This window comes from Clupea harengus, chromosome 12 (assembly GCF_900700415.2).
Source record: "Clupea harengus chromosome 12, Ch_v2.0.2, whole genome shotgun sequence".
Taxonomy (NCBI): domain Eukaryota; kingdom Metazoa; phylum Chordata; class Actinopteri; order Clupeiformes; family Clupeidae; genus Clupea; species Clupea harengus.
Window position 1 is genome coordinate 3,413,071 of NC_045163.1, and position 63,036 is coordinate 3,476,106.

At 41.1% G+C, this 63,036-nt stretch overlaps 8 protein-coding genes across 13 annotated transcripts in view; 5 read left to right on the plus strand and 3 right to left on the minus strand.

The window, feature by feature from the left end:
* LOC105912358 (alpha-(1,3)-fucosyltransferase 7-like) overlaps positions 1–383 on the plus strand; it is a 1,376-nt gene extending 993 nt beyond the window's left edge. The window contains exon 1 of the mRNA XM_012841350.3: positions 1–383. This exon is cut by the window's left edge and continues 993 nt beyond it. Coding sequence (XP_012696804.2) covers positions 1–57 — 57 coding nt within the window. The 3' untranslated portion in view covers positions 58–383.
* A 6,568-nt stretch (positions 384–6,951) lies between these two features.
* On the minus strand, positions 6,952–16,113 carry LOC105913112 (complement component C7). Of its 2 annotated transcripts, XM_012842139.3 has the most exons (18): positions 15,962–16,111; positions 15,079–15,140; positions 14,780–14,855; positions 14,431–14,572; positions 14,157–14,304; positions 12,297–12,435; positions 11,893–12,027; positions 11,139–11,382; positions 10,743–10,856; positions 10,436–10,602; positions 9,895–10,123; positions 9,516–9,687; positions 8,897–8,984; positions 8,665–8,797; positions 8,214–8,402; positions 7,949–8,042; positions 7,423–7,604; positions 6,952–7,316 (listed from the first exon to the last, which is right to left on the minus strand). In XM_012842139.3, the coding sequence occupies exons 1-18, from the start codon at positions 15,965–15,967 to the stop codon at positions 7,144–7,146; spliced, it is 2,493 nt and encodes an 830-aa protein (XP_012697593.2). In that variant the 5' UTR covers positions 15,968–16,111; the 3' UTR covers positions 6,952–7,143. The 2 variants fall into 2 exon arrangements, with proteins under 2 accessions (XP_012697593.2, XP_042565407.1); XM_042709473.1 differs by having other exon boundaries at positions 14,157–14,572; positions 15,962–16,113.
* A 758-nt stretch (positions 16,114–16,871) lies between these two features.
* On the minus strand, positions 16,872–24,134 carry LOC105913035 (succinyl-CoA:3-ketoacid coenzyme A transferase 1, mitochondrial). Its single transcript, XM_012842051.3, has 17 exons — positions 23,952–24,134; positions 22,974–23,082; positions 22,486–22,576; positions 21,243–21,378; positions 20,995–21,144; positions 20,714–20,820; positions 20,469–20,529; positions 20,113–20,220; positions 19,903–20,020; positions 19,408–19,502; positions 19,055–19,103; positions 18,863–18,935; positions 18,613–18,688; positions 18,228–18,317; positions 18,052–18,132; positions 17,748–17,849; positions 16,872–17,358 (listed from the first exon to the last, which is right to left on the minus strand). Exons 1-17 carry the CDS (start codon positions 24,057–24,059, stop codon positions 17,323–17,325), a joined length of 1,590 nt encoding a protein of 529 aa, XP_012697505.2. The 5' UTR covers positions 24,060–24,134; the 3' UTR covers positions 16,872–17,322.
* A 5,248-nt stretch (positions 24,135–29,382) lies between these two features.
* Positions 29,383–41,217, plus strand: ghrb (growth hormone receptor b). 2 transcript variants are annotated; one of them, XM_012815656.3, is made up of 9 exons: positions 29,383–29,586; positions 32,983–33,074; positions 35,411–35,546; positions 35,752–35,921; positions 36,110–36,294; positions 38,692–38,836; positions 38,951–39,041; positions 39,338–39,407; positions 39,595–41,217. In XM_012815656.3, the coding sequence occupies exons 2-9, from the start codon at positions 32,993–32,995 to the stop codon at positions 40,474–40,476; spliced, it is 1,761 nt and encodes a 586-aa protein (XP_012671110.1). In that variant the 5' UTR covers positions 29,383–29,586; positions 32,983–32,992; the 3' UTR covers positions 40,477–41,217. The 2 variants fall into 2 exon arrangements, with proteins under 2 accessions (XP_012671110.1, XP_031433453.1); XM_031577593.2 differs by lacking the exon at positions 29,383–29,586 and adding an exon at positions 32,265–32,455.
* Positions 41,218–41,350: 133 nt separating this feature from the next.
* Positions 41,351–47,170, plus strand: LOC105913253 (coiled-coil domain-containing protein 152). Of its 2 annotated transcripts, XM_042709474.1 has the most exons (8): positions 41,351–41,792; positions 42,779–42,884; positions 44,673–44,741; positions 44,832–44,896; positions 44,985–45,087; positions 45,612–45,739; positions 46,208–46,300; positions 46,611–47,170. In XM_042709474.1, the coding sequence occupies exons 1-8, from the start codon at positions 41,730–41,732 to the stop codon at positions 46,734–46,736; spliced, it is 753 nt and encodes a 250-aa protein (XP_042565408.1). In that variant the 5' UTR covers positions 41,351–41,729; the 3' UTR covers positions 46,737–47,170. The 2 variants fall into 2 exon arrangements, with proteins under 2 accessions (XP_042565408.1, XP_012697752.2); XM_012842298.3 differs by lacking the exons at positions 41,351–41,792; positions 42,779–42,884 and adding an exon at positions 42,932–44,431.
* Positions 47,171–48,428: 1,258 nt separating this feature from the next.
* On the plus strand, positions 48,429–54,286 carry nim1kb (NIM1 serine/threonine protein kinase). Of its 2 annotated transcripts, none has more exons than XM_012841132.2 (4): positions 48,429–48,894; positions 50,866–51,308; positions 52,669–52,934; positions 53,125–54,286. In XM_012841132.2, exons 2-4 carry the CDS (start codon positions 51,029–51,031, stop codon positions 53,875–53,877), a joined length of 1,299 nt encoding a protein of 432 aa, XP_012696586.2. In that variant the 5' UTR covers positions 48,429–48,894; positions 50,866–51,028; the 3' UTR covers positions 53,878–54,286. The 2 variants fall into 2 exon arrangements, with proteins under 2 accessions (XP_012696586.2, XP_031434097.1); XM_031578237.1 differs by lacking the exon at positions 48,429–48,894 and adding an exon at positions 49,523–49,562.
* Positions 54,287–54,785: 499 nt separating this feature from the next.
* gadd45gb.1 (growth arrest and DNA-damage-inducible, gamma b, tandem duplicate 1) lies at positions 54,786–56,159 on the minus strand. Of its 2 annotated transcripts, XM_012842308.3 has the most exons (3): positions 55,907–56,136; positions 55,586–55,790; positions 54,786–55,475 (listed from the first exon to the last, which is right to left on the minus strand). In XM_012842308.3, the coding sequence occupies exons 1-3, from the start codon at positions 56,047–56,049 to the stop codon at positions 55,365–55,367; spliced, it is 459 nt and encodes a 152-aa protein (XP_012697762.1). In that variant the 5' UTR covers positions 56,050–56,136; the 3' UTR covers positions 54,786–55,364. The 2 variants fall into 2 exon arrangements, with proteins under 2 accessions (XP_012697762.1, XP_031434098.1); XM_031578238.2 differs by having other exon boundaries at positions 54,786–55,790; positions 55,907–56,159.
* A 1,979-nt stretch (positions 56,160–58,138) lies between these two features.
* LOC105888854 (growth arrest and DNA damage-inducible protein GADD45 alpha-like) lies at positions 58,139–60,457 on the plus strand. The gene is made up of 2 exons (XM_031577772.2): positions 58,139–59,071; positions 59,193–60,457. The coding sequence occupies exons 1-2, from the start codon at positions 58,701–58,703 to the stop codon at positions 59,428–59,430; spliced, it is 609 nt and encodes a 202-aa protein (XP_031433632.2). The 5' UTR covers positions 58,139–58,700; the 3' UTR covers positions 59,431–60,457.
* Positions 60,458–63,036: the final 2,579 nt, after the last annotated feature.

Below are 63,036 nucleotides of genomic sequence, written 5' to 3' on the forward strand. Positions count from 1 at the left end.
AAAATTAGTAGCATGCCGCCACATAAGGTGTATGAGGACTTGGATGCTTGGCCGTAGAAATATATTTATGAAATTTAAGCTCATTGTTACAGAAAAAGGCAGTCCTTCTGTGTACAAGAGGTCTATGTGGTATAGATACATGTAAGTGGGGCCCAGCATGTGTAGATGCAGTGTGTGTGTGTGTGTGTCAGAGAGGCGTCAACTCACCTGCTGGCTTGCTGGCACATGTTGTCCACTGGATTCTCTAGTTAGTTGGAGCTTTCTTTTCTTTGTTTTGTTTGATGGTGGTAGTTTAAACACAAAACATTAATGATAATCCAAATATTCATAGACTCAAGAGTGGCCAGACAAATAAGGGTATCAGCAGGTGTCAACTAATGCTAATTGGAAGTTTGAGTGATTAAGTGTTACAACAGGTATATTTTCTTGCAAATCAGCCACTTTCATACTATGTTTTGAGGTTGTTTACTATGTCTGTCAGGTTGTTTACTGAACACCACCCTGTCAGTTTCTGGACCTCATCTCTGTAGGCTGACCCATCTCCTCCTGAGACAAGCTTGACCACAGTGGTACCATCCGCAAAATTTGATGATGGTGTTGGTGAGAGGGATTGGTGTACGGTCATATGTGTATATTGTTGATTTGTAATGGGAACACCTCAATTATGTAAAATAGATATGGCTGCAGTACACTTGGGCCGACAGATACTGTAAGGTAGCACATGTCTTCACTACTGACAAACACCAGCTTTTTTCTGTTTGAATCTGCACTGTTTTGGAACAGAACTCCGTATTGCCACAACTGAATAAAACTACACTGGCTCTTTCCTTGCTTTAAGCCTAACAAACATATATACATATAACAAACAAATATACAACTCAGTCAAACATATACCCACAGCACATACCCGCCGTAATTTTACTTAAGTTACTAAGTCCATCCTTGGTTTTAATACCAGGGCTTACACATGCTGACTGTACACATAGAACAGGTGCATGCTGACTCAAAGAGAGGAATGGGTTTAGATTGCCAGGAGAAGAACCAAAGATCTTGAGAAGATGGTAAACCTGACGGTTCACTTGCCACAAGAATTCTTTCCTGAGGCAAAGCAAGCCTCCAGGCCTAGAAACCTAGCCTGTCCAATGAGATGCTTGCACAGCCTCACCCTGCATTTGTACTCTCAAGAACTAGCAATTCTGGAGGAGAGCCTGAGCAGCTGGTTTGGTCAGTCATGAGTGAGTACATCTTTACCCAGCAATATGTGTCTGTCAGGGGAACCAAAGTGAACAGTGTGATGACTGACAGTGACAATTCTGTAAAAATAGTTAAATACCAGACCTTTACCTTTACGTGTTTTACCTGCACTGCCAGTTTGTGTGTTTGTATCACATTTTCTAAATTAATATAATGCAGACAATGCACTGCGGCTATATATCTAATGGAAAGGAATCCACATAGTTCTTTGTTTTCAAGTAAATTACCTACTGTTAAACATATATATTTTATCAATATTTTTCAGTTATAGTGTGAATGTGGGGCCATTTTAGGTGTTTGGTTTACATGTGATAATGTTTCAGCACCTCGTTTATAGTCATCGGCATTTCTCAGGCATGATCTTGGCAAAATTGTGTTTTCCCCGTCAGAGTAGCAGTGTTTTCTCTCTCTTTAATACCACGTATGGAGCTGTGTCTTGTCATTTTTGTTGTTGTTTGTTAACCAGTCGGCACTGTTGTAAATAAATATTGCAACCTTGTATTTCTGTATGTGTGTGTGTTAATATTTTTTTCCATAATCCATATATATTTGAAATAGGTCACATAATAGGCCAAGTTCAACTCGCAATTATGTTCTGACTATTCATATTAATCAGTCTACAGGCTCAATTTATTCAGTAATGTATAAGGTGATCTATCAACAATCAGTATAAATAAATAGTTTTGTATTAACTATGTGGACCTTGATATGAAATGCAGCCTCCTGGATGGATCTATAATAGATTTAATGGAGAAATGAATGATAATAAACAACAAAACACGATGTAGCCTGCCTAATAGGCTACCCTCTCATTCCATGGTTATTTGCAAGACGAGTGCTAAAATTACTCAATTTGCAATATGCAGTGCAACTTATGCAGAGTTAGCAGCACAACAGGCATGTGTCTGGTAAAACGTTGATACATTCGTCAAACCGAATATTCAAACAAAGTTTTGAAGCGGAATTTTGACGCAAGAATGTGTAGTAACCTGTGTGTGTATTATTAAACATCAGTATACATTTACATTTACATTTAGTCATTTAGCAGACGCTTTTGTCCAAAGCGACGTACACGGGAGAGAATATTCAAGCTACGAGCAATAGAACCTGGTGTAACAATAAATAAATACTACTTTACATAAGAAATATAACAAAATGAAATAAAAAAAGAAAGAAAGTGCAGAAATGTAACTGCTGTAATTGCAAGTTACGCACTAGTCGAAGTGCCAGTATAATTACCAGTGTGGGTAGAACATTAACAATCAGTATAACCACAAGGATATTCATGATAATAAGCTATTAAAACTACTGTACTATTACAACATAAGTTACACTATTGATAGAATGCACATAATGTAAGTCCTATGTTAAAATACAAGTCTAAGAACAGTGGATGGGGAGTAACTACACAAGATTGTGGGGATCCTCTATGTGCAGGCCTGTAGGCCTGAGAACCTCCCCCCTCCCTCGTGTCACTATGCCAAATTGAGCAGGGCCCCAACCCAGGGGTGATTTATCAATCAATAATATAGCTTATTGAACTTCAGTGGTACATGTTTACCCTCTACACTGCCGTAGTCATCTACAGGCTCCTATATCTCACGGTTCCTTCAAGCGTGCTACAACAATGATCCAACATCGCCCCTTCATGGATAGATTAAAGAACTACGCAATTACAACACAGAAAACATGCATTATAAGCCATTAACGCAGTTTAAACTTGCAGTTTTATAACGTGACTCAGCTACCCCCTGTGTAATCTATATATTGATTGTGCTACTGTTGTGATCAAATTGACTCATTTGATATTTATTTTTTTCTTTGTTCAAAACATGTTCTTAAATGGTGCCACTGCCTTCTCAGCTGTCTGTGGAATCCCTTTTATATCATTACGTGAAATATTTGGCTATGGCATTCCCAAAATCAGTTTGTTTTGTAAATCACTTATATAGTCATGTTTGCGTCAGATTTTAATGCATTAACAGAAGTGGTGATTTAAAAAAAATATGAAAGTCATGAATTTCAGACCCCTTCAGACGCTTTTGAGGTTTATTGAGGAGAAAATGGCATGTGGCCAAACTAGCTATCACCTATGATGTGTTGTGGAGCATGAAGGTTTGTTTTTATAAATCTGACACTGTGTTTACTGACACCGAAATGTGTGAAAAAAAATATAATTTTTTTTCTGTTTAGAAGTAGAGGAATAAAGTAATTTGGACTGTTAAGTGGCCAAACTAACATTCTACTGTGGGTACTAAAATACACACACCTTTCCAAATCAAAGTATGAAGGAATACAAAATGCAAGAGTTGGCTGCCTCTGCATTGCCAGTGGATGGGGTAATAAATGGACAGGACCCAAGGCAATTAGAGTGATGGAACCAGAGTACCGTGTTCCAGTGATGTCTGCTGTACTGAGACAACTGTGCTGGAGGAGGTGAGGGACAGGATGAAGGTAGCAGCGTGGCGTGTCCATCAAAGTGGAGCAAGAGGTCTTAAATCTATGGTCTACGGAACAGGCACTGACACTGTATTATACTCTGATACAGGCAAAAAGGAGGTTTTTTTGTATGTGCATGTTTTGAAGGTGCTTTTTTTTTCTAAATGTGTTCTGGTACAGTGGGTCTGTAGACTACTGAATGTTCACATCACAGAGCTTGCACATGCTAGCTTGCAGGCTTCGGCAAAGTGTCTGATATGCTACATCATCCCGAATGTCATTTCATTCTCAAGTAGTGACCCAGTCTTGCACCATCAGTTTTACTCATCACAAATATTTCTGATTGCTTGCCATTTTGCCACCACTTTTTTGTATTAAAGTGTACTTCTGAAACTTTAATGACCCTATCAAAACTACTAGCACCTTCAACTGTCAATCTCTGAGTCTCTAACCCCTTTGTTCCCAGGCAGTGAGGAAGCAGGGCCCATTTGTCTGGTCAGGCATTTCTAGGCATCTTCAACTGTATGTCGGAGGGCATAGCAGTCCTGAAGGCAGACTTCACAGCTCTCCTCACCACCCTGATGGACACAGGAAAACGGATCGTCATCTCTGGACCTCTCCCTACCTAACGGAGGGGTGCTGAGAGATGGTCCAGACCGCTCGACCTCCACACCTTCGTCCTCAACTTTGACCTGTTCTGGGAGAGGCCCAGCCTGCTGAAGCATGATGGTCTCCACCCAAACCTGAAGCGGAGCCAGGCTGCTCTCGGTCAGCGTGACAACCACCCTGAGGCATTGACATTCTGTAGAAAACGTCACAGATTCTTGCCCCCCAGGTATTGATTCTAATAATATTGATCATGTAAATGGATCTGGAAATGTTTTCTACAGGGTAACATATGGCATCACTACCTCAGATCAAGCTGCTTCATGTAATAGTATGGCATGCGTTGTTGTCTCTGGCCGTGCTCCTACTGGGGAGACCGGTGGCCGGTTCAAATGTGCATAACTTGATACCCATTCCACTGAATATGCTCTGAGTCAGTCCCTCTATCCAGAAAATATTTCAATGGCAATTCTGAATATCAGGTCCCTATCAGGCAAAATGTTTCTCATGAACGATCTTATATGTGAACATAAATGCGACTGTATGTTTTTAACTGAAACCTAGCTAAACATTAATGGGTTAGCAGCTCTTGTTGAAATTTCCCCTCCCAAGACTTGAGAATTGGGTTTGCCTCTCTGGTCCAGTCCTCAACTGGTTTAGGGCCTATAAAACTGGCTGGGTATATTTTGTCGCCCTTGGTGACCACAACTCAAAATATCTGCAGAGGTTGACCAGGCCTCAGAAGGGCAGGAAGGCATCAATCACTGCAAGCAGTTGATCCAGGAACCCACCCTGCACCCTCTGTGGGAAGAAGAGTAGAGTCAGTCAGATAGGCATGAAAACTCAATGAAACAGGTAACACAACAGGCACACAATGTGTAGAATGTCTTACAGGGACCAGCTGGGGTTGAGCTTGCTCAAACACACAGAAGAGCACCAACTCGATGACTAAGTCGATGAGGTTGATCCGAAACACAAACATGAAATGAATTACACTGGCCATCTCTTCTGGCGGTGTGTCTGTGATATGAGTATATTCTGCTTACATACCCTTGCCTCCAGAAGCTCAGCCAGAATGCTAAGAGCATTGTCAGGATTCTGGACATTCCGGACAACGCGTTCCAACCTCTGTTGTCTGGCACACAGCCTCTACCGTTTCCCACGTGGCCTGGGTTGAAGTAACAGCCTTCTCCCACACCGCCTGGACGCCAGCCTCAGTGTCAGTCGTTTCCCCACAGGCTTGGGTTGCAGCCAGTCCGTCTGGGTCCCGATCTCAGCAGTGTCCTTCCGCCACCTGGAAAACAGAAAAAACTGCGCCCACTGCTGTCAGTCAGGGCTGCTGCGCAGACAACTGGGCGAAATCCCAAACTGGCAAAGAGGTTATCATGGGTCTCCATTAAAACAATTTAAAAAGCATCAACACTTTTAAAAATAAACAAACCTAATAATCTTGTATTAAATTATCTGATGATAGATAACTTAGCTGGCTAAGTTGCTAGATAGCTAGCTAGTGAAATAAGGTTTGCCTAGTCTAATATTAATTTGCCTGATACTTGACAGTTACAGTTATCAAACCTTAAGTGAATAAATACCAAATTCAAATGTAAGTTCTGAATGTAGAAGTAAAATAGGTCAAAGTTGTCGAAGCAAAGTCGCAATCGCAGTTAGTCAAGGGGGTTGTCCAAGAACAACTGAGCGACCAGTGCTTTTTTTTTTAATGTTCTACTTCTTGAAGTTCTGGAGTTTCTGGAGTTTCTACTTCCACAATTCGTGACGTTATCTGTTATTAATCTTTATAATTGATGAACAGTTTAATCATCATTATTTGCCCTTTAAATAATAATAATAATAAATAATAAATTACATACGCTACTGTTCATTTCATAACAATTAGGTTTTTCAAATTTTTTTGGTCAGTTTATTTAATTAACTCCTAATGAATTTGTGCTTGAAAAGGGCTTGATTTCTTTTGTTTTGTTTTGTTTTGAACTTAAAATAGCAGTTCACTACTTCACTCATCAGGATGGTTGATTTAGACAGCAAATGACAAGCATGTTTGGTTTGGTAGCTGGCCGTGGTCCTGGGATGCCAATAGCAGAGATTCGGTGAGCTCCCTCTATGGATAAGGGGTAGCTCAGAACCACTAGTGAAATGGAGGAGAAGATGGGATGATTAGCTTTGCCGAAGCGCGTGATACAGGAAGAGGTGAGGCAAGTTTAAATATCCTGGAATCCAAAAGTGGGCTGAGTGACAGCACAGTCATCCTCATGGTCTCTCACAAACTCTGTTTAGAAAACATCATGCTGGAGTTTAAAAGGCACGCAAAAACCTTGCAAACACCACCAACCTCCCAGTCGGCAGTGGTAAATGCTTGCTAACATGCAAAATGGTCTCATGTGGTGATATAGTTGCCAATGTTGTGCTGTGAAAGTTTTTCCTACATTTTCTTACACATCCCCGGCCTGCAAATGTAGGATGTCCTTGAGCAAGAGAGAGAGAGAGAGCTGTATGTCACTTCTGTCACCAATTCAATATATGTAGATGGTGTGACCCTAGATTAGACCATAAAATAATACAGACAGGAATTTGTTGCCAATTGTGTCTACATTTAGTACACAAGTTCATATTCAAGTAACCAGACACTTCAAACCATTATTGTGCAACAATATAATTTTATTGTTGATGAATATATACAACAATAGTGATTATGAATTCTGTAAAGGAGCATCATAAACATACGATTGACTGCAACCTTTAACCTAATTACGTTATTTTAGTAATAATGTTATGTTTCAAATGAGGACTGAATGATGGGCCTGAGTGGAGTAACCTTGAGCATATCTTTCAGGAGGGACAGGCTCCGATGTCACTCACTATGAAGGGCTCACTGTGGCACCTCAATACACCCACCTCACACTCTGACATGGAGACGCGCACGCCGGTCCCCCCAAGAGCCACACACAGAAGCCCAACAGCCTCTGGACACTCCTGGGGTTCTCGGCACACGCAGCCCAGACCTGAAACCCCACCAAAACAACACAGTTAAGACAGAGCAAAAAAAAGAAAGAAAGAAAGACAGAAAATGAAAACACTAAAAATGGCAGCATGAAGTTCTCAACTTACCCACGCACTTCTCCCATGGTCGACAATCTTGACAGGAGGTGAAGTTCTGTTTGGGCCAGTCACAGGAGCTGTCATTGAGGAGAGTGTAACTCCTGCCCAGACACTGCAGGGCACCCAGCTGGCACACGCCCACCTGGCTCACTCTGCCCCTCAGCAGGGAGGCACACACTGGGAAAGAAGCCCTGAACAGCCAGGAGGAATACTTGTCACTTGGGAAATCATGTTTCTAATATTGCACTACTACAAATGGGTGTTTTTCACAGCTTGCAATATAGAAAAACAACACAATTAATGGTGGGCCACAACAAATCTGTCAGTACTGTAAGAGATTTGTAAGTACCAATGATTAACAAATGAAATTACTCAATGAGTTACTCAATAAGTTTTGCTCTCATTTTTTCCTATTATACATCTCTCACACCTTCAATACATTTGCACAGATGCTTCATGGGTGTACTTAATCTGACATACTTAACATGAATGTATTTCACGCTGCTGTACCCGCTATGCTGGATGAGAGACTCACTCGCATTGTGATGGCAGTTTGCATACACACTGCTCCTTTCCTCGGGTCTCCCAAGGTTTACACCGCAGGGCCGGAGGGACTGTGGCGGCTGAGACTATCATACCAAAACACAGCATCATTTATACAAAATGCCATACCCAGAACAATATGAGTGAAATTCACCTCTATCATTGAATCATAAACCATAATCACTAACTGTCATAATTGCATGCACATCAGTATACTCATTCTGAGCGGGGGTGGGGGGTTGTGTGGGTGTTTCTACCTGACTGGCACTCCACACCCTCTACTGGAGGAGACCACAAGAGACTGGAGCTGCAGGCCACCTCAGGCACCCCCACCCTCTGCATCCCGGCAGGACAGCTCAGGGACACTCGATCCCCAATCTGATAGGTGGACTTCACAAGGGAGCCAATCACAGCTTGCTGAAGAGGAGGGGCATCACATGCTGACTCTGATTGACAAAAAAGGATAGAGATGTGGGAATATTTTACAGGAAGCCATTTAAAGATAGCCAAACAATTCATGTATAAGAGGCTAACATTTTCCAATTAAGAACATTTATTTTGTTATCACCAGGTGGTGTTACTGAAACCCAGCTGCTATGAAAACCAGCGCAACCAACACTATTCTACCAATGCTAAAAACAGTTCAGCCAAAATATTGAAACCAAGTAGGCTGCTTCCCTTAGTGAATGCTGCACTTTCATGTCTTACTTTTGCACTCCATCTGTCCTCTCCTCCAGGTGAGGCTGTCTGTGCACTCAACAATCTTCTGCCCTTGGAGGTAGTATCCATCAACGCAGGAGTACTCCACCTTACTGCCCACTGCATACACATCTTTAGGGTTCTGAAACAATGAGTATGAAACACTGAGTTACATTTATTTGTCAAATGTATTGGGAAGATATCTACGACATCAGTGAGATCATAAGACTGTGAAACTCACCAGTACAAAGCCATTTCTCAGAGCAGGTGGAGCTTTGCATGACTTCACGGGTGCTAGAGAGGAGTCAAAGCAGTGTGGCTCCATCGTCCTGGCCCAGACACACAGGGGTAAGAAAAGAAACACACTACTGCAGAGAAGGCAGGTGAACCTGTTATTCACAGATGAGTGAAAAGCCTCAAGTGGTTTACAGACTTAAAGTGTGCAGTTGGTGGTTTTCCAGGATTAAGAATGGCCAAAGGTTATCTAAAAAGCCCCACTCGGAATATGCTTCATCGGTAGATAATGCATAATGCAAACTGTGTTTTGTCAGACTGTTAGGTTATGTAAACCCTCAATCCTAAAGATATGGTATCCTGTAAAACAGGATTTGAAGAAATGTTTAATCGAAGTACTGATAAAAAAAGAATGCTTATCATAAAATAAATATTCCATTTAATAATGAATATCTGACTTTGAAATGTGATAGAATCATTCAAAATGATCTCACAACCTCAACGATCCACCTCCACACTTGACACTGGGGATGAGCTATTTCTTGTATTTTGCTGAGCACCACATTTTTGAGTTTATTTCATTGCATTTATGTGATTGATGGATCGCTCGTGTGTAGATATCTCACAGAAGATAGTCCATATCAGGATCTTCACAGGGCTGTTCTTCGGAAGGTTGCCCTATGCAGTGTTTTCCTCCCAGTCTTGGTGAGGGATTATTACATGTACGTCTCCTTGACCTTTGACCTCCAGAACAAGATGTCCAGCTGGACCAACAAGACCAGCTTCCATCAATGACACCTGTGAGAAAACGCAAAAAGTTGGTCAACTTCCTGGAACTTGTGTTCCCTCAGGTTCAGTGTCCATTAGACCTTGTTGAAGTGCTGTCAACAGTTACTTCTTAAGACTGCAATGTATACTATTCTGTCTAAATTGTGTATTTTCCAACGAGTAGCATTTCTACCAGTGCATCACTTAGCAGACAGAGGGCACCAAGTGCCAGAGTACCTGGCTGCTCTCCTATGACGGAGCCTGTCTCACAGGCCATGCCGGACGTGCCCGCCTTGCAGAAGCAGGAGCACTGTGAGCCCGTGACCACCGGCTGCCCGTTGTTGTTGCAGGGGCGGCAGTGGCAGGCGTGCTGCTCCTCCAGGTACTCCTCTAGCGCCCTCTTCAGGTAGAGTTTCTTCACTCCTGCACACGGCACCTCCTTCACCAGCTCATACAGAGGCCTCAGCTGCAATCAGCAGAGATTGTCAATCAATATATGTGTATAACTGAAACAATATGTTTCACATCCACACGATATATAAAATAAGGTATTTTGTTTACAATAGGGTGCATAGAGTTGATATCACACAAGCTAATCTACTGCCCTAAATTAAATATTCCCATAATTGCTATTAATGATAAATTGACTGCTTATGTATTGGAATGCAAAAATATTGTACACCTCATCCATGTACGGCACCTTTGTCATCTTACACATGTACATTTCTGAGGCGTGGTGTTTACTGCATTTGTAATCCTACTGACAATGTTGCAGCACCTTTTGTTTAATAACCACAGGGAAGGATGACACGGAGCCAGCCCATTTCTTGAACTTGTCCTGGTTGTCACCAGGGTCTTTTACATTCAGCTGTTTCAGACCTTCAGCATACGCTAAATGACCTCCAACGGTGTTGGCTTGAAATGGACTCTTTGAAGTTGTATGACCTGTGTTGAGTTTAAATAAGAACTTATCAAACACATACAGCCTGAAGCTAAAATTAGTGTTATGCTTTGCTTTTGTATCTTTCACTTTTCTGTCACTATAATACAATGCATACATTGTTGACATGCAAGATGTAACTTACCTCGATTCCAGGACTGATGATTATAAATCGTGTCACATTTAGTTTTGCTGAATTTAAAGAAAAGAATCCGAATCACAAACTTGGTGCAATGATGGTAATCTGTTAGTGTCATACCTATAAGAAAAAGAAAAGCAGACATTGTTGTCTAACACATTTCTCTGCAGTTAGTGTTATTTTTATGGTTATTAATATCCAAAATATTTTATAGTAAACATTTGGGAAAAATATAAATAAGCATAACACTTTTGAAATGATAATTTTTTTTATCATCTTCAAATGTGCATTTTCTACTTCTCTATTCTTGACAGGTGCACTGTCAGGTCTGTTATCACCATTGCCAACATCAGCCAAAATTCAACCACAAGGTATTCAGGCGACATATCCACAAAAACTCACCCTCCTCTTTCACAGACTCAAAGTCAAACTCCAGCAGGAACTCAAACTGGCCTCCCAGCGATCCCTCGGACATGTAGTGAGTTCCAAACCTCTGGAGCAGACTGCGGTAGGCCGAGGCCTCGTACGAGACGGGCAGACTGGAGAGAGCCTTCCAGAACTCCTCAGATAGAGGGAGGTACTTGGGAGCGTTGTTCTGGAACTGAGCTACCTCCACCTCGTTCTTAATGATCAGCAGATGGTAGGACTGTGGGGTGGACCAAGAGACACGGGTTACATTTTGTCACGATATAACCATCCCATATAAACTTTACGGTCCTGTATCAGCAGGAGCAACATATGGAGGATGCCATAGCTCGCCATCACTACTCATGGCAGGTAAATTCAACTACATTAAAATATTGTGGTACCCCTTGGAATTAATAATTGTCAAGATGGCTCTCACAACATGCTATGAAAACAGTATTATTACATGACAAATACTGGCGATGGTACCAAGTCATTGTTAGTTTTATAAGAAATAACCTTTAACCAAAACTTAAACTTAAAAAGATATTGTATGGCATTGGTACTACGAGATAAGAGATGCAAGAGGGGGCTATCTGTTTATTCAGTCATTTCAAGTTTCAATTTATTGTTTTAGGCGAACACACAATCACAGCCCTAATGGAATATGACCAAAAACTGATTCTGATTCAAGAAAGGATCATTTGAAGTTCTCCAGCTCACAAATGTCATGAGGATCTTCATGCCTCACCTTGTCTCGCTTCATTTCGTAATGAGAAGTGAAGTGATCATGCCCTCCATTAGTCTTCATCCTCTTCTCGACGTGCTTTACATAAGACCAGGCACTGTTGTACAACTCATCTTTGAAATCATTCTCACTCGCCACCTACATAAAAACAGGATTATAGCCTACTCCAAGACACACAAGTGAAGCTGCAGTCGAAACTAAATGTTGTCTAAATACCTCAGATACACGCATACTACATGGTAAACACTGGACAGAAATGCACTATTTGGGTGGCATTTGATTTCTAAACATCCCTCAGCAAAAGTATCAATCCCTCAAATCCATCGACTACATATCGACTTCTTCTTTGAATGCACGTCAAGTGATGGGGAATAGTATGTTATTGCAGACTGCGGTGGTATGTTTACCTGAAAGGTGTACCTGAGGATACTTTGAGGGAGTCTGTAAAAGGACTTGTGGTCGCCACTGAAGACTTTCCTGCACTGACCACCAAAACTCTTAGTGTTAATGACTGGAGCCCTCAGCCTCTGCGACAATACATCAAACCTGTAGGTGCACAAATTGCATTTGTTGTTGTTTTTGCATAAAACCAGCAGGCTTTGTACACTGCAATAACAACGCAGCAGGCACTGATAAAAGAAAGTTACCTTGATGAACTGGTCTCATATATTGGAAACATGTTTGACACACAAAACTGTATGATTGGGTATGGGTATGAGATTGGGTATGACAAGTATGTTTCTTTCTCCTTGCTATGGCCATAAATCATTAAAAATGGGAGGAGAAGGAGACAGACAGGGCCAGTCAATATGTCTACTACAACACCCTTGAATCCACTGAAAAGAGACAAACCAAAGAAGATGCCCAAAGGAAAGGTTGAAAAAAAACAAGATTCATGATAGCTACATTTGAACAGTTTAAGGTGGCCATTGACACAGATATGGGAGTAATTATAGAATGCAAAAAGAAGGGACTCAGTGGCTATAACATCATTTTGAAGAGCTTTATACATTCAAAGAAAATTCATTAAACCAAATCCAAAAAGAAATTATTATGAAGCTAAAGGAGCTAGAGTTACCAAATTCATACAAAATGATCTAGACGGCCCAAATTAAATGACCAGGGTTAAATGAAAAACAGGGAAGGCCTGAGAAGCCATTCTCAAACTGTTCAATGTAATTATGAGAACAGGGGAGGCTTTTGACCATCTGGCACAAAGGTTTGCTACTAAAACTCCTAGAGAGTGATATAAGAGACTAGATCTACACCCTAAAAAAATAATCATACAAGGCAAATAAATGCTGTATTGTAAAAATAATAGAACAGGGTACAGGACTTAGGCAGTCCTAAGTGCTTTTCAACATATTCATTAATGAGATTTAATTAATCAATCAATCTGCATGTGCTAGACTTGTACTTGACAGCACTGATATTAAATGCCTTCTCTTTGCAGATGACATGATGCTAGATTCAAAAGAGGGGCTGCAGGAGAGTCTTAATGCATTACATACAAATAGAACTGGGCACTACCAACTCCTACTGACGAAACAAAAATAAAGATCTTTCAAAAGAGCATTAGAAAAAGGAACCCATTTCCAAACTGGAGATGCTGTCACATGCAAATATCACATTAGAACTACACTGGACTTGTTTCTTGATAAAACACAACTTTACAAAATCAACCCACCAACTACATTTTAGCCTAAGATATTTGATTCCATATGCAAACCATGTATGGTGTGAGCTTGGGGGGAACATGTGATGGTGTTGACTATAGACAGTGGGACACTAGCCCAACAGAACTACTTCGTCTAAATTCTGTGAAGACATCTTGGGTGTACAAGAACACTGACAAGATAAAGAGCAAGTGAACATAGAGCTCAGCAGATAAAAGAACATGCGTACCTAGTAATATTCAAACTTAAGGATACTGTATACAAGAGACAGAAAATGAGGAACTTTTTCTTCTCAAATGCATAAGATTTGGGTAGATCTACAGTGTGTATTATGTAACTTCACATATATTAACTTAGAAAGATGGTTTATCTATTGTTTGTTTGTTCTTGTGCTGAGGTTGTCATTAATCTTATCTGTTTTAAAATTGTTCATTAATACTACAAAATGTTAATATTTACACTCTACACAGTTTTAAACTTGAAGCTTTGGCAATAATTAGTTAATTAATTCATGCCAATTAAGCACAATTTTATTTCATTTCATTTCAAAGAGAGAGAGAGAGAGAGAGAGAGAGAGAATAGCGCGCTCACCCCAGGCCAGTTTGTTCCAAGTGAGGAGGGGTCTTCTGTTCGTCACACACAGTGTTACTGGTGGCTTCATCACAACGACGTTCATCCAGGCCATCTTCCTCACAGTCCTGGTCGCCATTACACACCAGGGAAGGATTTATACACTTACCTAAAACACACGTATACAGAGAGAGAGAGAGAGAGAGAGAGAGAGAGAGAGAGAGAGAGAGATACTTACACCAAAAGCTGAAAACTAAATCCAAAATACACATGCATGAAGCTAGGAGTCTTGTACCTGAGTTGCAGCGGAACCTGTCTCCACAGCCTGATTCCAGGAGACACTTTTGAGTGGGAACACAGTCTTGGGTCTTACTGGCCTCTCCTGAACACGGGACCCCCCCAAACTGAGCAAAGGCCTCAATGGAACGAGTCTGCTCCTGAAAAACAATGAGACATCCTCCGTTAACCCTTTAAACATGCCCTACGGTTTACAATAGCTTTTCAGCACTTTTCAGTGTCTGTGACTCTGGCAGCCATACAGCGATTCATACTGTCATTTCAAAAACTGCAACTGCCACCCTGCATATACTGCACCACCATGCTTAGCTGAAGAGGAACTAAGGGGAAATGATCTGATGAGGAACCTGTGTTTTGGTGCACCCATTACACTCCGACCAGTCTCCATAAGGCCCCCATCTGCAATTCACCTGTGGCACACAACTGAAAACAAACAGAGGATTGGTGTTCTGCCCTGATGTGAGCAGGTTAATGACACAGAGTTTGAGTATCAGATGCCGGGAAAGAGCACTAGTGTGTTTGTAGTGTGATAATGTTATGTATCTATTGCTTCATTGTAATTTCAATGATTTTAGTGTCTAAAAGTACAAAATGTATGTGAATTTATGAGTAGGTTACAGTAATGAAGACTCAGAAGAATACTTACTGCATGCGTGACAACACAGAGACAAGAATCACCAGCAAAATATAAGTCTTGGACAGGTATACCTTGAATATAAGAAATACAGTTCAACTACAAAGTGATATTGCAGTCATTATGTGGTTCAACATAATATTGCAGAAACCTTATACTCTTTTTATGATACTGCAAAATAATACAGCATGAAACCTTTTCATGATATGAATGTTTTTCTGTTGTTGTTGACCAACTGGCATGAACAAAAACAGGCATTTAATGGGTCATTCCTGTTTCTGAACTTTCTCAGACCTTCTCTTAAAACTCATTTGCTCACAACAATAATGTTTGTTTCTATACATCAACGTTTCTATACTGACTAATAAATAGTGTTTGTTTCTATACATCAACGTTTCTATACTGACTAATAAATAGTGTTTGTTTCTATACATCAACGTTTCTATACTGACTAATAAATAGTGTTTGTTTCTATACATCAACGTTTCTATACTCACTGATGAATAGTGTTTGTTTTTTATACATCAACGTTTCTATACTCACAGATGAAAAGTGTTTGTTTTTTATACATCAACATTTCAATACTCACTAATGAATAGTGTTTGTTTCTATACATCAACGTTTCTATACTGACTAATAAATAGTGTTTGTTTCTATACATCAACGTTTCTATACTGACTAATAAATAGTGTTTGTTTCTATACATCAACGTTTCTATACTCACTAATGAATAGTGTTTGTTTCTATACAACAACGTTTCTATACTGACTAATAAATAGTGTTTGTTTCTATACATCAACGTTTCTATACTGACTAATAAATAGTGTTTGTTTCTATACATCAACGTTTCTATACTCACTAATAAAGAGCAAAGAGAGAGAGACAGAATTCTTACCTCCATGGTGATGGCCAGGAATGCCAACTGTGTATAAATCACAATACAGTGTAAAAATGGCTCAGCAGTCCAAAGTCCAAAATTGACCCCAATATTTTCTATCTCTTAGCCATTGTGGCTCCGGGCTTAAGGCTTTAGTTGTCTGACTATTTTGCCTTTTCACAGTTTCATGCAGTTCCCTACAGGCAGTTGTGAACGGCAATATACTTCTGGTAAGGCAGTCCCACTAGTGATTGTGAAATTATTTGTTTAAATCCTAACACAAAGGTCACATTTCTGCAATTCCTATTTTTTTCAGTGGAATATATTAAGCTTTAAATGACTGGCCTATCACAAAATGTTTTTGATTATTGTATTATATTGTATTTTACAACTGTGTACAGGTATTGCAGTTAGCCTTAATGTTTATCACAAGTAGAAATTGACATTTTAAGAGTGAAAATTGCTATATGTTACACCAAGAGTTGCATCTTAATGAGTACTCCTGTCATTCCAGTTGCTAATGTCATGGAAAAGCCTGTATGGAAAATCCACTCCATATATTGCTAGCTGATTTCACTCTGCGTATTAACAAGTTAGCAAACATGCCACATGTGTCTGCAGACTACCTTCAAAGCATAGCAAGAATCAATTCATCAACTGATGTTCAACAATGTATCAAAGAATTTCAACAAAAGTCTTGACTTGATCACATAGTAGGCATAACAGTCAAAATGATCATCATGTTCTGTATTTTACAAACCTCTAAGTTAACATGGGTTGTTATGGTGACCTTTTGTATTTAAATGTCAGGGCTTTCAAACCTTTCATCATGCCATCGTAATACCTATGATCATCATTTCTATTGATAGCTGTCTTTCCCATACAGTGATTTGGGTTCTAACAAAGTTGTAAAAAACAAAACACTGAGGCTGATACAGTTGTCTTTTAATCTGTTTTTCACTCTCAACCCAGTCACGTTCTTCCGAGTTACCATAGAGTTTGTCGATAAACAAGGCTACATGTATACAATCATTTAAACAAAGGCCCTTCATCAAAACCATTGGTGCTATGTATGCTACAAATGGCATGATTATAGAAAGGTTCTGTAACAGAATTCCGAAGTAAGTTCTCGTCAGTTCCAGACTGTGATATATGTAAAGTCAGTATAACCACGTTGCACTGTTCACATGCATTGAATAACATACAAACCACAGAGGTGCAACATATTTAGTCCATTGAAATATTAGGTGTTCTGTTCCTGAATGTGAGGTGAAATGTCCCATATGTTCTGGTTGTAACTTCTTTGAGTTGAATAATTGAAAAGTGCCTAGAAATGGATGTGCAGCATTTTCCAAGGATCTCTGAGGGAACATTCCTGGTCAGATCTGCTGAATTGGTCTTAGGTTCGTAGCCACCTGTTTTTAGTTTTTTTTAACAAAGCCAAAGAGCAAATGTAAAAGTCTTATTATCCTATTAATGAACAATAACTGGGACAAACAAAAGAACATTATTTACTTTTTCACATGTGCACTTATTTAGAAAACTACACATATCCCAGAAATAGACCTGCACTACAAGCATCAAGAACATATCCCAATTTTGATCAAAAACAACCATGATAAAACATTTGGAAAATATTGAAAAGGTGGTATTTCTGAAATCAATATATTGTTGTCAACAGAATGTCTTTGCAGAACTGTAAAGAACTGCAAAAACGTGTCCAATGTTAACAAAGTAAAATGAAAAAAAAGCAATTAAATAATTCCAAATGACTCATTGCTTTTATTTAATTAACACGACTTACTTTAAAGTCTGTGCCTGTGCAAGCCCGAATGTCATCAGGGGACAGCCCTTCCCATATCTCTATGAGGGTGAGACCAGATGTCTTATCCACATCAAATACAGCCTGTAAGGAAGAGATGAGATGACATGTGAGAGAGAGAGTGTGAGTGTGAGAGAGAGAGAGCGAGAGAGGCAGAGAGGCAGAGTAAGAAAGAGACCGTCAGAGAGAGAGAGATAGAGAGAGAGAGAATATAGAGACAAGAAACATGGAGAAGTTGGATACAGTGTAGAAGTGAAGAAGTCAAATAATGCTGATCAGCCCAGACCTTTTCTGTGATGATGCGATCCACACAGTGTTTGCCAGTCAGGGGCAGACTGCATCTCTCCAGTATTTTGTGTTTCCCGCCCTGAGAGTGGGGAAAGAGGTCACCATGAAACCGGTCCACCACAGCTTCTCATCAGAGACACAGGGCACAAGGTTGATAGTGATGAAATGAGGTACCTTGGCAGAGTGCTCCATGGTGACCACCACTTTGGTCCCAGCGCTGGACACCAGGTCCATCGCCCCTCCCATGCCCTTCACCATCTTTCCCTGACACATGGAATAAGATACTAGGACATGATAATGCCTCACCATCACACACCACCATCACACATCACAACACAACATGTTCAGTTAGAGGAATACAATCATACATATATACACACACACACACACACACACACACACACACACACACACACACACACACACACACACACACACACACACACACACACACACACACACACACACACACACACACACACACACACACACACACACACACACACACACACACACACACACACACAGTCACCCACAACCACATGTTTAAAGAACATACAGGAATCATCCAGTTGGCGAGATCTCCATACTTGGACACCTGCATGGCCCCCAACATCGTCAAGTCTATATGACCTCTGTGAGAGAGGAGAAAGAGTTCAAGAAAAAATCGAGAGAGACACAGAAAACACAGAAAAAAGAAGAAAGGTAGGCAAAGAGGGAGGTGAGAGAGATGCAGACACCCAAAGAGACAAGAAGAGAGAGAGAAAAGGAGAGAGAGAGAAAGAGACAGAGTGAGAGAGAGGACTAACCCCCTGATCATAGCAAAGGACTCATCACTGGAGAAGTAGGCAGCCCCAGGCATCACTGTAACGGTCTCCTTTCCTATGAGCACAAATAAGAAGGGTACAACTTTTCAAACACAATCCTTTGGAGGTCTCTGGTTGTATCCAAAATGACTCCCATATTTGACTTTTCAGAGTCTATTGCTCACTTCACCTTACCAGCATTGATGAGCTCTGGATCCACTTCACTCTCAGTGGGATAAGGTCCCTAAGAAGAGAACCAGTGCACAGTGCAGTCATGGTCTTCACTTAACCTTCTGTCTATGTATTTGTATGATGTAGACTACTACCCTGTGGTGCAGATAAAAATTGTAAACTTATTATTACACTTAGGATGAACTCAATTTATAGAGCAAAACCAGGGTTGTGGGTTGGATCCCCAGCACTGTTGTGTTTTGAGTACACACATTCCCTTTGCTATAGGAGGCACTGAATGGAAGGGCCGGCTAAGTAACAAAGCTATGGTGCAGGATATATTTCCCCGATGTGCTGTGTTATGTTGTCTGTCTCACCAATCCCAGAATGCCATTCTCACTCTGCAGGTGTACAATGATGTCAGGGCTGATGTAGTTGCTTGCCAACATGGGGATTCCGATGCCAAGGTTTGCTTATAGCTGTTAAGGCAATGTGTTTCTTATGTAGTTATCATTCCAAGGTCAAGTCCTAGGTGGTCCTGGGGTTTACTATAGCACATGACAATCTAAACAACAATCTAAACAACTTTATGCATCAAATACTTTATGTGTTTTTTGAATGATGGATTGGATACAAGGCAGCTTCAGTATTAAGACCAGAAGGTGCCTTCTAATCAAACATGACAAAACAAACAAATAAATAGATATTATTGCTATATTACTTAACTATCACGTTCCACTGATATAAAATACATTACGTTACAATAAATACAGTTATATGAAACAAATAATATCATATTTTCAAAAGTTGCCAGAATAATGGCGAACTCTTGAGTGGTGGCACATTGTGCTTGTGTCCTGCCTGAAGGATACCATACATGCCATCCTCAAACTCAAGGGCAGCGCGCCGAATGATCCTCTCCCTTGTGATGTCAGACTCCTTTTGCGGTTTGGACTTGTGCTGTTGTTTTTCCGACCGCACCGTCCTTTTCTGTGGAGTTGGACACGTTCTCATAATTAGATGTGGGACACAGACTCAAGTTATATGACATAACAGGTTTTTTTTTATATATATATGCTGACCTCTATTCTCTTCTCATAGCTGGCTCCCTTCACAATGCGATCCACATAAATGCTGGGGACATGGATGTCCTCTGCAGCAAATGTCCCGATGTCTACCACTTCTTCAACCTGAGAAGGACATGTAGGACTTCAGTTGGCTGCAGGAATGCGCCTGGTGCTCAAGTGAAAGTGTGGTAGTAATACTGCATGTTTTGAGTTTTCATACGTAATCAACAAGTTAATGTTGGACACTACATACACTCAAAATGAATGTAGTCCATGTTTGTAATGGTGGCAATGACAATGCTCATGAAATAAAATAATGAACATAAAATATTTTGACGCTTGTGATACATTTTGGAAACAATCAAGCCAACCTCTGCTACTGTGACTTTAGCTGCCTTGCACATAGGTTGATTGAAGTTTCGAGCTGTTTTCCTGGCAAAAGAGAGGCAAAAGGTTGTGGACAAATACTGACAACTACTGGATTTTACATGTAGTGACAGAAGATTTCATTCATCTTTACAATCTCTTTTATTTGTATCTAATTACTTGATAGATTGGTCACTAGTCTCTATGGTCACCATAAGCCGCACCATGCTTAAAACCAGACACCTCCTACCTGAAGACTAGGTTTCCGGCCTTGTCACATTTCCAGGCCTTGATCAGAGCAAAGTCACCAGTGATGGCTTTTTCCATGACATAATGCCTGCCATTGAACTCCTGCACCTGTGATCAGAGATGAAAGTGAGTCTCTCAGGAAACCGAGGCTGTTTTCCCCTCACTCTATTCCTTATAGAAGCTTAAATATTATATATTTGTTGTATATAATACTTTCAAATAAAAATGGCACTGTGATTAAAATGACTATATCTGATCATTTGAATGGACTCCCAGCCCCACCTCTCTCCTCTCGCTGGCAATAGCCACACTGCCATCCTTATTGTACTTGATAGGAGCTCCTCCCTCCTGGACCAGTGTGCCGTAACCGGTGGCCGTGAAGAATGCAGGGATGCCTGCCCCTCCAGCTCGTACCCTCTCTGCCAACGTGCCCTACAGGAGAACAACATACTGGCGGTGAGTGTGTATGTGTGTGTGTGGTGTGTGTGTGGGTGAGTGAGTGTGTAAGTGATTGTGGGTGTGTATATTACCTGAGGAGTCAGCTCCACCTCCAGCTCTCCACACAAATACTGTCTCTCAAATTCGGCATTTTCCCCGACATACGACGAGATCATCCTCTTGATTTGCTTTGTTCTTAGCAAAAGGCCGAGGCCAAAGTTATCCACTCTGAAACACGCGTGGATGTGTGAAGCACAAATATACACACAAGAGCTGACCTCACCCTCACAGATTCATACTTTTTATCATCTATACTTCAGACAGACAGAGGAGAATGGAAAATGGGCACTTCTGATAAATGCGCCTGTTTTGCATTTAAAGCGACATTATCAATGTAACATCATTTCTACATTTAATATATTCAGTAGATTAAATGTTTTTAAGGGGTTTGCATAATCATTGGGATATGGGTTGCTTTAAGTAATTCATAATTTCTTGTATTCGCTGCTCAGATAATTTTTCTTTAATTCATTGCATTTATCATTAGTGTTGTTGTATATAATGTGGTATTAAATTGTTTGTAAAATATTGAAAACAATGACTTTATGTCAGTGGTTATGACACATTGGTCCCTTGCACAAAACAAGGGCTGGGGAAGAGAATGTGGCTGTGCACTGCTGGCTCTGCACCACTGAGGTCCAAAAACAACAAAATGTTCCCCCAAATGTGCTTTTCCATGAAAAGGCATCATGCTCTGGCAGTGGGGTGGTAGAGTTCTAACAAGTTCTGTCTCTACTTAGCAGAGAGCCTGCTGTCAGATTTCCAAGACTGTCATTTCTCGAATAGCTTGAACTACATGCCCTGCGGAATTCGCAGAAAGCTTCTGAAAATGTGAGAAATGATTGGACATTTCTAGGCTTTGTTTGGGCATGTTTTGTCCCGTTTTACTGTGGACAAGCTAGTCATATGGTTTGAGAACTTCAAAACATATATTCATGTGGATCAACGTGGAAATTACAAATGTGGAGAAAATCATGAATGGATTTGAGGAGTTATATTCAGCGTAAAAATGTCTAATCAGGTTTCACACTGGGCTTTGTTTAGATTTTGGCACTGTAGTCAGATTATATGATTTGGCCACTTTTGGATTAGCTCACATTACTGAGACAAAGTCAAGATTATGGCAAGAGATTTGATTGAGATTTAAAAAGAGCACGTCATGCCAAGAGTTTAGAAGTTTTGATGAATGTGTAAAGAACCTGATTACTGGGGTTTGAAGCTGGGTTATATTTAATGACCATTAGATTCAGACTTCCAATAAACTTTAACTCTTACCCTGCATTGTTGCTTACAGCTGTGATACCTTTCACCCCTGTTCTAAGTAGGCCATTAATCAGATTCTCTGGTATCCCACACAAGCCAAATCCTAAAACAAAAGGACATGGCGAAAAATACATGATTACTCCAGGGAGCACCTCGTTCAAGGAAAAGAGTCTTCAGAGGAGGAAGTGCAAATCACAGGCAGGAAATACCTTATCATGGGGGGGAAGACTCATACATCCTGATTCCGTGGATATTTGTGTCGCTCTATTCATTTACCAGATGTTTGTTTAGTGTACTGAGGAGATGTAATCTTTGACACACATCAGCACAGCCAGACAAATGTTCTGTGTGTGTTTTGAAAATACAGATTTTGATGACGCAAGTCTACATTTGCCATACTGATCTATCATACTTGCACATTCACTCAAGGAACAGAGGTGCCATTTGCACACCGGTTAAAGACGTTCTTCATCCACATGCGTGCTCTCTTCATAGCCTACCTCCTACTAGAAGTGTGGAGCCATCTGGGATATCTCCAACGGCCTCTGTAGGGTCGCTGAAAAAACGTGCATTCTTGGCACAAGTGGTGGAAAAACAACAGCCAACAGTCTGTTGGGAAAAGAGTCAGTGCACAATAAACATATCTAAGTGTTGGGCTACTCCTGTTCATGACAGTAATGAAATCAACACACCATTATCCTTTGTAAGAAATGCTGTGTGAATCAAACATATTGTGTGACCTCTCAGTGAAAGTCCCATTTGAAAGGATGCTATTTGCTATCACGCTACTTGGATATAAAAAGAGGCAAACAGGTGATTTTCGCAGAATAGGCCAATTGTATACTCCACAGCACAGTAATCAGTAAATGCTGCTGATTGTGCCTCTAGATTATTTCTTTGGTTTAGTGAATCTGTGGTTTGGCAAGATGGCCAGCGAGCTCCCGCAGAGAGTCAAAGGGGGTTGTTTAAACAGTAAGTCAGCACACTGACACAAGTCCAAACTCCTCTCCTCTCCCTACCGGCACTGTCCTAGAAAGGGGAAATTGCTTACTTACGCACACAGATCACATAATGCAATAAGTGCAGGGCGAATGGAAGAAATCGGTGAAAGGTGGCCTCTTCTATCTTGTCTATGTGTCTTAACACTAGAATATCTGCATGTTTTTGCCATGTTTTCTGTGCGTTTTCCATGACTGAATGCATCATTCTACATCGACACACAAATGTGACTTATGGTAGGACAGAGCAACAGAATTCATTGGTTAGTTGCCAATGGTGGGCAGGGGACCCTATAAGGTGACCGTGTGGTTCTCATAAACTAATTATGTTATCAGGATTTTGAAAAAACTTTCAAGCAATAAATAATATTTCCATTTCGAATGGTAGCAGAGCTCAAGAATGTGTTGGTACAATGGATATTTATACACAATATTATTCACTATATTTTAAATCATATAAGATTATGAGATAAGTCTTACCTTTGCTTGCATATGGGTTCCTATGTCTTTTGCAATGAATCTGTACCTACTTCTAAGAAACATAACACATCTTGATAATGCTGTAGGTGACAGCATTGTCAGAACCATGGAAATGGCCTCCTCTGGATGTCAAATTGATTTTCACTCAAGTCTGTGCTAACGGTGTTTTTCAGAAAAGTAGGCAAATGAAAAGGGGTGGGCAGACTGCTGTCAATGTAGGCCAGGCCAAAATGGACGTTTCCTTTCTGACATTTGGTCACTATCCAATCACTGTTCAAATCTGAGTGCATAGGTGATGTTAAAACAGCTGACAGTTCAACTGGGTTAGCAGGCAACCCTTTAGCTCACATACAGTCCTGTTCAACAGAAATTATTTAGTTGTTTTGCAATATCACCCTGCTATACGTAACTGCTACTTTTGAACACAGATTTTCATGTGAATCCTGAGAGCAAATGTTGGTCGACGGTCTTAAAGTTACCAGCTAAACATAAAGGACCAAATGCTCAATAGTGTTGTAACTTCTACAGTCAAATAAGAAATGTATTTTGAGATAAATGCATGTAGATGTATTAAACCAGAAACAGAAGGGAATCATCACACTGAAATATGCCTGAGTGAAGGAGAGGACATTGCATGAGCCCTCTTTCCATCAAAATCAAATCAAATCAAATCAAACTTTATTTGTACGGCGCATTTCATACAAGGAAGTAACACAATGCGCCTCACAGTAGGAAAGAAAAGGGGGGGGGGGGGGGGGTTACAAACACTTGTAAAAAAAACACACAGATTTTCAAGAGATAAATGAATAAAATAAAATAAACGTACTAGCCGCACTGGCACCGTAAAGGACTACTCAGCACGGTCATCGTCAAACTAAGCTGCTGGGGGGGGTTACAAACACTTGTAAAGAGACACAGATAAGTAAATAAATAAATAAATGTTACATTAATGTTAAATAAATACATTTTACAAGTTACAAAACACTTATAAAAAGACACAGATTTTGCCAGAGATAAATGAACAGGAAATTACGTACTAACCGCACTGGCACCATAAAGGACTGCTCAGCACAGTTATCGTCAAACTAAGAGACAGCTGCTGGGGGGGGGGGGGGGGGGTACAAATACTTGAAAAGAGACAGAAATAAGTAAATAAATAAATGTTCCATAAATGTTAAATACATTTTACAGTGAGTGATAAGCGAGATCAAAGAGGTATGTCTTAAGTGCATGTTTAAAGGTTTCAACCGTTTCGGCCATTCTTAGGTATTCTGGCAGAGTGTTCCAAAGGTTGGGGGCATAGAAACTAAAAGCTGCTTCCCCATGTCTCTTTGTCCTGGCTTTTGGAACTGTTAGAAGTTCAGTGCCGGAGGACCTCAGGGATCTACTGGGTGTGTACCTTGAGAGCATGTCTGTTATAAATTCAGGTGCATGACTATGGAGTGATTTATAGACTAGTAGGAGAACCTTGAAATCTATTCTAAAACTAACAGGTAGCCAGTGCAGTGATTTTAATACTGGTGTGATGTGCGCTCTCCGTCTTGTTTTAGTGAGGACTCGCGCTGCTGCATTCTGTATTGTTTGTAGTTGACTAATGGCTTTTTTTGGTAGACCAGACAAAAGCGAGTTACAGTAGTCTAGCCTGCTCGTGATAAAAGCGTGCATCAGTCTTTCGGTGTCAGCCTGAGCGAGAAACGGTTGCACCTTAGCAATGTTTCTTAAGTGATAAAAAGATGTTTTAATTATATTTTTGATATGGGTTTCAAAATTGAGATCTGAGTCAAGTATGACGCCTAGGTTTCTGGCTTGGTGCTTGGTGTTAAGTGCTAGTGTTTTTAAGTGTGCAGTTAGTTTCTCTCTCTCGTTTTTTTCACCAATGACTAATACCTCTGTTTTATCTTGGTTTAGCTGGAGAAAGTTTTGTGACATCCATACATTTATATCAGAAATGCAATTTACCAAACAATCAATAGAGCTGTAGTTGTTGGGTGTTACAGAAATATAGAGCTGGGTGTCATCTGCATAGCTATGATAGTCGATGTTGTGCCTCCTAATTACACTACCAAGGGGTAGCATGTATAGACTGAAAAGTAAGGGCCCTAAAATGGATCCTTGAGGGACCCCACAGGTCATACAAATGTTTTTTGAGCTGTGGTCTCCGAGGGCGACAAAGTATTCCCGGCCAGTTAGATAGGTCCTTATCCAGTTTAGGACCGGACCAGTGAGGCCAACCCAATTTTCAAGTCTATCAATAAGGATATTGTGATCAACAGTATCAAAGGCTGCGCTCAGATCCAGAAGGGCCAAGACAGATAGTTTTTTGGAGTCAGCATTAATCCTGAGATCATTTACAACCTTGACTAATGCCGTTTCTGTGCTATGATTGGAGCGAAAACCAGATTGGAAGGTGTCAAATGCACAGTTAGCATCTAGGAAATTATTTAACTGTTTAAAGACAATTTTTTCCAGGATTTTGCTTAGAAAGGGAAGGTTAGAGATGGGTCTAAAATTGTTTAGAACTGAAGAGTCTAAATTGCTTTTCTTCAGGAGGGGTCTCACCAGGGCAGTTTTAAGTTCTGATGGGAAAATACCTGTAAGCAGGGAACAGGTGCAATGCTGGAAAATGGGTGCAATGCTGCCTTAGATATTACTGTGAAAATCGTAAATACAAGATGCTTTTGACATTAATCTCAAAGCTCTGGTATAACTTAGACACAATAATTATACGCAACATTCGTTTTTCAAATAGACAGATAAGAAAAACAGAGGGATGTGACACACTGCGAGAAATCCAAAGTTAATGATTAAAATGGTTGAAAAGCCACTGATCAACAGCTTTGAAGTGACGGAGTGAAACAGGACCAACCAGGTGGGCTAAAGTGGACTGCACCATATGAGTGTTGGAGGAGGGTGGGGGGTTGATGGAACATTGGAAAAACTGTCCTCAGTGAAGACAAACACTCTGCCATTGCTTTGTTGATGGTGGCAAACTAACATTCTGCTGAAAACAGAACATACTTCTTGCATTAAACCCACTAGTCCCCAGTCATCAATAGTACTTCAAATTATGTTTTGTAAACAAAGTTTGGGAGGAAACCACGGGGATGATTGACAGTTTCCACTCACCCCACTTACACTCTAGGAGATTTACATTTGCCTTACCCCTCTGGCTTAGCAAAGCCTCCCCCCTCCTCCCCAATTTCTCTACCGGTAGTAGCTCTGAGCTCACACTACCCATTATCCAGAGGGGGTATCAGTGGACATTGCACACACAATCTCCTCTCTCGGCGTCCTAGAACCATGGCTAGCTACCAAGTCAAACATGCTCACTATTAGCATTTACTAATTGACTTGATGAACTGCAAACAACCGAGGCACATTTTAAAGCAGAGAGTTACGATGTGCAACAGCAGCACTTTCTCCTCTCTGCTGGCTGGTGCTGCATGGCACTTTACATTCTATGTGGCCCACCTTTTTATCAGTAATATACCACAATACCAGGAAAACACTATAAATAATAATAATAATAATAATAATAAAGAAACACATACAGACAAAACATATAATACATTTCTCTGTATGGGATATGTGGCAGCCTTGAAGCTGCTCTGAGGACAGTTATGACATCATCATCAATACCGAATGAAAGACCACGATTTTCAAATCCTGTGAAGGACACTTGTGGAATAACCTTGCAGTCTCTTGATGTAACCTTGAATAGTGGCATCCACTGTTAACAACAACAAAACAACACCATTTTAAAACCCTTCAAACCTACTTGTGTGGTCTCAGTGGCCTGTCTCTCTGTGTGGATGCATGTGTTTGTATGTGAGAATGTGCATTCACATGTGTGTTGTGCACATGGTGCAGGGTGACTGTGGCACTGGCAGATTTTTGACATTCCTAACCCATGAATGACCTGGGCCTGGAATGGGTCTCACTACGGCCACACACTTCCCAATGTACAACCAAAAGGCCTAAAGGTTTATGGTAATGGCTTTATGGTTGCTTACTGCCATTTAAAAGAGAAAGGTACACCTGTAGCTCAACTGGTAGACAGTGAGGTTCCATTAGGGTAACACATACGCTGATGATAATATATATCTGCACTGTGATGTTAGTCGCTTCGGATAAAAGTGTCTAAATGAATGAAAATGAAAGTTGGTGGAACAGCATGTAAAGTAAATATCAAGGTATTAATTGATAATTCACTGATTAATTGACTTTTTCACAGCTTTCCCACAAGGTGTCTTAGTTCCCAGGTCAGGAGTTATACTCTGAGCTCCCCTTTGGTATGCCCCGCATTAAAATGTGTTTACAATAAGAGTGGCTGTTGTATAAATAGATGCAGCTCTTTAATATCTTTGCAGCCGTCGGACTGGCTTGTGACATTATGTGTCACTTCCAGTCAGTCATTCTCATCAATTAATCTTGAGATTATTTGTCAACCAATGACAAAACTACACAAAGTAGATAAACTGGCTTAAATTTATGTCACTCTTAATTTTGGGGTGTCTTGCTAGCTACCAGAGGAACAGAAAGATAATGTGAAACTTGAAACGCTTTAAAGACATTTGAAACATAGATGTTTGAGTGGATCTGCACAATAACAATAATGATAATAATACTACTACTACTACTAATATTAATATGCTGATATTGTTGAGTCGTTAAATAAGTATTATTTGTCTCTATTCAACCCCTTTCCACTGAGCAGACCTCGACATGCACAACTGTCTTCCTGCACGTGTCGGGCCGTGGTCACGTTGAAGCATGGTGTTGAACATTAAGTGTGTACACATTGGAGTTTTGGTGGCCTTTCCCTCCGACCCCCACGCGAGCAGAACAGCATGCACGAAGAAGAGTTTTGAGCGCGTTTGAGTAGCCTACTCTCTGTGACCGAACGTACAAACACCAAGGAGCGATTCCGAATTAGGGTTAGGATCTGAGTAGGCGTCAGCTTGTCTCGAACACGTCCGTCAATAACCTTATTAATACATCAACCCGATAAACAGGACTGAAATTATACAAAAAAAGATCAGATAGTTAAACTGGCATTGGTTCTACTATGATGAACACAGCATTGTCCGTCTGGAGCAACACAACTCACTTTGTAAGAAATGCGTGTTGAATGTGCATGGGCACTGGAAAGTGACCCTTTTGTGAACTACGTCATCTGCTTATGTATCACAAACGCTTAAAGGGCTTTGGCCAAATCGCCTGGCAGATAGCGATCACAATGCGACGTAAATATAGCTAGTTATTCAAAATACTGTCTGTGGTTAAATGCACAAGCAAAGCATTTCTTTCATCTGGAGAAATAGTCTACGAGCGCCTGTAGGTTGGCAGATTTGCAGAAGTCTCTTTCGTGGAAAACAGGGCACTGCCTTGTGTTCGGAATGCCTGAGGGTGGCGCTTAAATAGAGATTTCTGGCAAACTGTTCCAAGGAGAAGCCCTCAAACGGGTTTGCTGCACGCTCAGGCTACAGCTGACGCAGGCTGATATTTGCCTGTCACATTATGTTTAGACAACTACAATGACACAAATAAGTCGGGTCTCTTAAGTTGAATTCTTAGAACAATCTCCGTGGTCTTTTCTTCTCTGGACACCACCATCCCAAGAGCACATCGAACGGTAATTTCAAAGAATGACACTTTTTTTTGAGCAGATGTAATGTTCAGCAGATCCGCTAAGGAAGCTTGTTACGTATACATTGTTTACATTCATTTGTTGACTATTTATCTACCATAATAGAAGACATCATTAATATATTTTCGAAAACAACTATATTATTATTATGATTATTATTACTATTGTTAGTATTAGTATTATTATTATCAGTAGTAGTAGTAATCGTAGAAGTAGTATTAAGAACAGATTAACTCAGTTGATGATGAGGATGATAGTTGTTGCTCCGTTGAAGAGCTGGTTTAAAGAAAAAGAAAGTAATTAAAGCATAAAGTGGGCTTTCATCAGGATTAGGCTGGTAATCATCCTGTTAGGCATGCATAATTCATGTGAAATGAATAGAATTACATAGTAGAAATTTTGAACTTCCTAGTTTATTCATGGCCACTTTGTATTAGATTAGATCAGAATAATTAGTAAACGATTGAATTAGACTTGCGGTTTTCCCAGTGTAGTCTTTAAAATTCCTATCTTGAGTTGTTTAGAGTTTATTATGGCCTCCCTAATGCCAAAGCAACTAGGCATATCACTCGTACCATATGTGTACCAACTGGTAGTACTTCAACTGAAAAAAGATAGATAGATAGATGGATACTTTATTAATCCCGAAGGAAATTTAGGTCATCCAGTAGCTTATACACTTAACTTAACTCACAAACATACATACACAAATCACAGTAGAAAAACAATACACATAGGGAAAAACATGTTCACAGGGAGTGGGGTGTATACAGATATTATACAGATATTACAGTGTGCATTGATTGTGTCAGTGTTGATGTCCACAAGGAAAGTAGTGCAAAGAGTGCAGAGAGATAGTGTTCATGTGCTTGTGTGGATAGTGCAAAGATAGAGTACTTGTGCTTGTGTGTGTGAGGATAGTGCAAAGTGATATAAATAGTAAAGACTGTGCAATGGGCTAGTATAGCCAGTAAAAGAGTAAAAAGATAAAAAGATGGACAGTGGGATGGAAAAATTTAGAGCTGAGAAGAGGAGGGGAGACTGTAAAAAGTATCAAAACTCTCATTATTATCAAGTATTTCAAATGTCTTTACACTACTATGCTGCTCAGGAAACATTGTGTAGTTTTAGTATCAGATCAACAGTCAGGAGACCGAAGATGTGCGTCACAGAAATATAACAAATGTGGAACAAAAACTTAAAGCGTGAGCACATCCACTGTTATTTCCCATTTTCTTAATCAAATTACTATAAATGTATTCAGTTGAGAAAGAGACATTTTTTTGTGTTTTCATAAATTCCCTGAGTTAACAAGTCCTGCATGTTATTAATAGTAGTAAATTAGACAGTAGTTAATGGTCATAAGTATTCCTTATTATCATGCCAACTGTGTACCTATAAGTGTTTATTGATTGGGATTTGTGGTATGATGATAGTGAAATTATGCAGATTTTCTAGGCCCGTGATGCATATCAACAGTTGGAGCTGCTTTTCTAAATGAGCTAATGGGCTACAGCAGTGTGTGAGTGGAATATTGGCAGGAAGTTGTTTGATTAAGATGTGAAAATAAGGGAACAAACAGAGGCCTAGGCTAGCCTTTTCACAAGGAAATCATATGCACAGTTACTATGGAAATACAGGACTGGAAAGAGTACAAGCTAATCAGAAATCCAAAGCACCTGTGTACCACTGCTAAGGAGCTGATAGGGTGCTGAAGCAGCATTCACAGCAAACATAGCCAGGTGCTCCATTTTCCTCTTTTCTGCTGAGACATTAGTCAGTTAGAGTGAAACAAATGTATACACATTATGGTACTCTGTGCATGTCTCATTGAATGCTTGCATGATGTGTTGACAGTGTGCTTGGAGGGCTTGGCCTAGCTGACAACTGTTTTTGTCAATTCTGTTCATTATCTGACATTTTCACATGAGTTTATACCATCCAAGAGGGAGAGGACAGAGAATGTCAGCTATTGAAGGATTAGACTGGCTTGCATTGAATATGACTGACAGCTGCACTTCTGTTTGAAGGGTGCACTTAAGCCTGGCTTGGTGCAGGCACTTGACTTATTTTCCAAGAGACAAATACAGGCAGGCGCTCCATTGTGACAAAGTCTTATCAGATAGAAACTGTCGGTATCTGTGTGTAGCTGATATACAGTGGAACTGTACAAACTTTGAGAAGTTTCTTCGTATTTAATTTTCTGCCGTGGCAGAGAGAAGAAACTGGAAAGCTGCCAAAGAGTAGCAGGGCCTCATTTCACAACTGCTGGACAGAGCTCAACATTATTTGGCATAAGATGGATGTCATGTTCTGCAGTGGCCTGTTTACTCGGCTAGGTTTCACAATGTTGCCAAACAGATGTGGTTTCCTTGAACACATCTGATTTCTATGAATGTATTCAAGAAATCATATCATAAGGCACATTGGCATATGGATTTGCCATAATACTTTGGTGAAAATGTAATCCTATCACGTCAGTAATGATTCTGTACTCCATAACATTCATTGTGCCAATGCCACAGTATATGCCCCTATGCTTAGACTCTTGTTACAAATGAACAATATTAAAAATGGATATGTTCAATACTGCCAGAATCCTACATTTAAAATACCTCTACTAGTGACACATATCTTTTAGACATATCTCTTTGGGGGGGGGGGGGGAAAGACACAATCAAGAGGCAGGAGAAACCAATCAGGCTAACAAACAGGGTAATCAACAGAGCAGGTGTGGTATACTGCAGGTGGGGGCAGAGCTCAGGATAATCAAGGAAGCACATGGCATTAACAAACAAATTAAGGAAGCATATGGTGGCCAGAGTTTCTTGGCTAGCAGAGGGGACACTAACAGGTACTACAAAAGCATATTCAAGTTTCAACTGAAAAGGCAATTGAGGACAGTTTTTGACTCTAGAAGACTGAATCAATATGCTTAGGGCCAAATATTGTAAAGGGGCACAGGAACATATTCAACATTTAAGTTCATGTATCTTGTGTCTGTGTGAGCCAGTATATTGCTTACATACCTCTATGTACCTCTAACCTAACCCAATGTAATTCAATTGGTCATTTGAAATGTGTTCATGTATTAGGTTAGGAGTGTGCTTCTTAGCTTTAGCAACATAGCGAGCAGCAAACCACATAGAAATCAATGAGAAGGATCAAGCAATACTATTTCTAATTTGAACATCTTGCCTAATGAGCTATAGGCTAGAATCAGACAGACTCACACTTATTTTGAGTTAATATGAGTTAACAAACATTTAATGTCCTACAAACTTCTGTGCATCTTTCACATTTCACAAATCATAAGGGCAATGTTTTTCAAGGTTATGTGTGAGCTTACAGTTAGAGATGAATACTTTCTGACCTTTCCAGGGATCCTGACATGGCAGCTATCCAAGCTCTTTTCATTGGTTTTCTTCTTGTTCATGATGTGGCCATGCAGGGGCTTTCCCCAACATTTAAAGGTATGTTATCCAACTTCTTCCATACTGAGTTTAAGGAGCATCCTATGCCATCATATGTCCATAATGTACTCTTAAGTCATGTACTAAGTGCAATTATGTGTTTATATGGTCTTGGCTATCTTGCATGAGTATTGTGTGAAGCCAGATCTGTTGCTTGCAGCAACCCAGTTATAAAACATGTTAAATGTAGTGTAATAGTTTGTGACAAGAACATTCACAGGGGACCTTCCGATTCTCAAACACGGTATTGTTTATTTAATGTATTTTAATATAAATCAACTGGACTGGACTACGTCCTGGATGTCTGCATATTATTTCTAACCATGTTTTTTACCTATAAATGTGGACCCAGTCACTCCTCATGCTATGAAAACATATATCCCTGCGCCTTTTAATGGAAACGTACCCAATAACAAGGCATGTTGAGTGCCTATACATCAAATGTTTCAATGCATCTGTTACAATTAACATACTCCGTAAACTGCATTCCTGCAATCTAAACACCGTTTCTATACCTCCCACTGCCCACTGTGCTCAAATATACAGTGATCTGTCGGGATACAGACCCCATTCAATACCCCTCATCAGTTGGCTTTTGAAATTTCTTGTGAGCGTTGAGGTGGATTTGTTTGTAAAGACACATAAATACAGATGCAGAGAAACCAGTAAATGCTGTCTCTTTCAGTGGTCACTCCAGCGAGGCAGGAGTTTGGAAAGAGTGTTTATTCAGACATTCCTCTTCAGTTCAGGGTGTACTCTCCAGTGGATTGTACTTAACTCATGTCACACAACTCCCTGCGCTTTATTTACATAACATCACGTAAATCCATTGTGGGGTTTTGTGCGACAGCTCTGGGACTGTGTGGTCTCCAACTGAAATCGGCATTAGCCTGTAGATGAGAATAAAGAGACAGTCCTCGGACATGAAGCCATGTGTGTTGAGTAGATTAATACTTGTGTCGAGTTGGGAGCAGGGCAAGAATAGAGGACAGTAGATTGAATCATGGCCAGATGTACCAAATGTAGCCAAGAGTGGAGTAGAGCACTTGCGGACAGACAAGATTTCATGAACAATTGTACATCTTGCTCCGATTGGGTAAATCCTAGCCTTTCACACAAACAACATAAACTATCCATCAAGGCCAGTTTTGAAATGGGCTTCACTGGCCTTCAGTCCCCTTTATTCATTTACTGGTTGAAAGGTACGGCTTATAAAAACATGGTTTTGTTGTTGAAATGGGTACATACACAAGAGTGCATACACTGCAGGAGCACATTAAGAGAAAAGTGCCGCTATTTTCAGATACATTTCTCTTTTCAGAGAATCTATCAAGGATTAGTGTTAGCCTCCCTCATACAGAAACATGGCCTGTCTAATGGAGTGGAATAACCATTTCCTGCACACACTAGACACTAGATTTGTAAACCCTATATACAACCTTACACAACCCACAAGCCTTAACCCAAAAGGCTTTTCATTTGTATCTGTAGTCCATTTTATTTTTGTGCTGAGAGGCATTTTATGATGACACAAGTCCACCCAAATACAATGAGGTTTTTTTTTGTGAAGCATAAGATAATATGTGAGAGAACGATAATATGGGTCTTTTTGGAATATGTTGTGTGAAGCATACATAAACACATAGATATTAAATTGATAAAGCTGAAATCCAGTCGCTTCAATATTTTAGACTGATCTTTTTCCTCAGCCAGATAAATGGCAGTTGCTGGTATTTTCTGCTAAACTGTTTATTTTTAACCTCTGCTTTGCTGCTTGAACCACCCTGGCTGCTATGTGTCAAGCTCTTTTTTTATAGTCTAAGTGTCAAAGTTGTAAGCAGAGAATATACTTATATTTATAGGATTGGTCAATCATTTGTCTTTATTAATTCATGTGTGCTTAGTTTAAAAAAAAAAAAGATGTTTTTCAAATGAGATTTCCTGTATTACTGGAATAATAAGAATATTGGCAAGTTAGTTGATCTAGTTGTATACTATTTATTTATGCTGGTTTGTTTATTAAGTTATCTGGGGACATGATTAAGTTCCACAAACCTATTCCTGTTGAATGAAATATGGATGCTGAAGGGCTATGTGAGGATTATGTGAAGGACTTCTAGTGGTAACCTTATGCTGACACACATTTGCCCTCACACGTTTGAAGCATTTGAACAACTCCTTCCAGGAAGACATCGTACATCATTTCCTAGAACCTACTGGTGTTGGGTTTCTGCATACCTGTTTTAAAGGTTTAGTTTTACATTCAAGACAAGCTGTGTTTATCTCTGTAAAACAATCACTTTGCTCTTTTTTTGTCTTACTTCCCTTACCATTAGACCAGTCTCAAACGCCTTACTTGACTGGCTGTGTATCAAGAGCAATGGAATCATTTTACTGCTCTTGGAGTGTTGGAACATTCCAGAACCTTACAGAGCCTAGAGACCTCAAGCTCTTCTACATGTTTCAAGATATGTAAGTGTCATTGCCTAATTTAACATCTCTTCTTAGCTGTCACTCTCCTACCCATCCATACAACACTGTCAGGATGGAATGGTGGGGTTTTGTGTGAGATGAATTAGTGTTACTTGTGTCATACAACTAATTCCAAACCTAATAATGGCAAATGATACAATTAATTATTGTAATGTCTCTTTTCTATCCCTCTACTTCTATCTAGGATTTCTCCCAAAAAATGGCTGGAATGCCCTCAATACACCTTGCTGAGAGAAAAGGAGTGTCGTTTTGACAGAGAACACACACAAATATGGACTCCTTACAAAATCCAGCTACGCTCACGTGATCAGGACGTTGTCTATGATGAAGTCCAGTTCACAGTGGAGAACATTGGTGAGTCATAAATGCTAACCATTTCCAATGGCCATTGTTTCACAACATGTCTCTATTCTGAAACCTATTCTGTATGCAGAGTGGTAATGCTATCTATGCATAAATCAGCGCAAAGCAGAACAAACTACCCAACTGGGAAGGAATTTATAATATCCTCACAATTGTAAATTTTTTTCTATGTGCACTAGTATATCCTGACCCACCTGTTGGGTTGAACTGGACATTTCTGAGTGTGGGCATGACCAAGATGTACACTGATGTGGTGGTGAGCTGGGAGCCACCGCCGTCAGCAGCAATCGAAGTAGGGGTGGGATGGTTGGCCCTGGAGTACGAGACTCAGTACCGAGAGACTGGTTCAGCCACTTGGAACATTGTGAGAGCAACAATCTGTTAAAAGAATTCAAAATATTGCTTATTATTTTGTTGATACCCTAAATTAAATGATAACTAGAGGCGTAGAGGAAGAATGGGGAATAAACCACTTATCTGACAACTTTACAGTTCACTGTAAGTTAGAGATTTCTTTTTAAAAATAAAAACACAAAATCTATTTGTCTGGCAAGTCTATGGCCATGTAATTTCTCTTAGCATTGCAGAAACAGCCAAGAACCATTTGTGATGTCTGATGCAAGACACAATGGGCCTCATTCTCGAACGCAGTTAAGAAGAATTTAAGAAGAATTTAAGAGAAATTTAAGAGGAATTGGATTTAGGACAACATTTGGCATTCATGAAAGTTTTCTCATCTGGGATTTGCTCTGAACTTCAGAAGACTTTCCGAACTCGAAATAGCAGTCGTAACTCGGCCAGAGTTTTCTCAAATGCGATTCCTTAAAAAACCACAAGATGGCCCGTGGGTTTTTTGAGGAATCGCATTTAAGAAAACTCTCCGTGTTAATGAATTTGTGAGAAATCGTTGGTGATTGCGTTCACATCAACTCTACAGATCCTCGGATTAAAGTATCATTAACAATTACGTTTCACATGTAGGCCTATACTCATGATTCCTTTGCATTTTCTGTGTGAAATGTGAGGTCCAAAGAATGGCCCTCATTCTCGAACATTTTCTGAAGTTTCTTCTGAAATGGTTCTTACGGGCTTCGGAAAAACAACGTACGCAAAAGACATCCGCCAAATTCATGCACGCTTGAAAATGCGGTCCTACGCAGCAGAAGTTTTTTCTGGGCTGTGCTCCCCCGGAAGAGTTTTCTTAAATTGAAAGCGCGTTCTCGTGCTCCTGAATTTGCATACATACACGCCCTGCCAGCTCCTTATAAGGGCACGCAACCGTAGTGACGTGTGCAGTTGGAATCGACCGAATCTACACGAAAGCAACTCGTAAACGAGTCATGTCAAAGCGGTTTCGTGTACATTACATTTAGTCATTTAGCAGACACTTTTGTCCAAAGCGACGTACAAGGGATAGAACAGTCAAGCTACGAGCAATAGAGACCTAGTGTAACAATAAATACTACTTTACATAAGAAATAGAAAAACGAAATAGGAAATAAAAACGAAGTGCAGGAATGTAACTGCTATAAGTGCAAGTTAAGCACTAGTCGAAGTGCCAGTTAGGAAGGGAGGTGCTCTCTGAAGAGTTGGGTCTTCAAAAGCTTCTTAAAGGTAGAGAGGGACGCGCCTGCTCTGGTAGTGCTAGGCAGTTCGTTCCACCAACGTGGAACTACTTGAAAATTCTGGATTGCCGTACTTGCACAGACGGCAGTGCCAAACGACGCTCACTAGACGAGCGCAGCATTCCGGTGTAGTCCTTTTATTTATTTTATGACATCACGGTGCCTCATAGAATCATGACTATAGGCCTACATGTGAAACGTAATTGTTAATGATACTTTAATCCGAGGATCTGTAGAGTTGATCAATCACCAATCAGCAATCACCAACGATTTCTCACAAATTCATTAACACGGAGAGTTTTCTTAAATGCGATTCCTCAAAAAACCCACGGGGCCATCTTGTGGTTTTTTAAGGAATCGCATTTGAGAAAACTCTGGCCGAGTTACGACTGCTATTTCGAGTTCGGAAAGTCTTCTGAAGTTCAGAGCAAATCCCAGATGAGAGAACTTTCATGAATGCCGAATGTTGTCCTAAATCCAATTCCTCTTAAATTCCTCTTAAATTCTTCTTAACTGCGTTCGAGAATGAGGCCCAATGATGCTGACACGATAAGCTTTTTTTGCTTGAATAGGTACTCCATAAGTACAATTTTATTTATAGCATGCTATTGATTTCCACATAAAAAAATATGTGTTGTGTTTCCTAATTTTCCTATAGTGTTTTGAATGAACATGTTTTCTCTCTTTTCCAAGCCACCTCGCCACCCATGTTTCAGTGTAGTTTGAACTCCCATAAAAATGTGAACAACTTTTGCGGCATGGCGTTGCCAAATATATTGCTGAAATACTCTGACTTGATTTCATTGGTGCTAACTAGGCAAGACATTTCTGTTTGCAAGACATGTCTGATGTCTGTTTACTAGTCAGATTTAGACAAAACTCCACAATGCCTCTTTATCTGGTTGCACAGTTAGTATTACCTGCAGGTTCACATCTACAACACAGATTCATTTGGTAGCTGTGGTCCTTTTAATCACTTGACTGCCTTGTTTTACAAGAATATTTTATCCCTTTTGCACAATCCTCAATTATTGGCCAACAGACACTTAATTAGACTCAACCATGATCATAACCGCTTTGTTATTATGGCTTTGCCTTCACTTGATAACTGGGTCAAATTGTATCCTCTTCTGTAGCTGAATGCAGACAAAGAGACCAAGAAATTTATCTATGGACTTCGCACAAACACAGATTATGAAATCAGAGTAAGATGCAAGATGAAAGGCTTCATGAACTTCAGCAACTTCAGCGACTCCCTAATGATCAACATACCAGCCACAGGTAGAAAAAAGGCATAGCACCTTTACAAGCAATTTATTTCCATAATACAGTTCCTAATTTCATGAGCACTTAAGCACTTAATACATTCATATGTATTTCCTCTCTGTTTCTTAGAATCAAGAGTTCCAATTGCTGTTGGGTTCGTCTTGACAGCAGTGGGCTTTGCTGTCATTGGTATGCTAGTACTGGTCACCCGACAGAAAAAGTAAGTCTTTCCTTCATGACTCCACTACATACTGCAACACAATGGTTAGCAGCATGAAGATTTCATTATCCTAATTATTTTACGCCAACTCCAAATAAGTTTAACCACATTATTTTCTTGCTATCCAAAGCAAAGGAAGATTAACCACACACAGATGCTATATCATATGCTATATCAGTTGAATGACTATGAATATAAAACGTATACCTTTTGCGACATGTTGGTGGTGGCAACGATGTATGTCAGATCTAGCTTTGACCTAGTATTTGACTATTTATGTCACCTCTTTCTTTCAGGCTCATGGTGATTTTCTTGCCTCCTATCCCTGGCCCCAAAATCAGAGGCATTGACCCAGAACTCTTTCAGGTATTATTAAAGATGTTAAAGATACTTTAGTCCATCAGAGTTGGATATGACGTCAAATAACAGTAATAATTACCATTTTACAAATCAGTTAATGGTTTGTATCTTGTGTTAGATGGTAATAGTGATACAATGACGACACACTGATGTGACCCAGTCCATAAACCTACTTTTCTGTGCCTGAAAACAGAAAGGTAAACTGTCAGATCTGACCTCAATCCTGACCACTCATGCTGTCCTGAGGTCTGACCTCTACAACGATGACTCCTGGATAGAGTTTATTGAACTGGACATAGATAAGCCAAATGAGACTGAGCAAGACCTGGAGACGGCGTTCCTCATAGACCACTCTGCCTCCTCCTCTGACAGCACACATCTTATCAATGATTTCCGTGACGATGATTCAGGTCGGGCCAGCTGCTGTGAACAAGACCTGCCAGACCCTGACACAGTGGAGTGTCGAAACCTTATGCTGTCGTCGGCCTCGGTTCTTGACCCCACTGCAACTCCCCAAACAGGAGCGGCATTTCAAGACTCATGGTCCGGCACACCAGATCTGTATGCCCAGGTGAGACAAGTAACCCTATCAGGTGAAGTGGTGTTGACCCCTGAAGAGCAAAGCCATAGAAGGGAGGTTATGAATAAACGGTACAAACCGAAATGTGATCAGACCACGAAAGAGCCAGAGTTCCACGTGCGTGTGCTTGGAGACTCAGATGAGAGGGGCAACACCTCTGAGCCAGACAACAACAACATGAGCACCAACCAATCAACGGATCGCAGCACATCTACATCCCTACCATTAGATGATGTCAACGGTGCGCCGCGTCAGCCGTTAATGGGTTACCAAGAACCACAGGTGGCCCCAGCAACAGCGCCAGAGTTGACAGGTCCTCCATCATCTGCACTAGCCTCGCCACCTGAATACACTGTGGTGGATGGCACTGATCCACAGAACAGCCTTCTACTGAGATCAAATACTCCCATGGCTCCCAGCTCCTCACACATGAAACAGATGCCTTCGCTAGAGGGTTACCTAAGCCCTGACCTTTTGGACAGCATTGCCTTTTGAATGACCATGGAACAACTTTGGTTACAAATCATGGAATCCAGTGCAAAGAATCTTAATACAATCCAATAGGATACTGCATCAGGGAAGTGCCCTACGGGTTTTTAGGAACTAGTGGAGCTTAATGTGAAATACCTTTTTGTTGTGCTTTTCATGGAGTATAAGATTCAGAGATGCTTCTGCCTGATGAAGGGAAATGTGACACTGTTAGGCAACATCAACTAGTGCAGGTTATATGATCTGGGAGAAGAATTTTCGGGTGTGCCAACAACACATCTTAGGAGAGGGACCTAAACTGACATATGGGATGTATCAACATACTAAATAGGACTGTGAAACACAGGAATGGATTGATAGTAAATGTATCAGCTGTTTGTCTAATTAGTAGTTGCTGTTGAAGAAATGTGTTTACTATTTCAAAGCTTCTTTACTATGTTAATCATATGAATTCCTCTCCCTATGAGTGAATGACAAGCTGGCCAAATGTATCCTACTATAAAACTGTGAAACTGCTTTGGATTTTCCAGCATAATCCCTATTTTCTTTTCACCTCAAGGTCCATGTGAAAGCAATGACTAAATGTGCCATATCGGATACGTAACTACATGTTGAAAAATAATTATACATAGTGTTTAACATACTACTGTCTGTTTCTGAAAATAAGAATGTATTTTTGAGATTTCTCCCGTTTCATAACTTGATATGTGGAATTTTTTCAAACAATTAATAAAAATCTGAGCAAGAGTGGGTTTGCAAAGTTTGGTAAAATTAACACACATGCATTTGGTTCATTAGGTTACCTCAGGAAAAAAGGGGGCATTGTTTTTCTATAAGTGCCTCTGCTTTAACTATTAAAAGTACTGATAGCCTTAAAATGTGTTGATATGGTCGTTCACGAGCCTCAGTCAATGGCTTGTACGGCAACGCAACAAATTGCTGGTGTGACACAGGCATAGCTGACATGAATGTTCAATCGGCTGTCTTTTGGTGTTCAGGAGTGTTTAGTCAGTTTGACACCGTGAACTACGTTAGAGTGTACTTTACCCCAAAAGTTACCTTCAGAATGAATCTTACTATCGCTATTCAGTAATACAGCAGTTTGTGATCTGAGATATAAGCTTCTAGCGTTACTAGCAGGCTACCAAGAAAAATCTGTGATAGTTTGTTGAGCTAAAACTCTACCTAGTTACGCTATCATAGTCAACTTGTGGAAAGGGTCATATCAGCGCAAAATCAGTGCTTTCATACTTGACAATATGAAGACGTCTACAGCTGTGAATTTAGATAAACTTGTCAAAGACTTTTCTCATCTGGAACAGGTAAGGGGCGGATACGGCTAGCAACACAATTAGCTGAAGTCGATAGGGTAACATCGCTTGCTAGCTGTTCATTTTGTTAAATTAGCTTAGCAGTCTTCTCAAGCTTGGAGGACAGCTGAGTAGTTTTCCTAGGCCGCAAACGTTGACGGATCCCAATTCACTTTGAATGGGGTGACGTCAGCCGTTGCGTTGCTTGCGCCGAAAGTTGAGAAAAATTCAAGCCAATCAAATCGCGTTCATCCTCCGTAGATGGTCATATTTGTACATAAAAGTAGTTTGTTTGATTTTTTTTTTTTAAGTTAAATAGACACGATACAATGTAAAAAAACCGTTATTGTAACTGAAGTATAAACATGAGGTGATTTGCGAGGTACGTTAGCAAGGTAACTACCCACAAGGTAAACAGCTCGCTAGCGGCGTGTTTGGTTGTTGGCCTGTCAATCTCACTATAAACGTCTCCCCAATGCGCCAGACACGCCTACAGTCATCCGTCAAGCAACTTGACTGTACATCGTTTGATTTCTTGTTGAAGGATAATAGAGATGTAAATCAAATGCCATTAACATTCAAACATTCTTGGAAATGAGCATGAAGGTTAGCTATAGGTCATTGTAGGCCTTATACTAGCCCTTTATGCCTTTATTCCCTGAATAGCCATATAATTTCTCTGAGACCTATTGGACATAATTCACAAATACCGTCTGTGTCTCCTACATTTCTGCACGTCGGGGTCCTGTCAGGATTTATGTTTCGATACGCTAATGATCAGCAAACTATACATTATACCTTACTTAGCATTGGCTTTTGGCTGATTTATTTATCATTGTTCTGGAAATGTACATGATATGTATCTTAAAGGCTTAGCCAGTGATTTGGCGTTTAAGTCATATTCAGTCGAACTGTCTGTCCATTAAATGCATTTGGAACCTGGTCTAAAGTATGGCTTTCAGGCAATAACCCCTTACTTGGTTGTTGGTTGAACTTAGAAAATAACAGACCTGAAGAGTAAAAATAGCATTGTTGAAATGAAACTAGAGGAGACCAACAGATTTCTGAAGTTTTCCCAGACAAAGGAGAAGCATCTGATTGAAGGTAAGGAAAATGCAGTTTGAAATGCAGAAATGCAACTTTGTTTTCAAGACATTTCAAGAGCAGCAGTTCTAGTATATCTTGTGTGTGATAGACATTAGACAGAACAACCCTGTTATTATCAAATTGGCCTTCTTCCCGGGCAATGGATAGTAAGAAATAAATGTGTGTGAGACCTCCGTCTAGTGCTTTTGCTCATGTTATCACTTTTTGTTTTGCCTCCCTCCAGTGGTGTACAGTGGTACAGCACTGTATGTACTGTATGTTGCCCTCCTCAAGTACTGAAACTATAGGTTACTTGCAAAAGGCCGGTTCTTACTCATGCTATTAGAGACCTGGGGTTTCGTGGGACACATACCCTTCCGGCTTCCCCAGAAGCCATATTCTACTACTCCAGACATCACTGGCTGGCCATGTGACGTATGAGTTGTGGAGGACATACTTCAGGACAGTTCACTAGAGAGTTTTAAACACAACGTTTGTATTCCCTGGGTAAAACTGCGCATAGGCTGGGTTAAAAGACAACGTGTAACTAAAGTGCTTTACTGTAGTGACTACCAGCAGTGTATTAACTGAAAGCAGTTTAAGATCCAGTTGATGTAATGACCCGAAAGGAGAGCGAGACAAGACATCTAAGACCATAGGCAGATCCTTCGAAGAGGCCAGAGGTTTAGATACTGGTTGAAGGTGTGCCCTTTTCATGAATTGACAAGTGAGAGTTTGCTGGCCCACTGTTTTATCTCAAATCCTAGGTGACAAGCCAAAATGACTGCCAAGTATAGCTTGACAGTGGAGAAGCACATGTAACCACGGTGACTGATAACTGCACATGTAACCACGGTGACTGATAACTTTCACTCCAAATGTATCTTCTGCTTATTCATGCTTTCTCTCTCTCGTTTGTTGAGACAGGACCAACATTGAGTTGTGTGTTTGCCCTACTCATTCTATATTTAAGAAGCCTAACATGACAATGTCTACCTCTGACTGACTGGCTGGTTGTCAATGTTCATGTAAAAGGGCAGTGGACTGGATTTAGGGCAGGCAGTGAAATTTGGGCACACCGATAAAAAGAGCGGCTCTCAAGTACGACTCAGTCCCCTTCATACCAAAGATTCGTAAAAATAATTGGACCTTTCACTAGTATAACATTACGAGTAGAAATGTTAGGATAACATCAACAGAACACTGAAAAAGTGTTTGTTCCCATTTTAGTGCATCAGTAATCAAATACTCACCACTTACCATCATACAATGTCCTCATGGATGATGCACTAGCGCTCTGAATGGTTGCAATGACATTGAGGGGAAGGCCTGCGGCGTCCAAATGAGCCTCTCACTGGCCAAGCCCAAAGAGCCAGACACTCTGAATGAGGGTGAAGGAGCTCTCTGAAGAGTACTGTTTGTTGACAGGCTAGACAAGTCCGAACCAAATGCACTTTGAAGATGAAGTGGCGTAACAGAAGCTTTCGGTGACCGAGTTGCTAGTTCACGCTACAAACAATTTAGCCACCTAGCCATGACTCCTGTCCGAGAGCAAGCCTCTGGGGGTGAGAAGAGGTTTTAGACTGATTCAATGATGTTGTTTCGTATATAAAGTAGGAGGAAGTACTGTATGTCCGTGACTCATATGTCAGATGACCAAACAATGATGGCAAGTGTGGTCGCAAGGGGGCATGAGTTTTTTTTTCAACTGCAGTGTGATATCTCGTAATGTTAGAATGTTTTATTATTAATTGTATTGTTTTTCTATATATTATTATTATTATTGTTTTCTTTTTTTAACTACAGACAGAAATGGGTTACTGGGGACAATTCAGGGACTCCAGCAAACCCTTCAGCAACAGTGTGATTTGAGAGGTAGGGTTCTGCATCACTTGTCTCACTGGAAGGTAGATGTTTCATTCATATTTAGCTGTTTTAACAGACATTCATGTTATTGTGTTGTAGTGGAAAATGAAAGGTTGAAAAAGTCATTGCTTGACATGAAGAAGAATAATGTAAAAATCTTGGAGGTGAGTGCATATTCCATACATCAATTTGGATCAATTCCTTTGGGCATTTTCAAGTGTGTTTGTCAACATAACCCCCTTATGGGCATAGGATTGTCATGCTCAAAATGAAGGGCTTCAGGCTGAGATGGCAGTTCTACAAGAAGACCACCAGAGGGAGCTAGAGGAAGCCCAACAAGAGACCCAGAGAAAATGTGAGTGTTGGTCTGGTGACAGATCAACCTTAAAGTAATAATAACATTTAAAGTAACACTATGCAACAATTTTGCTCTTTTTGAGGTATGGTTTTATAGGCAACTAGTTTCGGTACCATCCTCAAATTCATTTTGATAGCATATGGTCATTTGAAGGACAGATAAATACATGTGTCCTTCTCACTAGCCATCCAGGATATGCCCTATGTAGTTCTGTGTACCGGACTGGAATACCCTGCAAAAATGGAAGAAAAGCTTAAACAGAATGACATTGCCAGCTATACTGCCTTAAGATACCAGTTAGTGTGTTGGCAAGCTTCTATTCAGTGTCAACTGAGCTGTTGGTGGTGTTTGCAAGGTTTTTGCATGCCTTTTAGATAGTTAGCTTGCTAGTTTTGGAACAGAACTCCTTATTGCTGCTTTAAATGATAAATGCAGGATTACACAAACTAATTTATACACCACCTAAGGCCTTAATAACCGAGCTTTTTCAAACTCATGGTTGGCATTGTCCATTGTTAAAGTGGAGGCAAAAGAAAGAGCAATTAAGGAAGTAATTGAGAAGAAAGAGTCTTCTGAGGAAGAGCTGAGGAGGAAGATCCGAGAGCAGGACAAAGAAAAGCAGAGTGAACTAATTAAACTGCAAATGGAGGTACACTGCTGCCCACGTACAATCTCATTTTCATAATAGCACTACTTTAATCATTTTAGATATCACATATTTTTACTGTCACTGATCCTACAGGCATGACACACATTTTCATTGTACACCATGAGATGGGACTGTGACATTTAGCTTCACTAGTTCACTGCTCCACTAGCTGATTCTGATCTGATGAGTACATGAAGTTACATCTGTTCAGTAACCATTCTTCAAACACTAGACAGTTAATGTGACTTATATAAATATGTATTGCATGCTGTAACATTGAATAGTGAGTACTTGATCAAAAATGTCTGTCACTATTGATAATATAATGTTAAGCCTGCCATATGCTAAAACAGTCTTGTTTATCTACAAAACATAAACAAGGTTCAGTAATCTTGTCGACAAACATTATTTATAATATAGTGTCAATGTGTTCAGTCTTATGAGTATGTATGTTTAATACATTTACAGTTTAGCGCAAAGCTAGCAAGGGTCCAGAGCACAGTAGTGAAGTCCCAGCAGGCTCAAGGCTCCAGCCTTGCATCTCAGAACATCTTCAAGAGGGTGAGGATTCAAACCGTACACCATTGCTGTAATTCATACTGATCTGGAAAACCTTTTGTGTGAGATGCTCAACAAAGCACACTGGCACGCTAGTAGGTTGAGTTGGACTAGTATCTAAGTGGTGTAATGTGAAGATATTTTATTATAGCTTCAGTCACATTAGAGGATTTTTGTTTGTGATCATACTTTCTGTATTTATTGAGTATGGATAAAGAGTAAAAATTGGAAACGGGAGACTGATTCTGGATCAGTGTAACAAGATGAGTGTGGGTGTCCTCGTCATAAACTAAGAGTGTTTGTGTATCCACAGAAGCTGCAGTTCATGCAGGAAGAAAAGAATCGTGAAATTGAGGCCTTGCGCCAGAAAGTCAAAGAGCTGGAGCAGCAACAGTTCCTTGGCTTTACCGAGTCACGTCTTAAAAGAAGGAAGATATAATTGGCATAACCCTGCCAAAACCAGCCAGTGGTGCTTAATTATAGCCCTTCACTGCATAATGCTTTGAGGCAAAGTTTCAGATTGCAAAATGTTATTATATAAGATAATAGAAAGACACAACGGATAGCTACTCAACAGGTTATGATATTGTTTATGTTAATTATGCTTTTTGCTTGTACTGGTTAATGGCAAGATTATGCTGAATCTTTCATAGATGTCAAGTTGATGTGGTGTTGCCATCTGAATGATCAGTTCTCAATAAATTCTGTATTAGAAAAATGAATGAAATGTATTAAAATCATTCTGGTTCCACACAGTAGGATGTACCTTGTTCAGCACACCATCACAGCGCTGGCCAAGCAGGTGACAGGAGAGCACAGGCACAACGGCTTGGCTGAAACAGCAAGGGTATAGCTCACATGTAAAGATCGCCACTACCCACACCCTCCAAAGCTCTTAATCTCATCACCGCAGATACAGCACTTGTGTCCCCCTCTCAGCCCCTCCCTTATGCCACAGGGAGGGACGGGAGAGAGGGGAATACTCCATCAGACCAAAATGATGTTGTCTGAAATCGTGGAAATCAATTTGATAAATCAATAATGCCTCATACACATATGTTCACAGTCTGAATTATTCCCAAAGGGAAAGTATTTCATTTGACCCTTCTTAAGCACATATTAATTTGGTTATTGAGTATACCTTATGGTATATTATACATATTTCATTTGACCCTTCTTAAGCACATATTAATTTGGTTATTGAGTATACCTTATGGTATATTATACGTATGTGGTACCTCCTCATTTGATGAGGTACAAAATGGCTATTTGTTTCAGTAATACCCTGTGCACAGGTCCATCATCCAAAACGTACACATTCAACCTAAAATATGTTTTTATTGTCATGATAAACAAATCTCATTAAATGTGGTGCAATGACGGCTCAGGAACAAACCTGTGGTCCAGCAGTAACAGGACAGCGTGCTCTACGAGTGGATGCCAAGGACACTTAAATCCGCCTAATGGGAACATTGGATGACGCTGAATTGCCCTTTCCTAACAGATACTGGAATGCAGTCAACCAGTACCAGCAGGTCTGTGCATCTGGTGCAAGTCAGCAAAAGGGTTTTTGCAAAAGGCTTTACTATTTCTAATTTGTTAATGACTGATGTATTTCTTAGACTTAAAGCAATTTATTCCCCCTTTGTACCTAACGTGTATTCTTCAGTCTGGTTTTGTCTGACCTTTAAAGCATTCTAGCTGAAAAATCTTCTGAAGAGGTTGCACTGGTGAATAAAATGCCTTGTTTTTGCCACCTAAACATGAAAACACATCCCCTCACCTGGCTGTGCATGGGTCTCAGCCAAGGGCCTCTTCACATGGGGAACACATCGGAGTGAACATACCCACCGCAGTGGCGGGAGCAGCACAACTCATTCTAACACTTTGGGAGCTTAGCTCTGATGTCTTGATCTGTGGTGCTTTAGCCTGCTGCTAATCGTGTTTAAACAGTAATGCTCTTGCATAATGTCTGAATGTACATCGTTCCATCGTCACAGGTAAGCCTAGTTCAAGATCCTTGGGGTTGATGCCAAGTTTGTCAGACAGCCAGTGAGAGCATTGAAGGACTTTTAGCAGTTTGCTAATTTATCCAAAAACTATTAGATAGTAAACAACTTGAAAGACACTGAGAGACACTCTCTAGCTTCTTGTAACTCCTTTGCCATATGCCTTTGTTTCTTTCACGTCTGAAGGGGCCATCAAATGAACCAGGATTAAGGTAGATCTAAATAAAACCAGGAGATTAAGAAACATGACACCATCTTAATCCAGGTTGTTCCCCAGTGCAGCCTTACAGAGACGAGAGAAGGAAGGTGGCTGCATCCCGGAAGGCTTTTCACTGAGCTAGGAGAAGAACGCGAAACAAAGGAGTCCAAATTGCTCGAATTGAAGGAGTGTTTTGCTGTGAAGCAAGTTAGTGTGAAACTTTGGATTCACCAGGATGCAGTTGGGGTTTGGACTGTTGAATAACATTGAATCTGAGGATCTGTAGGGTGATCTGAAGACTTGGATTACCTTTGAGATGCCTTTGATTGTGAAGGAGAAGCTGAAAAGTCGGTTATTCCACTGACAGCTGACAGCTGGGCTACAAAAGGGTAAGATATTTATCTGAGTCATCTTGATGCCAGACACATTTAAGGACCAGCTATTGCTAGCTATGCCTGTTTTAAATACATGACGGTACACAGGGGCGGACTGGCCATCGGGGATACCGGGGGAATCCCCGGTGGGCCGACGAGGTTGGGATGGTCCAAAATCCCGGCCCACCCCCATCACCGACCGACCGACCGACCCTCTCACTGACACCGTCAGCACCTTCATCTACTTTCCATACTACTCAGAACACGTATAATTTCATCTTTTAATTATACAATACTAAACACTGACTGATTTTTATACTCCTCCTCGCGATCTGTATTCACACTCATGGTGCCTATTTTTCTGAAATGTGTTCTTACGGACTTCAGAAATTCAACGTAAGAAACGATCTCCACCTTATAAATGAACACCTGAAAATGGGTTCTTACACAGCCGAAGTGTTCTCAGCTGTGCGGATTGAGGATGAAGATTCTTAAATTAAACGCACCTGGATTTGCATACACGCCCCGCCAAGGCATCCAACCGTAGTGACGTGTGCAGTCAGCCCTTCTAACACAGAGCGGCCCGTGGGGCATCTGGTAGTTTTGAGGAATTGCATTTAAGAAAACTCTGGGCCATTTACTACTGTTATTTCGCGTGACAGTGACAGTGACAGTGATACAAGGTAAGTTGTGGCGTTGACTTGGCCAATGTTAGCTTGCTTTTCACAGATGAGGTAACGTTCACTACCAACTAGCCTAGCTAACGTTAGGTAGATAAATGTCCAAAATTGAGACCGTTATGATCTGGTAAAATAAGCAAGCTGGCGCTGTTGTCATCGTCGAGAATATCTATTTAACATGTTAGCTGTAGTCACTTGTTTACAATCGATGAGCAAGCTATCCATGGTGGTAGTTGTAAAGAGGGCAATCTTATCATTTCTAACCAGCTAGCTTGTTATGCTAAAATCACCGTGTTACACACAACACTAACATTATAAACAATGTTAATATGTTATCTAGATTAGATAGTGAGGTCATAATAACACATGAGTATACTGATATTGTTTTTTATTATCATGTGACTATAATGCACCTGGGCCAGCAGAGTTAGTTTAGGTTCTGTTTCTTAACTTATTGTTTTGTTATGCACCTTCAACACCCCTACACACACACAATCACACACCCAGCATGCAACACTACTGATACCACTGATGTTCACACCCCATCGTATGTTCTATTCTGTTCATTTCTACAATATAGTTCATAATAATTCTACCCTCTGATTCCAGTTTCTTTATTGTGTGGATATTCATTCCTTAAGGTTCTGTAGTTATACGTATAACCATCTGATACTAGCCCAGAGTTAAGCCTATTTATCTAGCAAACTATACCTACCTTGGAGTGTTACAATAGCCAGTATCATTTTATTCCATGTGTCCACCCAGGCAAATTGGTGGATCCAAATGTTATTAAAAAAAAACATATATGATGTAATTTCTTTGTAATAATCCAAAATAATGTTAAGTGTATGGGTATTTTTCCAAGTAGGCCACTGACTGGTCTATACGCGCGATGCATTGAGTGGGCAACGCGCCGTGTACTGAGTGGGCCGCGTGCCGTGTATTGAGTGGGCCGGTCTGACAGTAACTCCCGGGCCACTTTTTTCCCCCAGTCCGCCCCTGACGGTACAGAAGATGAGGACTACCTATGAGGAATAAAGACCTTGTCCATCAGCTAAATGCTTGTTGATCAGCCTCTTTGTTCTACCATTTATGCTGAATTGGGGAATTCTGCTAAAGAAAATGATAAATCTTCAAAGCAAATGATCACTGTTGCAGTATATTCTTACTTAAAGGGCATGCAAAGTATTTTGTGATTCGATGATATGTGATTTGATGACATGCATAATCTTTATCAGCAAAAGCAGTTACACATATTTGCATGATCAGCTACAACATGACTTAAAATGTGTTTCTTTGCTTGTAGGACCCTCTCATATCAGCACAGACTCTATTGTCTTTGGAACCGAACACTGCTGAAGTCATGGCACAGCTGGGAGCAGATGAAGACGTGCTCTGCCACTAGTTGCCATTAGTTGGTGTCTACCTGCTGCTCCTGTGTATCTTGTGTATAAGCCCAGAGCACTGTGATGCCTGTAGGCACCAATCAGGTGGTCCTGACTGGGCCCGTACCCCGCCACAGCCTCATGACCCTGTCCGAGTCAGAATGCGTACAGGATGAAGAAGAAGAGGGGGGGATGAAGAAGCATCTAACGCCTCTGGAGCGCCTGTCCATGAACATGTGCCATGATCAGAAGACCGTTAAGGAGTTACTGGTGGGCAGCAGGGTGGGCTTCTACCTGGTCCGTGGACAGATTGGCTACGGAAGCTTCTCCAAGGTCAAGCTAGCCTTCCATGCACTCACTAAAGGTAACAGAGTGACCACAATCGTTCTTTGACCAGTCTGTCACTTGCCACTAAAATAAGGAGCATTGTGGAGACCTGGAACACCACACATGTGTGACTACAGACACATAACTAAAGACAAGGCATCAAATATAGGATAAGGTTCTGCAATGTCCCTATTATTTTACCCATCAGTTGTTCTAATGACACATACGTATAATTTAGTGTGAGTGGATAGCTGGGCCACTTTGTGGGGGAAAACACGTGAATGAAAACTCTGTGTGAAGAAAAATCAACAATCAGTATAACCACCATGATAGTCATGGTGACAAACAACTAAAAATGATTTACACTATTGAAATTAATTAGATTATGTGCAATCTATATTTAAATATGTATCAAGTAAAGCATGTAGCAACATACTGATGTGTGAAATGTATTAAGAAGAACTGTATATCAGGGGAACTATCTGCACGCTGGCTGAATGCTCCCCACCGTCTCCCAGAAGCTATTCATTCTTCAGAATTGGAATCAGAATCAGAATCAGAATATAATTTTTTCTGGTGTGAAGGTACTACACATAACATAAAAACATAAAAACACAAAAAAGGTACTACACAAAAGAAAAGTACTACACATAAGAACCAAAAAACACAATATATACGATACAAATATATAAACAATGAATATAAAAAAGTAACGTGGAGAGTAGAGTGCAAAATGCAAAACAGGTGCAATGTAATGTGTGTTAATGTAACACAGACTTGGTTACCCTGAAACCATCCTGAAACCATCCTGTTTCTCTCACATGGGTTACTCTCTAGTATGCCAGGAGCTATCTGTTGGGCCTCTGCCTTGAAGGCAGATGCAGGTGGAAGACCAAATATGACATGAATATTTCCGGGCCCAATGGATCCTCCAATTAAAAAATGACACATAGCCTATGGGGAAGGGTCAAGGAAGATGTAGTAAGACAAGAGGGGTTCATCAGGTATATAAAAAGGGACTGCAAAGCTCTGTATTTTTTAGTTTTGCTCCATACTCTGACTTCTGAAGTTTTTTTAAAAGGTTTTTTCTGAATGCCAAGTTTTATGACGAGCACAGATAATAGATAATGTGTTCGTCTAAAAAATGCTTGCCAAGTTGATTGTGCCAGCCTTGCCTCTTAGAAACTCCTCTGACGAACATGCGGATTAAAGTACGCAATTGAAAGGAACCAAATCAGTACCCTCTGCTATGCCAAGTACAGAAAAGAAGGAAGGTTCTGGCAAGCACACACTGAAAGGACAAGTAGATGGGCTTGGCAAAGTGAACTCGCCCTTAGAAATGAGAAAGATTAACCCAACACTGTATTGACCCCAACTTACTTGCATTCTTTCATCAGACAAGGTTGCCATCAAGGTCCTTGATAAGACACGTCTGGACGCGCAGTCTCAGCGCATGCTGTCCAGGGAAATCTCAAGCATGGAGGCCCTGCAGCACCCGAATGTGGTGCGACTGTACGAGGTGGTGGAGACACCCAGCCGGATGTATTTGGTGCTGGAGTATGCCGGGGGTGGTGACCTCCATACTAGAATCACAGAGGGGAAACTCTCAGATGCTGTCAGCAAGATTGTCTTTGCCCAGATCCTGTCTGCCATCAAACACCTGGTTAGTATCCTTCCCTTTTCATGCTTGGCATAATCACAAGTGTGTACAACGGTTTAGCATGGAGATGGAATGGAATGTGCTAACTAGGGATATACATCTGTAAATTAAAATAAAAGGACACTTATGTTTAGGTTTATTTTAACTTCATCTTACTTTAGTGTTGTATTAATACTTCCTTCTGTGCTTCCAGCATGACAATAATGTCATCCATCGAGATCTGAAGGCTGAGAATGTGCTCTTCACCTGTGATGCCTGTATCAAAGTGGCCGACTTTGGCTTCAGCACCAGGGTCAAGAACCGGAGCGACATCTTGGACACCTTCTGTGGCTCGCCCCCCTACGCTGCCCCCGAGCTCTTCCGCGATGATAACTATGTGGGGCCGCCGGTGGACATCTGGGCCATGGGGGTCCTCCTCTTCTTCATGGTGACGGGGACCATGCCCTTCCGGGCCGACACCATCAACAAGCTGCGCTGCTGCATCCTGGAGGGCACCTACAGCATCCCCACCTGGGTGTCGGCGCAGTGCCAGCGCCTGATCCGGGGAATCTTGCGCCAGGAGCCCGCCGAGCGCTGCGCCCTGGACCAGATGCTGGGCTGTGAGTGGCTGCTGCCGGTGGAGATGTCCCGGCCCCACCCCCCCCTCCAGCTCAATCCCATTTACCTGGTGGAGGCGGACCCTGGGGATCTGTCGGAAGAGGAGGAGGAAGTGAAAGGGCATCTGGAAGAGCTGGGCATCACCATGGACCGCATCGACAACAACCAGGGCAAAGGGAGCCGAAGTGCTATCACTGGCGTCTACCGCATCCTGCTTCACCGTGCCCAGAGGAGTCGCGGAGCGGAAAGTCTACCCATCATATGTGGTGTGGTTAAAGACCCGAAAAAGGACAGCCTCCGTACTTACAGGGGTCTTCGGCACACATCTAAGTTTTGTGCCATTGCATGAAAGACCTTAATAGATTGACCCAAATAATCCTACAACTTTTGTGGATCAAAGGTACATTGCTTACTGTGTTGTAACAGAGCGTTCATTTCTGTGAATAATGAATGCAAATGCACCCACTGAAAGGATATGGGACACCTCTTTTTTAAATAAATATATGCAGAATGTATTGTATCAAACACTGCCGCACATCACAATGGTAAGTTTCGGGTAAAATAATAGTTTGCTTAGAATTTATTGATGATTTTTACAAACAAAAATAATATGCTGCTATGATATTAACGTGATGTGAGACAGTCAGAAAATAAGGAAATGTATTTATCTTGATGGTGCATGGAGCTCTTATAGCCTTATCATAATGAAGGCAATTATTTTGTATTTTTGTAAATAAATAAACCTTTTGGAAGTCTGATGTGTTTTGTAACATTTCGAACTTTACGATCACAAAACTGTCTGTGTAGCCATGCTTCCAAGAAGATCTATAGCTCCGGGGTAAACAAAGCAGCAGCTGACGGTGCACCATATGACAGCAACCCCCCTAGAGCCCCCGTCACCTCCCATCTGCAGATCGTGGCAGATGGAGCAGCGTCGCTACGCAGACATCTGCTGGCCTTTACAATAGCTCCCTTGTGTGGGCCTCCCGATATGATGGTGCAGAGCTCACCCATTGTACTCACACCATACACCTGCAGATCAGCAGGCAGCTGACAGCCTTTGCCGCCTCCTATGCAAATTTGATTCAGCATTAAAACTTTAACCACCCCCTTCTTTTTTTTTTGCGCTGCCCCCTCCCCAACTAGCTACTATTTTTTACGCTATAGCCTGGAAAGTGTGCATGTTTGTAAACTCTTGTATGAGTGAAAGACATGTTTTAAAGAACAATTGTAACAAGACAACAGGCACACGATTAATTTAGTTCATTTAGTTTATTCATATTTCAAATTAACAAATTAGTAAACATGTTTCGTTAAAAAATCTAAAGTGAAACCTTTAGAGATTGAAGACAATTCTGGAAAGTGAGAAACATTCTTGCAGAGCACAGAGAAGTATCCTGTGACTCTGCTAAGCTTGATTTTTAAAAATGAGCGAGATGTTGAGTCCATTTTTTAAAAAGCATGCTTCATTCGACGACCACTTCGTCCTCTGCGTGTACCAACGCATGCGATATTTGCTCTGTGACAAGCCAACAGATGCAAAACTCGCTTCTCCTTTCTCTCCAAACCTCATCCGCACAAAGAATGAGGGCCATTGTGTCGCTCTCGTGGCATGCCTGCCCCTGGTTCACATAAAGAATCAGGGTCAACTTGGCATGGACGGGACGAGGAACGACGATAACCGCGAGGGCCACTCGGGCATAACCTCGCGGTGCCTGGACTGAGAACCTCCTCAGGAGCATCCAGGGTTGCAGGAAAATTGTATCATCCTATCAAGTAGAATGAGTTTCCCTTAAGGTAAACAGCATCTCGAGCAGAGAAGACTAAAGGCCCAGATCAACGCTCGAGAGTGATCTCTGGAACCCACTCGTTCATTCTGCGGCTTTCTTCGCAGAACAGGTGCAGCTTCTCAAGGGCTGGATCCTGCCACGAACCTTCAGCAGGGTTCTGTTTAAAAGATAAAACATAGAGACATTAGCCACTACCCCACGATACATTCCATAATATTTTTTTTCATAAATATCTGAGAAGGCCGATTTAGTTAGACTCGTACATACCGTGATAAGGACGCAGTGAGCATCAAGTTGTCCGGATTTATCGTCAACAATCTCAGCGAGACGCTGCATGTCGTTGACTCTCACAATGCTGATATCATTGTCGAAACAGAAAGCCTGGATAAGGGTGAAATGAATCTGAAGAGCGATGTCAGACTCAAACTCCTCGTCAAAAGCCAGCACGCAGAAAGATACGCTGTCAAGATCACTGCAAAGAAAGAAGAAGAGCAAAGTTAGTCATTTTGTTTACATGCAGATCCAAAGAGTGTTTAATTCTCTGACTTCAGTTTAGCTGAAAGTATAATTCACGGAGGCTGTACTTACAGATTCATGACTTTAGCAGATTCGTAGACGCCGATGGTCAGGCAGTCGTTGGCTTTGGCAGTCTCCAGCACTTCTTCCAGTGCTTTGCCGGTGCACGGGGCTCTCTCGGTGGGCTTCTGAACGATAACTTCCTCAAGAGTCATGATGGCAAAGGTAATTCCGCAAGTAGTGAGTATACGAAGGAACAGATGAGAATCCCTGAGATCAGAGTGAAGATGGAAAGGACTGAGCACACTATATATACTATGAGGCTCGTGGGTCTGGTGAATAGTCCCTCTTCTGATTGGCTGACCTGAATAGTGCATTGGTATGCTAATGTTATTGTCGCACCTCGGCTCGTGGCAGATTGATGAGGGTCGTAATGCCATATATTTTCTTTGCCAGCTTTGCATAATTCTGCAGGAAAATATTAGTTTCAACCAGTGGTATCTCCTTACACCAACAACGTTTTTTTGTGGTTTTAAACTACTGTAAAGGTTTGTGTTTTTAAAAGTTGTGACATTTTGTGTACACTGGCTCTGTTAAGCATGGGTGTATACCACATACATCCAATTGTGGTGTGTTTTGGGTTGTCCACACGAGCTTTTAAAGTGTGTGCTTTCTACCATGTGTGCTTTCTACCAAACATGTGCAAAATGTGCAAACATGGAACCATGTGCATTGCACGTCCTATAAGCAAAGTTGAAAAAAGTGAAAGGTAACTATAACATGCAGCTAAATATGGTGAAAGTGAGTATGCATTAAAAAACCCATCCCCCCTTCGTAGGGGACAGGTGGAGTGTGGCCATCTGTGGAGGCAGGCTGAACGGCCCTATTGTGAGTTCAGAAACTTCTATTATTACGGGTCCTATACAAATGCAAATGAGAAGCGCGTGCCATGACGCCCTGTCGCACAATCTGCGCTGCAAGCCACTGACCACGTGACCGCCAGCAGCCCTGCAAAATCTGTGCTACTGGCCTATTTTATTAATTGTCTTCGTTTGTCCTGTGCATCTGATTAGGCCTGCAAGTGTGTAACGTTGCATATCATGCGCAACATTGGCGCCATCAGAATTGTACGCGTTTGGAAAACGGGTCAAAATAACACTGAGAGGAACCAGAATGCGAGCCAGTCTGATTCATTTGTAACGCGAGTTATCAAACATGGTTCACTACATGCATATGGTCGTCTTTTAAATATTATTGTTATTCAAGTCCGGTCAGAAAGTGTAGTTTTGCAAACTTAATGTTACTTAAGCATTGTGTCAACTATTGCGAGTAATTCTAGGCAGTGCACCGATAACAGGTTGACGGTGACTGATTCAGGCTTATTGTTACTTCTGTGAGCCGAGCAGATGGACAAGTCTCGCAATAGGCATACCCCCATTCACCCCTCGCGACCCTGCAGCATGCATCGCTATTGTTCGCGCGTCTTTACATTCGTTGGCCAGAACAGTCTGTTGTCTCTCAATGGGCTTGATTCTAATTTTGCCCGGTGCAGTCTACAAACGTTTAGTTTTCAAACCATTTTTACGCAAAAGTTCGTGTCATTATTAAAAACTGCAAACGTTTATTGCAGCTTGCAATGTGGAATATCTGCGCGTTAAATACTACATTTACATAAAACGACAGCACTGATTATGTTTTCCAATGTTCCTGAATAATTTGTTGAGAAGAAAAGTTACGTGTAACGCAAAATGCGATGAAATTAACTCAGTTTTTAGTTTTTTGTAGATATTCGTATCATTTCTAAACATGTGCAGAAGTTTCATTAGCTTTCCAGTGCCTACAAAACTTATTAACATAGTCAACCGGCGTAAAGAATGAGACGCGTGCAGTCCGGTGGCCGTGCATTGTTCTGCAGTCACATCTGCAACTCAGGGGGCCCCCTCGCGCCCCTACCCACCCCATCCTCCCTATCGCCGGGGCAAGTGACAGGTGTTCCGAAGTACACACCCTCTGGCCGAGTGTAGGCCTATGTGCTAGCCTATAACATGAAATATCGCTGTAATATCTTCCTTTGTGAGGATGCAGATAGTTTCTTCTGACTATGTACTCACATTTTAGACTTTAGTTTTATTATGAGGAGTTAAGGCTGTTCTGTTGTATTTCTGCCTTTCTCTTCTTTACCATAACAGAAATAAATTATAATCCTGCGTAATACTAATGTACCAAAATTATTTACTCAATTGCGCACCAAACTCTTACGTTTTCAGCAAAAGACATTCCCGGTTGGGCGATTCGATTGCATTAGACGCTTAACCAGCAGGTGCAGATAATCATCTTGAGTTGGATACACACAAGTTTGCTTCAGTGACCCCTCACCAACCCCCAAGGACAGATGGGGCCTGTTACCATGGAGAAATAGCGAGCGTCTCCAGATGCCACGCGCCGCAAGTCACTCCTCTAAATCCACCTATGCAAAGATAGGCGCGTGTCATACAACCCCCATACATGAATTGGCATGGCTCTTTTAATTAGGTGTTTCTATCATCGAACCTCCAAGCTCTGAATGTTATATATGGTATTTCCACCCCACAGATAGATATAGAGATAATTGTGCAGATCTACAAGTCTGTCAATCTAAAGATCACAGTTGTATAGGTCAATTTAGTTACTTAAAACACATAACAGAAATAATCTAAACAGCTAAATTCAACTATACACGGCCTGGATATATTTATATGTGGTTTCATAATACAGTTTCGACTTTGGGTAGTTATGGGCAGGACAGTGCAAGTTTATCTAAATTAATTGAACCAACTTGTAATGAAATCTGAATCGTTTTTTAATCTGCCAGTTTGCGTTTATTTTAATGCCCTTCTTTATTTTTTGGCTAAATTGTGCTTCGGTTTTGATCTATTCATCAACTATTCTTTTAGAAGTCTTGAGTGTGTGTAGGCACGCGCCGGAGAAGGGGGGTCTGTATTATCTTCGGACAGCCAATCACAAAGAGCAGTGTAAACGCGTGCCGGTGGCTGACTATAAATACTGTCCACGTTCCACGAAGGAGTCAAACTCTTTTCGACACAGTTCGAACACAACCACCCCACACTTCTCGCTCGCTTCGGAATTACTAAACTTCAAGATGAATACTGGCAAAACTTTGAAGGAGGCTCTTCAGAATGCCCAGGCTGACGGTCGCGTTACCGTTGGAGTCTACGAGTGCGCAAAAATAATGACAGAGTAAGTAACTTTTTAGGGATATTGTTCAAATCTTGGTTCTCCATATAACAGGCAACGACATTTGTTTCTGTTGTGTTTCAATGATATAAACTAATGATTGCGTTCTTTCTTGTTTCAACAGAGACCCAGACAGTGTGTCTTTCTGCGTGCTGGCAACTGATGCCTTCGAATGTGACATAGCTCTTCAGATTCACTTCACCCTTATCCAGGCTTACTGCTTTGACAATGACATCAGCATTGTGAGAGTCAACGACATGCAGCGCATCTCAAAGATTGTTGGGGACAAATCTCAGCATCTTGAGGATGCTCACTGTGTTCTCATCACGGTATGTTATAGATCAACTCAACCTTTAAACTGATCAACTTTATTCAGACTTTGACAAACAGTGACACCCTTGCAATGGCATTAATGTTTCATTTCTTTCCTTCTCAACAGAACCCTGCTGAAGGTTTGTGGGAAGATCCAGCCCTTGAGAAGCTGCACCTGTTCTGCGAAGAAAGCCGCAGCCTGAACGAGTGGGTTCCAGAGATCACTCTTCCTGAGCGTTGATCTGGGCCTTTGGTCTTCTCTGCTCAACATGCTGTTTACCTGAAGGAATACCCATCCTACTTGATAGGATGATACAATTTTCCTGCAACCCTGGATGCTCCTGAGGAGGTTCTCAGTCCAGGCACCGCGAGGTTATGCCCGAGTGGCCCTCGCGGTTATTGTCGTTCCTCGTCCCGTCCATGCCAAGTTGACCCTGATTCTTTATGTGAACCAGGGGCAGGCATGCCACGAGAGCGACACAATGACCCTCATTCTTTGTGCGGATGAGGTTTGGAGAGGAAGGAGTTTTTGCGTCTGTTGGCTTGTCACAGAGCAAATATCACTTGCGTTGGTACACGCAGAGGACGAAGTGGTCGTCGAATGAAGCATGCTTTTAAAAAAATGGACTTAACATCATACTCATTTTTTTAAATAAGCACTGCAGAGCCAGGGTGTATACTCTCTGTGCTCTGCAAAAAATGTTTCTCACTTTCCAGAATTGTCATTAATCTCTAAAGGTTTCACTTTAGAAATTGTTGTTGTTGTTATTATTATTGTCTACTATTATTTGTATTGTTGTAGTACAAAAGAAAAAAAAGAATAAATAAAGAAAAGTAGAGTGTATTCCACCTTGTGAAAGTTGTATTTCTACTGAGTGAAAAAATGGCTGACATTTGCAGTCAGGAGTCACAGTTGCAGAAGAAGTGAGACTCCGAGCCGAGCTCAAGTGGCCAAATGACCTTCCAACAGACCCTCACGTCCACTGTGCTGCTACTTTATGGGTAGCATTACGCATCAACACAACAAGAACACTAGATTCAAACTGTTAGCCCACTACTGTCATGCCCACCACTGTCCAGCCCATATATATATATATATATATACACAGTGAGATTTGGGGAAAACATACAAAGAGAACCAGAAAACTGGATTTAAACTGGTACAATACATAACAGAAATAAGATAAAAAGTTACACTATACACGTCCTGGTAAATAGTTGATCTTAATTTATACAATCCCTTTGCTGCCAAGCCCATATTTTGTCACTTGAAACAAGCCAAGTTAACTTCAGTGTTGTCTCTCAAGGAAATAACCTTCAGAAAATGACCCTATTAGCGATATGCTATGTTTTAGATAAGTGTTTAGTGCAGTCAGGTTTTAGTGAAAGCAACACAACCAGAACACTAGATTTCAACTCTGTCAGTCCACTACTTTCAGACCCATATTCCTTCTACTCAAAACAGGCCAGGCTAGATTTAGTATTGTCTTTAAATAATCATCAAAACATTACAAATGCAGTTCTGAACCTGTTATACCATTTCTTTGGATATAGAGGCTGGTGAAGTGAGATTTGGTGAAAGTGTTTGTTGGTTCCTGTGCTGGCATACCACAGTCCCGGTCCAGCCCCTAGCCCCCACCCCTCACCCTAAATGCACCCAAGTGACATCTGGAGATCAAAGACCCACTCTGATTGGCTAAGAAGATAAAAGGTGTCTTTCCTGAATACACCAGACCAGCTCTGTGATTGGTTACCCACAAGAGAGGCTGTTGCCAGGCCAAAACCACGTGAATCTCAATGTTTTGGTCATGTGGGACAACACTAGTGTGGTATACTCTGCTCATTCATGTTATAATAAATGATGGAAACCTTGGAACCTTGAAACTGTTCAATGTGCTTCACTTGTGTAATCAGGGCACATCAGAGCTCATTATCAGTGACATCACAATCATTTGTAACCCCTTTTTCAATAATTGTTTGCACTTCAGTAAAGAAACTAAACTTGATTTGAGTTTATGTTTCATTTTCTAACCAAAGATCACTAACAATGAAAAAAAGAAAACATACTGAGTTAGACCCCACTGTTTCCTAAAGAATTGTCAATAAAACGATTGGAACGCTCACATAGAGGTTAACTTTTGCTGACCATGAGACTCTCTGTTTGGTGTCTTGTTTAGCTCTGTGTTTGATGTCTGTGTTTAGCTATGCCATATAAGCTATTTTAACTACTTTGGCTATGTCATATAAGCTATTTTAACCACTTTGGCTATGTCATATAAGCTATTTTAACTAGTTTAGCAATGTCATATAAGCTATTTCAACGGGGTACTGTCAAGTAAAGCCTGCATTGCATGTTTAAACTGTGAACATCACTGGTAAAATAGAAAAGTTTGCACTCAATAGCATTAGATATGAAATAGGATGCTGTTGTAGCCAAATTTGCAAATGTACAACACAACAGCTTTTTAAACAGTTCAGCTACAACACTGACATGCAATTTTGATTTGAACTAATAAACTAATACCTGCTTTAGTCAGGCAGAACGTTTTAAAAAGCTTGATACTGTAGCATCATTCCATGATGCCTTAAATAGTTTATATCTAAGCCATCAAGTCTATGAGAATGATTGATAATTCTTTTTTAGAAGTGCATGTTAGAGAGGTGCTCTTTAAACATATGACTTTGATCTTTTTCGCATTGGCTGCTTGGCTATCAGTGTAAACCAGTGGCACAAGCCACAGATGAACCTGTTCATTATCACTCTAAAACTCTGGCACAAGCCACAGCTGAACCGGTTTGCCGTCCACTGACCCCCGCAGGACCTTCTGCTCCAGCTAAGTAGTCAGAGAGGTAATCAAATAATCCTGCTTCAATAATTCGGCAGCATGCTGCCAGAGCCCATTGTCCTCTTTCAGACAACCAGTGGCAGTAAAGCACCCAGCGCAGAGGGGGAGAGGGGCTCCAAGACCCCCACGGTCTACCCAGCAACCCGGGCCCATGTAGCACTCCTCCATCTGCTGCTGCTGCTGTATAATTAGCCAGAGGAGAGGTCTGCAAGGACGGAGAGATAGGGGAGAAGAGGGGGAGGAGAGGAGAGGAGGAGGATGAGGACAGCCCTGTGCCTGGCACAAGCCAGCCCTTATTCATCGCGTCTCCCTTGGGGACCGGAGTGCTCCCCCACATCATCCGTCTGAGCAGTCATTTCAAAGGGGCCTCTCCAGTGGCAAATGGGTGCTCTGATAAGGGGCGGAGAAGAGGGCCGATCACAGAGCTGTTGTAGGGCAGAAGGAGAGGGGATGAGGGAGGAAGGGAGCGGCAGACAGCAGAGGGATGGAAGAGGAGGATGAGGAGGGCAGAGTGGGAGGGAGTCAACATGTTGTCGGGTTAGGGTTAGGGTTAGGGCTGCCCGCCGAACGCAACGCCCCTGGACGCACTCCCCAGCTGCTGTGACAGGGGAGATCGTCCCGGGCTGCCTGCCCCCGTCAGCAGATTTCATTACCTACCCCCACTCCACCACGACCAGTCAGCTCAGGCCTGCTCAGGCTGACTCAGACCGCTTCGCAAGGGCACTCTCCAGGCACATGGCTCTCTCTCCAATGGATCATCCCTTTCAACAGATACTTCCCTCCCCTCTGGCTATTCATTTAGGGCTTGCA

Coding starts and splice junctions, on each gene's coding strand:
- LOC105913253 (XM_042709474.1), top strand. CDS start 41,730: ATGAAGACGTCTACAGCTGTGAATTTAGATAAACTTGTCAAAGACTTT. Junction 45,740..46,207: donor TAATTAAACTGCAAATGGAG/GTACACTGCTGC, acceptor ATACATTTACAG/TTTAGCGCAAAGCTAGCAAG. Junction 46,301..46,610: donor CTCAGAACATCTTCAAGAGG/GTGAGGATTCAA, acceptor GTGTATCCACAG/AAGCTGCAGTTCATGCAGGA.
- LOC105913035 (XM_012842051.3), bottom strand. CDS start 24,059: ATGGTTCTGACAATGCTGTCACCTACAGCATTATCAAGATGTGTTATG. Junction 20,221..20,468: donor CTAAAGTCACAGTAGCAGAG/GTTGGCTTGATT, acceptor TGTCCTTCTCAG/GTTGAAGAAGTGGTAGACAT. Junction 20,021..20,112: donor GCTATGAGAAGAGAATAGAG/GTCAGCATATAT, acceptor CCAACTCCACAG/AAAAGGACGGTGCGGTCGGA.
- nim1kb (XM_012841132.2), top strand. CDS start 51,029: ATGCCTGTAGGCACCAATCAGGTGGTCCTGACTGGGCCCGTACCCCGC. Junction 51,309..52,668: donor CTTCCATGCACTCACTAAAG/GTAACAGAGTGA, acceptor TTCTTTCATCAG/ACAAGGTTGCCATCAAGGTC. Junction 52,935..53,124: donor TGTCTGCCATCAAACACCTG/GTTAGTATCCTT, acceptor CTGTGCTTCCAG/CATGACAATAATGTCATCCA.
- LOC105888854 (XM_031577772.2), top strand. CDS start 58,701: ATGCCCTTCTTTATTTTTTGGCTAAATTGTGCTTCGGTTTTGATCTAT. Junction 59,072..59,192: donor TGCGCAAAAATAATGACAGA/GTAAGTAACTTT, acceptor TTGTTTCAACAG/AGACCCAGACAGTGTGTCTT.
- LOC105913112 (XM_042709473.1), bottom strand. Junction 10,857..11,138: donor TGAGTCTGTGAAAGAGGAGG/GTGAGTTTTTGT, acceptor TTTTTCTTATAG/GTATGACACTAACAGATTAC. Junction 8,985..9,515: donor CCTGATATGGACTATCTTCT/GTGAGATATCTA, acceptor TGTCTGGGCCAG/GACGATGGAGCCACACTGCT.
- ghrb (XM_012815656.3), top strand. CDS start 32,993: ATGGCAGCTATCCAAGCTCTTTTCATTGGTTTTCTTCTTGTTCATGAT. Junction 33,075..35,410: donor GCTTTCCCCAACATTTAAAG/GTATGTTATCCA, acceptor CCTTACCATTAG/ACCAGTCTCAAACGCCTTAC. Junction 35,922..36,109: donor GTTCACAGTGGAGAACATTG/GTGAGTCATAAA, acceptor TATGTGCACTAG/TATATCCTGACCCACCTGTT.
- gadd45gb.1 (XM_031578238.2), bottom strand. CDS start 56,049: ATGACTCTTGAGGAAGTTATCGTTCAGAAGCCCACCGAGAGAGCCCCG. Junction 55,791..55,906: donor TCTGCTAAAGTCATGAATCT/GTAAGTACAGCC, acceptor CTTTCTTTGCAG/TGATCTTGACAGCGTATCTT.